The sequence below is a fragment of the Gossypium arboreum genome, chromosome 3 (assembly GCF_025698485.1).
Source record: "Gossypium arboreum isolate Shixiya-1 chromosome 3, ASM2569848v2, whole genome shotgun sequence".
Classification (NCBI taxonomy): Eukaryota; Viridiplantae; Streptophyta; class Magnoliopsida; order Malvales; family Malvaceae; genus Gossypium; species Gossypium arboreum.
In genome coordinates, this window is record NC_069072.1 from 74,191,848 (window position 1) to 74,263,936 (window position 72,089).

Genomic DNA, 72,089 nt, shown 5'->3' on the forward strand with positions numbered 1-72,089 from the left:
CCACAACTCGAAAATCAGTTTTGTGATTTTTCCATGAAACTAGACTCATATATGCATCTACAAATTTTTTCTGGAATTTTTGGTCGGGCCAATTAGTACAGTTTATTAGTTAAAGTCTCCCATGTTACAGGGATCGACTACACTGACCTTTGCGCATTACGACCTGGATATCTCTCTGTACAGGGCTTCAGTATTGATGTCGTTTGTTTCTATAGAAACTAGACTCAAATAGGATTCTATAAATATATGGAATGACTTCTAATTATCTCTGGTTAATTTATAATGAATTTCCAAAGTTGGAACAAAGACTTCAAAACCGTTCTGGCCCAGTCTCACAAAACTTAAATATCTCTTAACAACTCCTCATATGACCGTTTCGTTTCTTCCATATGAAATTAGATTCATCAAGGTTTATTTAAATATTTTATTCACTATTTAATTCGATTTCTAATATTTTAGTGATTTTTCACATCCACATTACTGCTGCTGACAGCATCTGCCTTTAAGGTAGACTTTACCTATTTCATAGTTTCCATAATTCAATTGGCCTTTTTGCATACATAGCACAAAGTGTGATCATGATTAACCATTCCAATGGCTAATCGTTTCAAAACAATTCCATACCTCATAATGATCAACATACAAAAGATTATAGTACTATGCTAAGCATTATAAGCCATTTTCATGGCTATCCAAGTTTACACAAAGCAAGAAGGTACATGATCTACAACAAAAGGGTAGTCTATACATGCCATATCAGAGTTCAACTAAAAGAATACCAAAAGGGCTTTGATAGTGTGGATGACTTGACTTGATGATCCCGAATCCGATAGCTAACGAGCAAAATCTATAAAGCAGAGCCAAAGCAACGGGGTAAGCATTTTAATGCTTAGTAAGTCTCAAGTAAAGAAATCAGCTTTGACTAAAGTATTACATTCACATAGCTAAATGAATCACTTTATTAATACACATTCTCATAATCATACTTACTTCACACTTCATCAACATATACACACAAGGTATCAACCTATCTAAGATAGAAGTTCGTTAGTCGATTGAGCGAATACTATTTCAAACGGATCGACTTTTCAGATGCACATGTAAACATACCTTATCGTATGGGTTTTAGTATTAATTGAATTTATTACAGCACCAAAATGCTCACCTTCAACCGAGCTTCTTGAATTTAACGGATAACCACAAGCACAATTGCCTTGGGTCTTAACCGGTTGGTAACTTACACAAATGCCTTGGTCTTAGCGGATATAACAACTTCATACGAATGCCTTGGTCTTAGCCGGATATAATCACTAGCATAAATGCCTTGGGACTTAGCCGGATATAATCACTAGCATAAATGCCTTGGGACTTAGCAGGGTATCATTCAAATGCTCATGTACATATCAATAATCACGACACATCCATATTTCATTCTCGTTACTCATGGTTCAAATCCTTGTTATGCCATGGAAGTGGTATTTGGTCAAGGTTGGTATTGTGATAAAGCCATTGCATGTTAAGTGTGAAGCTTGATGATGATGCATGCAATGATGGATTGTCTACTCTTGAAATTTCTTTGTAGCCATCTTGAGTAAGACTTTGAGTTTTCTTTTTGTTTAACCATGATTGAAGCCATGATGCATTCATGAGCATGGTTCATGCTTCTTGCATGTTAGTTAAAATTTGTGTTTTAGATGGCTATGGACACCTTGAAATTCGGCCATGCTCATATATGTATATATATGTTTGCACATGATGTTTTGGCTATGAAGTAAGTGATGAATATGTTTGTTTAAAGAAGAAGATGTTGAAGAATGCTTGTGAAATTGCAAGCACATTCGGCCTAGCACACATATGAGTGCTTGATGCTATATTATAAGTTTTGAGCTACAACATGCAAAGCATTAACTAGTAAAATGCATGCTGTTTTTGTGTGGTATTAAGTGCATAATTGGCCTCAACATGGACATGTATATTCGGCCTTAGGTAGCCTATTGAAGGCCTTAGCTTTTCCTTGATGCCCGAATGAATTGTATTGAATTGCTTGATGTAGTATAAAATGTGCATGACCATTGTGTATTCAAGCTAAAGGGTGGCCATTTGACCATTTAAACTCCTTGTCATATTCGCCATAAGCTAGCACAATGAGGTTTTAATAAATTGAATTTGTTTGAATTAGCTCAAGAGCTTAGAGGGCCACAATTGGACAAGGGAAGGAAAAAGTGATCGAATAGCCGTAAAAGCCGCTCGACAACATCCGAGGTAAGTCCTCAAGAAGTGACCTTAATTGAATTATGTGGAATGAAATATGGATGTATTGATTATTGATTTATGTGTGTATGAGTATTCGAATTATACCCGGCTAAGTCCCAAGGCGATTATGCTAGTGATTATAATTGTGTTTGAGCCTTAGTAACGAAAATGAAACATGTATGTCCAATGATTATTGATGTATGTGTGCATGAGAAATTGAATGATACCGGGCTAAGCCCCAAGACAATTATGCTGAAATTATATCCGGTTAAGACCAAGGCAATTGTGCTAGTGGCTACATCCTGCTAAGACCAAGGCATTCGTATGCGAGTCATTCTATCGGGCTAAGACCAAGGCATTCGTGCACGTGGTTATATCCGGTTGTATTCAAGAAGCTTGGGCTGGAGGTGAGTGTTGGTTGCTGTAATAAATTCAATTAGTACGCCGAAAAGCCCAAAGAATAAGGTACGTTTATATGTGCATTGGAAAGTCGACATATTTGAGCAACATTCGCTCAATCGACTAACTAATTTCAGCTATTGGAATGGTTGATACTTTGTGAAAGTATATAATGATGAAGTGTGAAGTAAGAATGATTATGAGAATGTGTATTAATGAAATGATGCATTTGGTTATGTGAATGTATTGCTTAAATTAAAGCTGATTTTATTCCTTGAGACTTACTAAGCATAAAAATGCTTACCCGTTGCTTTGGCTCTCTGTTTTATAGATTACGCCGATAGCAATCGGATTCGGGATCATTAAAGTCGAAGTCATCCACACTATCAACGCCTCTATTTTGGTATAAATTTTTGGTTGAACTTTGAAATGGCATGTATAGGACTACCCTTTGTTGGTTCAAATATGCTGTGATGTATATGTGTACGGCCATGCGAAAATGGCTCGTAAAAGTGAAGTACGAACTTAGACTATTTGCGGTTTGTATATATATATGGTGTCATGATGTGATTATGGATTGGAGATGGGAATGTTGGTCACATGATCAGCCATTGGTATGGTTAAAATGATCATATATGAACCTATGTATGGCAAGACTAGTTGGTTCATGGAGACTACAAAATAGGTAAGACCTACCTTAAAAACAGATGCTGCCAGCTGCAGTGACGTGAATGTGAAAAATCACCAAAATTTGTAGGAATGGTATTAAATAGTGAATAAGCTATGTAAATGAACCTTGATGAGTCTATTTTCATATGGAAGAAACGAAATGGTCATAGGAGTTACATGTTAAGAGATATTAAAGCTATTGTGAGACAGGGCCAGAACGGTTTCTGGGTCCCCTGTTGCAACTTTAAAAATTTACTATAAATTATCCAGAAAGAATTAGGAGTCATGCCTTATATGTACAGTTTCATTTCGAGTCTAGTTTCATTAGAAACAAACAGCACCAGTATTAAATCCCTGTACAGAGAGAAATTCAAGTTATAATGCGCAAAGGTCAGAGCAGTCGATCCCTGTAACATGGGTGACTTTAACTAATAAACTGTACCAATTGGCCCGACCAAAAATTCTAGAAATAAATCCATGTATGGATATATGAGTCTAAATTCAGGGAAAATTTACGAAACCAGTTTCCGAGCTTTGAAACTCGAGATATGATTTTTAAGGCGACGGTGACGCAGTTTTCCAGCCTGACTGGAAATGTCAAATTGGGGGGCAAAATATGTGAACTTGGCTTGTTAACCCTCGTGTCCGACACGGCGATGGTCTCGGGTTCGGGTGTTACAATTTTATTGGTATCGAGCCACGGTTTAGTCGATTCTAGGACTACCGTGATGTGTTTGGGGTCTAGCTATACATGCCATTAAATGATGAATCGATAGTGTGGTGATTTCGACAATTTGACTTTGTGTTTGTTTATAGCAATGGATCCCGATCCCAGCCGAGCAATAGCTGATGATGTGGAGAGTGTGGCGGCTTCTCCCAAGAAGGGACAGCCGCCCGGACTCTCAACCTATGGCCAGCAATCCGAATGATGAGGCTAGGCAAGCCTTTTATAGTGTGATGAACGAATGGTTTAATCAATACATTCAAACTAACACTACTGTTCCACAACCTCCATTCCCGACAAATGCAACCCCAAGACCTACAATACCTCCTGGATCGACCAAATAGGTCAAGTAAGCCCCAATGATAGGATTCAAAACATGGGGCCACTGAATTTAAGGCTACGGATGATGATGATGCCGAAGCGAGCTGAATTTTGGTTGGATAACACTATCCGGTGCTCGATGAGCTATCCTGTACACCCAATGAGTGCTTAAAGTGTACCATCTCCTTGCTACGCGAGTCCGCCTACTATTGGTGGAGTACTCGACTGTGGTGCCTAGAGAGCAAGTGACTTGGGAATTCTTTCAAACCGAGTTCAAAAAAGTATATTAGTCGAGATTCATCGACCAAAAGCGAAGGGAATTCCTTGATCTTAAGCAAGGTTCTATGTCGGCCATCGATCACGAACGAAAATTTGTGAGGCTTAGCCAGACGCGAGAATGTATTTCGTCCAAGCCATTATGTGTAAACGCTTCGAGGATGGGCTGAATGATGATATAAGGATGTTCGTTGGCATTCTCGAAATACGAGAGTTCGTAGTACTTGTTGAGCGAGCTTGTAAAGTCAAGAGCTTAGAAAGGAGAAACAAAAGTTGATGTGGGAACCGGAGAATTCGAAGAGGTCCTCGAAACTCTCTTCAACAAGCATCGAAGAGATTTCGAGATGATGTGAGCCGGTCTAGAGGCGTTTCAGCTTTTCTAGACGAGGACGCGATCGACCTCGTGACCACACGAGTCACTTCGATCGCTGATGGTGGAAATGATCACGAGAGAGGGCGGAGTGTCTACATTGTGGCAAATGGCATTCGGGGAGTGTTGGTTTCGTGATCGCTCCCGCTATAAGTGTGGATCGGCCGACCACTTTATGAAGGATTGCCCGAGGATGCTTGAATGCAGAATGTAAGTCGAGTGGAAACCCGGTGCTACCTTCGCCGAGATAGGCCGCCTAGAAATATGGGCAATGTCGGTGGGGCAGAGAGGATCTAGAGATGCTACCATCGATCGAGGCTCGTGCCCTTGCTAGGACTTATGCCATACGCGCACGCCGAGGATCTTGCCTCTCCGGATGTCATTACCGGTACTTTCACTCTTTTCAATACTAATGTGATTGCTTTGATTGACCCCGGTTCTACTCATTCTTATATATGTGAAACCTTAGCATCCAAAGAAGACTTTGCCTATTGAGTCTATCGAGTTTGTAATTCGGTGTCAAACCCTTGGGTCATTACGTGCTTGTCAACAAAGTGTGCAAGAAAAGTCCCTAGTGTTCCGAGGTTCTTGTTTTCCCACAGACTTGATGCTTTTGCCGCTCGATGAATTCGACGTTATTCTTGGTTTGGATTGGTTGACCATGCACGATGCGGTTGTAAATTGCAAAAGCAAGACTATCGATTTGAGGTGCGCGAATAGTGAGATAATTCGGGTTGAGTCTACGGACTTAAAGGGTTGCGACTATAATATCGCAATGTTGGCCCGAAAATATGTAAGAAAAGGGTGCGGCGCACCTTGTGTACGTGCTTTCGATGACAAGGAATCGTAAAAGAAACCCGAATCTGTGCTCGTGGTTTGTGAATACCGGATGTTTTCCCAAGAATTGCCGGGTTTACCATTGCTCGGAAATAGAATTTGGCATCGAATTGGTACCGGTACCACTCAATTTCGATAGCTCCGCATCGTATGGCACCAACGGAATTAAAGGAGTTGAAAGCTCGATTGCAAGAATTGGTGGATAGAGGTTTTGTCGCCTTGAGTTGTTCGCCTTTGGGTGCGCCAGTGTTGTTTGTGAAAAAGAAGGATGGAACTATGCGGCTGTGCATCGACTATCATCAGCTTAATAAAGCGACGATAAAGAACAAATATCTGTTACCACGTATCGATGACTTGTTCGATCAACTGAAGGGAGCCTCAGTGTTCTCGAAAATAGATTTGAGATTGGGCTATTATCAATTGCGAATCCGAGATTCGGACGCACCCAAGACCGCCTTCGAAGCGAGATATGGTCACTATGAGTTCCTAGTGATGCCGTTTGGGCTCACTAATGCCCTCGCGGTATTTATGGATTTAATGAATCGGATCTTCGGACCATATTTGGATCGATTCGTAGTCGTGTTCATTGATGACATCTTGGTCTATTCAAGAAATGAGACCGAACATCTTGAACACCTGCGATTAGTTACGCAAATTTTACGGATAAGCAATTATATGCTAAGTTCAAGAAGTGTGAGTTCGGTTAAGAGAGGTTAGCTTCTTGGGTCATGTGGTATCTCAGACGGTATTCGAGTCGACCGAATAAAATTTCAGCCATACTTAATTGGAAGCCTCGAGAAATATTCGAGGTTCGAGCTTTTTGGGGCTTGCTTGGTTATTACCGACGATTTGTAAAGGTTTCTCAACGATAGCCACGCCGATGACGCTACTCCAAAAGGATGTTAAGTTCGAATGGACGGAGAAATGCCAAAAAGTTTCGATCAATCGAAAACTTATTTGACTGAAGCCCCAATTCTAGTGCAACCCGAGTCCCAAGAAAGAGTTTGTCATCTATAGCGACGCCTCCCTACTTGGGTTAGGTTGTGTATTGATGCAAGAAGGTCGAGTTGTGGCCTGCGCGTCGAGGCAATTAAAGCCACATGAGAAAAATTATCCGACTCATGATCTCGAATTGGCCGCCATCGTGTTCGCCTTAAAGATTTGGCGACATTACTTATTTGGTGAAAGGTGCCATGTGTACTCGGATCACAAAAGTCTCAAATATTTGATGACCCAAAGAGACTTAAATCTGCGACAAAGACGTTGGCTCGAGTGTTAAAGGATTACGAGCTGGTCATTGACTATCACCGGGAAAGGCGAATGTGGTTGCGGATGCCTTGAGTCGTAAATCATTATTCGCTTTTACGAGCGATGAGCGTGCACTTGTCTGCTCGATCCGATAGTGTGTTAGTAGCTAAATTGAAAGCCAAACCACTATTGATACATCAAATTCGAGAAGCTCGAGAAAGTCGACGACGAGTTGGGCGCAAAACGGCCGAGTGTGTTCGAACAAGGACTCGAAATTTCAAATCGATGATGACGATTGTTTGAGGTTCGAAGTCGTCATGTGTTCCAAAGAATTGAACTCATTTCGATAATTGAATGAAGCCCATTGTAGCCGAATGGCAATCCACCGGAGTACTGAAGACGTACAATGATTTGAAACGCCGGTTTTGGTGGCATGGTATGAAGCGAGACATCTCCGACTTTGTTTGAGATGTTTAATATGTCAACAAGTGAAAGCGGAACATCGGTGCCTTCAGATTACTTCACCAATCACGATACCCGAGTGGAAATGGGATCGAGTCACAATGGACTTTGTATCCGGACCGCCATTGTCGCAAGTAAGAAGGATGCGGTTTGGGTCGTGGTAGATAGATTGACTAAGTCGGCCCACTTTGTCCCGTCGACGCACGGATTTTTCAATGGACAAATTAGCGAATTGTGCGCTTTCGATTGTGAGATTACACGGGTGCCTATTTCCATCGTGTCGGATAGAGATCCGAGATTTACCTCGTGATTTTGGAAAAAGTTGCAAGAAGCTTTGGGTACCAAGTTGCATTTAGCACCGCCTTTCACCCCCAAACCGATGGTCAATCCGAGCAGATAATTCAGATACTTGAGGATATGTTAAGATGTTGCGTCCTCGAGTTTAGTGGTTCATGGGAACGGTATTTGCCGTTGATTGAATTCGCTTACAACAACAGCTTTCAATCGAGTATTAAGATGGCACCCTACGAGGCTTTGTACGGTCGTAAATGCCGTACACCATTGTTTTGGACCGAGCTTGGTGAAAGCAAGATTTTGGGTGGATTTGATTAGAGATCTTGAATGAAAGTGAAAGTAATCCGTGAAAGTCTCAAGATAGCCTCCGATCGTCGTAAGTCGACGCGGATCTGAAGCGTAAGGATATCGAGTATCGTGGGTGATAAAGTGTTTCTCAAGGTATCGCCTTGGAAAAGATACTCGATTCGATTCGTAAGGGCAAGGCCGAGCCCGAGGTTCATTGGGCCATATGAGATATCCGAGCGAGTCGGTCCAGTGGCATATCGTTTGATTTTGCCCCCTGAACTCAAAAAGGTTCACGATGTCTTTCATGTTTCGATGCTTCGACGCTATAGATCCGATCCATCGCACGTGATTAGTCCATCAGAAATTGAAATTCAAGCTAATATGAGTTATGAGGAAGAACCGATTCGTATCCTATCACGAGAAGTGAAAGAGTTGCGAAACAAGCGGGTTCCGCTAGTGAAAGTGTTATGGCTCAAGCACGGGATAGAAGAAGCTACTTGGGAGACCGAGAACTCTATGAAAGAGCGATATCCAAACCTATTTACGGTAAGATTTTGGGACGAAAATTTCTTAAGTGGGGAGAGTTGTGACACCCAAAATTGACCCTAGTCGGAATGTGGTTTCGGGACCACAAAACCGAGGCATAAAATAATTAAAATTTATTTTGATGCCTATAATATGTGTGTGCTCATGTATGACATTTTATGATGATTGATTTAGTGTTATAAAGGTGAATTCCACAAGAAAGGACTTAGTAGTGAACTTTGAAAGTACGATAGGGAAATGTGTGATGACTAATTAAAGCATGCATGCAAAATAATGGACTTGCATGTCAAATTCCCTTTTACAAGTAATGGCCGGCCATGACAAAGAGATATGGGCTAAACATGTCATGAAACATGTTTTGTTGGGCATTAGGAGAAATAATAAACAAATAAGCATGGGTAAGAAAAGAATGAAAAAAAATGTGTGTGAGAGAGTAGCATTCCCCATTGCAGTGCAACCAAGAAGAGAAAACAAAAAAATTTGTTCATCCTTGTTCTCTCCTTTTGGCCAAAAATACTAAGAGGAAGAAGAGATTTTGCTTCATTTCCTTTGTTTAGAAGAGATCTAGAAGGATATTTGGCTAAACTTGCATCAAGATTGAGGTATGTATGAGGTTGTGTCATGAGATTCATGCATGTTTTAGTTGCCAACTTGATGTTCATGTTAGCCATGGTTCAAATCCTTGTTATGCCATGGAAGTGGTATTTGGTCAAGGTTGGTATTGTGATAAAGCCATTGCATGTTAAGTGTGAAGCTTGATGATGATGCATGCAATGATGGATTGTCTACTCTTGAAATTTCTTTGTAGCCATCTTGAGTAAGACTTTGAGTTTTCTTTTTGTTTAACCATGATTGAAGCCATGATGCATTCATGAGCATGGTTCATGCTTCTTGCATGTTAGTTAAAATTTGTGTTTTAGATGGCTATGGACACCTTGAAATTCGGCCATGCTCATATATGTATATATATGTTTGCACATGATGTTTTGGCTATGAAGTAAGTGATGAATATGTTTGTTTAAAGAAGAAGATGTTGAAGAATGCTTGTGAAATTGCAAGCACATTCGCCTAGCACACATATGAGTGCTTGATGCTATATTATAAGTTTTGAGCTACAACATGCAAAGCATTAACTAGTAAAATGCATGCTGTTTTGTGTGGTATTAAGTGCATAATTGGCCTCAACATGGACATGTATATTCGGCCTTAGGTAGCCTATTGAAGGCCTTAGCTTTTCCTTGATGCCCGAATGAATTGTATTGAATTGCTTGATGTAGTATAAAATGTGCATGACCATTGTGTATTCAAGCTAAAGGGTGGCCATTTGACCATTTAAACTCCTTGTCATATTCGCCATAAGCTAGCACAATGAGGTTTTAATAAATTGAATTTGTTTGAATTAGCTCAAGAGCTTAGAGGGCCACAATTGGACAAGGGAAGGAAAAGTGATCGAATAGCCGTAAAAGCCGTTCGACAACATCCGAGGTAAGTCCTCAAGAAGTGACCTTAATTGAATTATGTGGAATGAAATATGGATGTATTGATTATTGATTTATGTGTGTATGAGTATTCGAATTATACCGGGCTAAGTCCCAAGGCGATTATGCTAGTGATTATAATTGTGTTTGAGCCTTAGTAACGAAAATGAAACATGTATGTCCAATGATTATTGATGTATGTGTGCATGAGAAATTGAATGATACCGGGCTAAGCCTCAAGACAATTATGCTGGAAATTATATCCGGTTAAGACCAAGGCAATTGTGCTAGTGGCTACATCCGGCTAAGACCAAGGCATTCGTGCGAGTCATTCTATCTGGGCTAAGACCAAGGCATTCGTGCACGTGGTTATATCCGGTTGTATTCGAAGAAGCTTGGGCTGGAGGTGAGTGTTGGTTGCTGTAATAAATTCAATTAGTGCGCTCGAAAAGCCCAAAGAATAAGGTACGTTTATATGTGCATTGGAAAGTCGACATATTTGAGCAACATTCGCTCAATCGACTAACAATTTCAGCTATTGGAATGGTTGATACTTTGTGAAAGTATATAATGATGAAGTGTGAAGTAAGAATGATTATGAGAATGTGTATTAATGAAATGATGCATTTGGTTATGTGAATGTATTGCTTAAATTAAAGCTGATTTTATTCCTTGAGACTTACTAAGCATAAAAATGCTTACCCGTTGCTTTGGCTCTCTGTTTTATAGATTACGCTCGATAGCAATCGGATTCGGGATCATTAAAGTCGAAGTCATCCACACTATCAACGCCTCTATTTTGGTATAAATTTTGGTTGAAATTTGAAATGGCATGTATAGGACTACCCTTTGTTGGTTTAAATATCTTTGTGATGTATATGTGTACGGCCATGCGAAAATGGCTCGTAAAAGTGAAGTACTGAACTTAGACTATTTGCGGTTTGTATATATATATGGTGTCATGATGTGATTATGGATTGGAGATGGGAATGTTGGTCACATGATCAGCCATTGGTATGGTTAAAATGATCATATATGAACCTATGTATGGCAAGACTAGTTGGTTCATGGAGACTACAAAATAGGTAAGACCTACCTTAAAACAGATGCTGCCAGCTGCAGTGACGTGAATGTGAAAAATCACCAAAATTTGTAGGAATGGTATTAAATAGTGAATAAGCTATGTAAATGAACCTTGATGAGTCTATTTTCATATGGAAGAAACGAAATGGTCATAGGAGTTACATGTTAAGAGATATTAAAGCTATTGTGAGACAGGGCCAGAACGGTTTCTGGGTCCCCTGTTGCAACTTTAAAAATTTACTATAAATTATCCAGAAAGAATTAGGAGTCATGCCTTATATGTACAGATTCATTTCGAGTCTAGTTTCATTAGAAACAAACAGCACCAGTATTAAATCCCTGTACAGAGAGAAATTCAAGTTATAATGCGCAAAGGTCAGAGCAGTCGATCCCTGTAACATGGGTGACTTTAACTAATAAACTGTACCAATTGGCCCGACCAAAAATTCTAGAAATAAATCCATGTATGGATATATGAGTCTAAATTCAGGGAAAATTTACGAAACCAGTTTCCGAGTTTTGAAACTCGAGATATGATTTTTAGGGCGACGGTGACGCAGTTTTCCAGCCTGACTGGAAATGTCAAATTGGGGGGCAAAATATGTGAACTTGGCTTGTTAACCCCTCGTGTCCGACACGGCGATGGTCTCGGGTTCGGGGTGTTACAGTACCTTGCTTCTATTTTGAGGTTCATGAGTTCTTCTTGATTCTACCTTAACTCTTGAAGTATATTTTGATTTTTAGTTGTGTTGTGAGCATTTGGTCATGAATTAAAATGAAGGAAATGATTGTTGTTTCATGTTCTTTTGATGAAAAATGGAAGATATGTGAAGTTGAGCCAAACAAATGAGCATGCATGTGCCTTAGATGCTAAAGGGAAAAATCGGCTAACATGTTGTGCTTTAAAATGATGAAATGGAGATTATGCTTAAGTAAAAATCATAGATATGTGATGATTGATTGGTGATATACATGTTTAAATAACAAGCATGCAAGTTAGGTGTGAAAGAGTGATTTGGTAATAAATCTGCTTGGGATAGCAGCAGTAACGTGAATTTGGAAAATCACCATAAATTGTGGGAGATGAATTAGAAGCTGAATAAATTATGTAATTAAAGCTTATTGAGTCTAGTTTCTAATGAAATAAACAAGAACATATTTTGAATTCTGTACAAGGATAAATTTGATTCATAATGAAGAGTGGTCAGATTAGTCAAACAGTGAAACATGGGAAAATTTGAGAAAAATATAGTATTGATTGGCTAAACCAAAAATTCTGAAAATTTTATGGATAGAAGATATATGAGTCTATTTTCAGAGAAAATTAACAGAACTTGATTTGGAGTTTCGTAGCTCCAGTTATAAATAATTTAGTAACTGTTGCTCAGGAAGATAGCTTGCAGTGAAATTATGATTATGTGGTAAACATTGACAAAAATTTGTTAATGAGTTGCTTATTGATTTCTTAAAGCTTACTATGATCTGTAGGTGTGGTTGGCCGAATATTGTAAGGGGTTAATACGTAGTTCGTATTTGAATAGTTAAATTAACGTGTTAGTAATCCAATTGTAGGCGTTCGTGTGTGGATCTAAATCAAGATATCGTCGCAAAGCAGTGTGTAATCGACACCCTCTCATAGACTAGATTGGCAAAAGCCGAAAAGCCGAAATGCCGAAAAGTCAGTATTTTGGGAATTTTCGAGTGTGCGAATGCTCGTAAGATAGTTGGGTTTATATATTTGGTAATCTAAAGTAATAAACTGTAGTACGCGCGATTTCGTACATTTTGATAATTTGGGCTTAATGGGCCAAAGATCGGGTTCATGGGCCAACGGGCCCAATTCGATAAGTATGCACGGTAAGTGTTCTGATAGTACGTAAATAGTTAGGATATGCATGAAAACCTTAAAAGTAGCTAAATTACTATAATACCCCTATGTATGGAAAATTACTGTTATACCCCTAGGTGCACAATTACCGTTATACCCCTAGGGTTAATTTTGACTGAAAAGCATGACGATCTGATTCTGTATGATGTATGCCATGATTATATATCTGTTGCATGGGGACATGGGTTATATTATGGAGGAAGCGCCCGGTGGCTATGCCACAATTATCTCGATCCGTGGTTACGCCACATATATCTGCTTCCGTGGCTATGCCACAAATATTCGATCTGGTGGCTCGCCACATATATCTGCTCGTGGCTCGCCATGATTATCGATGATCTGGTGACTCTGTCACATTATTCGCTCGCGCACCATGCTGCAAATTCGTGGTGTGTAGCGGTTGGGTGGGTTGAGTTGTCTCCCCACGGTGTAAGGTTGGTACGGGGTGTATACGGTTGGATATGGTTGGGTTTCTACATAAACATGTAATATCTGCTCGTTACGCTCGTTATGGGCCTATGGGCTTTATTCAGAATACATTGCTCGGCTAAGGCCAACTTATTCTATTTCGTGGTTTGAGTGATATAGGCTATGGTTGGGTTAATTTACACCGAGTTTCCCCAAACTCACCCCTTTTATTTTCATCCACGCAGTAATCCCCAACCATAGTGGGCTTGGAGTCATGAGGGAATTTTGAGTGGCCACCCGCTCAAAGTTTGATTTTCTTTCGTGAATGGACATCCTTTTACTTACATTTGAAGTTTTGGGTTTTTAAATGTAATAAGGCCGCTTAATTATTTTTGATGGTTTTAATATGTATTACTAAGATAAGTATTACTTATTTTAACTGTTGAAATTGGATAGCTTTAGGGCGCGTTTTCAAAAACAACAATTGATTTCAAAATAACACGACAACAAGCAAAGCTTCCGCAGTGAAAGTATTTTCCAAAATTAATCACTTTTCCTAAAAATGACTTAATCAAATCGGTTTCCTAGAAATATCCATGACGTTAAGGTGTGGCAATGGCGGTATGCATGTCTAGGATTGGATCCGAAGGGAGCTTGGTACTTAAGCAGTCCGATGGACTCACCACCTCTTTTTCGGTTTCCTACCTAGTGCACAGCTTCTATTCACTTTAACCTATAATGAAATTATCTTTTAAAACACTAAGTAAGTTTTTCTGGATCAACAATATAAAATGTTTTGAACGCTTCGATGTGGCATGTCGGATCCGGTCATAACATCTGGGTTGGGTTTGGGGTGCTACATTTAGTGGTATCAGAGCCTAGGTTGCAACAACTCGGCTGTGGAATGGGTTTACAAAAACAAAGATTTTCAAAAACAAAAATTTTATAAAGATTGCGAAAAACTCGATTTTTAAAATTTAGATCTTTTAAAGGTGGCACCCGAATCTCCGGCTCAAGCCTGTAAGTATTACTCTGAACTTTTCTGAATATTTTCCTGAATTATCTGTCTGTACTGAAACCCTATTAGGATACTCTAGATAGGATGATACTGAAACCATAGGAAAATCTGATAAGAGACTGAAACTGTAGCTAGACTTCGATTCTGCGAAAACAAACTCTGAACTACTGTCTGATTCATAAAACATCTGTAATAAACACTAGAATATTAATTGATGCATAAAAATTCGTAATCAAGATAATACGATATGAGTACAAGAGCTACTCGTGGAAGAGGCCATGGACGTGGCCGAGGAAGGGCTCGAGCGGTATCTTCGTCTTCGGGACATATGCCGGTGGCAGATGCACCAGTACCACCGGCAACAAAGGTAGAGTCTCATGACCGCAGTGCCGAGGATGATGCCCTATCACAGGCAATGCTTCGTGTTCTGGAAAGGGTTACCGGGGCAAGTACGGGTAATGGAGTTCGGGGATCTATTTCTGAACGACTTTGGGCTAACGGAGCGGAGATCTTTAGGGGCGTGTCTAGTATAGCCCCGAATGTGGCGGAGTATTGGTTGGAGGCCACAAAACGGATTATGGACAACTTGGACTGCTCTGAGGAGATTGTGAGTGGGGTATCTGTACTAAGTCCCTTGGGTCACTCGGTTAGGGTAGACAAACTGTATAGGAATGTACCCTTAGAAACTCAAGGCAAGGTTTTTCTGGAGATCGATGGAGTTACTGCTCGAGAGTTTGACCTCATTCTGGGAATGGATTGGCTTGTTAAGCATAAGGCGACTCTGGATTGTGCTGCTAAACGAATGGTGTTAAGAACTACAAAGGATGAGGAGGTTATGGTGATAGGTGAGAGAAAGGATTATTTGTCCAATGTGGTGTCGGCATTAAGAGCCGAAAAGTGGATTCGGAAAGGTTGTGAGGCCTAATTGGTATTTGTAAGTCAGTCGGAAGAGAAAGGACTGATAGTGGATAAGGTTAGGACCGTAAAGGAGTTCCAAGATGTTTTTCCGGAGGAGCTTCTAAGATTGCCTCCGAATCGAGAAGTTGAGTTTGGAATAGACTTGTTGCCTGGAATGGCGTCTGTGTCTATCGCACCGTATAGGATGGCACCGAAGGAATTAGTAGAGTTAAATGCTCAAATTCAAGAGTTGTTGGATAGGGGCTTCATTAGGCCAAGCATGTCTCCATGGGGAGCACCGATGCTATTCGTGAAGAAGAAGGATGGTACAATACGGATGTGCATTGATTATCGCCAGTTGAACAAACTGACGATTAAAAATAAGTATCCATTGCCAAGGATTGATGATTTATTTGACCAACTTAGAGGAGCTTCGGTATTTTCCAAGATTGACCTTCAATCTGGATACCATCAGTTAAGGGTAAAGGAAGTGGATATCCATAAGACAAGATTCGTGACTCGGTATGGTCATTACGAAGTTTCGGTTATGCCATTTGATCGACGAACGCTCTTGCAAGCATTTATGGATCTGATGAATCGCGTATTCCAACCATTTTTAGATCAGTTCGTAGTCGTCTTTATTGACGATATCCTGGTATATTCTGAAACTGAAGCGAAACATGATGAGCATCTCCGTATAGTGCTACAAGTGTTAAGGGAGAAGGAACTCTTTGTGAAGTTCAGCAAGTCTGAACTTTGGTTGAGGGAGGTAACCTTCTTAGGATATGCGGTCTCTGCCGAAGGGATTAAGGTGGACCCTCGAAAGATTGAAGCAATTTTGGAGTGGAAGCCACCTAGGACGGTGTCAGAAATACGAAGTTTCCTAGGACTGGCAGGATACTATAGAAGGTTTGTGGAAGGTTTTTCTATGATGGAAGCACCTCTGACAAAACTCATAAGAAAAGGAGTACCGTTTGTATAGACTGAGAAGCAGCAGGAAGCTTTTGAGAAGTTGAAGAAAGTTCTGACTAAAGCACCTGTGTTGATTCAGCCGGAGTCTGGGAAGGATTTTAGTGTGTACAGTGACGCATCACACGTGGGTTTGGGCTACGTGTTAATGCAAGAGGGTAAGGTGGTTGCATATGCATCACGACAGCTTAAGCCTCATGAAGGAAACTATTTGACTCATGATTTAGAGTTGGCAGCAATGATATTTGCACTTAAGATTTGGAGACATTACTTGTGCGGAGAAAGGTGTATTATATACACTGACCATAAGAGTCTCAAGTATTTGTTGACTCAGAAGGAGCTGAACTTTAGCCAAATGAGATGGATTGAGTTGCTTAAGGATTATGACTGTTCGATCGAGTATCACCTGTGCAAGGCTAATGTGGTAGCTGATGCTCTAAGTCGAGAATCAGATTTGATCCGAGAGCAATGTTTGCTCGTCTCGAGTCAGATGATGATGGAAGTCTGCTATCGAGTTGCAAGTGAGGCCAACTGGTGGATCGATTAAGGAAAACAGTTGAACGATGAGTCTTTGGTCGCTCGTTTTCAATAAGTTAAGGAAGGGAAACTTCGAGTTTGGGAGCCGAAGAGACGATGCAACAAAGAATACCTCATCTGTTTGGATTAGGTAAATTTCGAGGATGAAATTTTTTAAGGAGGGTAGAGTTGTAACACCCCAATTTTCGGGAATCTCGTGAATGTTGGCATAGGTTTAATTATGTTATCGGGCCTCTAGAAAGCCCAAGCTTAAGATAGAACTCGGCAATTTTAGTTAATTTTGTAACACCCTTACCTGCTACTGTCGTAGGAACAGATACAAGGTATTACCGAATATAACACATACCATTAAACATAACCGAGATATAAATATGTCATCCAATTTGATAGTGCATCGTATAACATATGTCTTGAACAATATTAGCCAACTTTAATGGCTTGTACAAAGTAGCTAGTCGAGTATTGTAACTAATATTTTAAACCTAGACAAATATGACACGTAACAAAATAATTAAGCCTACTATACATGCCATAATTCAAAACGTTTAGTTCAAATACCCTAAAGTATGATAGTGCGGGTAGATCTTCACGATCCTTAACTCCGAGCAAGCCGAAGGACACTATAAGACAAAAGAGAGAAACAAAGTAAGCTTATAGCTTAGTAAGTAAGTATGTAAATACTAATTAAAGAATCTAACATGTTTACACAACAATTCAAGTATATCTACTTTAACTTCACTATTCATTCCACTTTGATTAAAATTTGTCTCGCAAGCGTCATATTCACTAAATAAATCATAACTCGAGTTACAAAACTCGAAATTTAAATCCATAAAATTTCCCTGAATCTAGACTCATAAATATTTTTGCTAATTTTTTCTATAATTTTGGTTCAGCCGATTAGTACAGTTTATTAGTTAAAGTTTCCCCTGTTACACAGCTCGACTGATCTGATCTCTGTTCACTACGAATTGAATTTCTCTCAGTACACAATTCAAACAACCCTGAAGTCTGTTTCATTTAAAACTAGTCTCAATAAGGAATTTAGGCATGTAAACTATATTTCTTAATTTGCTTTGTACAATTTTTAATGATTTTTCAAAGTTGGAACAGGGGATCACGCATTCATCCTGAGCAAGTCACATACAATTGTAAATATCTCAAAATATAGAATTCCTTTGCTTGCTCTGTTTCTTTTATATGAAAGTAGACTCATTAAACTTTAATTTCACATCTCATTCAACCTCTAATTATATTCCTCCTATTTTTGGTGATTTTTCAAAATCACGTCACTGCTACCATCTAAAAACAGTTTTAATGCTAATTTCACTCTTTCACACATTCTTTATGCTAACCTCATTTTATCTTATATATGTATATACCACAAATCATTTTCACCACCTTTCATTCACCATAAGTGTAGGTCCAAACCATAATATCACCACAAAACCATCCCGTTGAACAATTCGGATCAATCCTCGATATTTAATGGTTTCAAAGACACACCCCACCATCATACTTCGTTTAGTTTGGCTCTCTTGTACACATGGTGAACACTTAGTACCACTCATGCGACCTAACCGATTTGTCTCGTAGCTCTCTTGTCTACATGGTGTCCTTCACTTGGAATCACGCATGCGACCTAGCTACATTTATCTTTCACGTAGCTCTCTTGTCTACATGGGATACATCTCGTATCACACATGTGACCTAGCTACTACTGTGGTGTCTCGTAGCTTTCTTGTACACATGATGTGCACTCAAGATCATACATGTGACCTAGCTACGCCCCTCTATTTCATTCGATCTCTCCAGAATGTTCAACCGGATCTCTCTCTATATTTATTTCCATTCTTCCAATAGTCAATTTATATTTTAACATCAGCTAGTATATTTATATAATAGGCTGAAATATAAGAATGTACATGAAATTATTGTAATATTTACATACAAACTTACCTTGGTACAAAATGTGGAAATTTTGCAATTTAGTCCAAAACTTTTCCTTCCCTGCTCGAGATCAATTCGCGTCTTTCTTGATCTATAATAACACATTTAGCTCATTTAATACTCATACTATTTATTTCAATCCAAAAATCACATCATGGAAAAATTACATTTTGCCCCTAACTTTACAAAATTACAATTTTGCCCTAGGCTCGGAATTTAATTTCAGCCCTTATTTTTATATTTTATGATATGCTGAACATTTTCTCTTCTACAACAACATCAAATTCTCACTCTATCATATAGTTATGAACAATAGGTATTTTTACCGATTATCTGCTTTTACTCGTTTTCACTTAAAACCGAGTAGCACAAGTTATTTAACATAATTTAAAACCTCATATTCTATCATAAAACATCAAAATACACAAATTTCACCTATGGGTATTTTTCCAAATATGAACCCTAGGTTAAATTATTACTAGCATAAGCTTAATCGAGCTTCCGGATTCCAAAAACGTAAAGAACATTAAAAGCAGTGGCTTGGAATCACTTACTATGGAGCTTGAAAATTGAAGAAACCCTAGCTATGGAGAGAGGAGAATTCGGCAGCAACTAAGGAGGATGATGATCAATTTTGTGTTATTTTTCCCATTTTATTTCATTTAATATCCAAATGACCAAAATGCCCTCCTTACTAAACTTTCAAAAATTCCTTCCATGTCCTAATTTTTTCCATGAACTTAAAATTGGTCAAATTGCTATTTAAGACCTCCTAATTAATATTCCAAAACAATTTCATACTAAAACTTAGGGATGCAAATTTTGCAACTTATTCGATTTAGTCCCTACTTTCAATTTAAGCACTTTAGGCATAGAATTTCATCACGAAATTTTCACACAATCATGCAATCATATCATAAACCCCAAAATAATTATAAAACAATTATTTCTATCTCGGATTTGTGGTCACGAAACCACTATTCCGATTAGGCCCTAATTCGGGTTGTCACAATTCTCCCCCTTTTGAGATTTTCGTCCCAGAAAATCTTACCCATAAAGAGGTTTGATTTATTGTTTCCTCATAGCTTCCTCGGGTTCCCACGTAGCCTCTTCTATCCCATGTCCGTGCTACAATACTTTCACTAAAGCTATACTTTTATTTCTTAAGCTGTTTAACCTCTCGAGCCAAAATCTTTATTGGTTTCTCCTCATAGGTCATATCCGATCGAATCTCAATTTACATTGTGGAAATCACATGTGAAGGATCGAACGATAACGTCGCATAACATTGATACATGAAACACGTTATGAATTCTTTCTAACTCTACCGGTAAGGCCAACCGATATGCCATGGTCCAATTCTCTCAAGAATCTCGTGACGCCCAATAAAACGCGGACTCAACTTGCCTTTTGGACTAAATCCGAATCTTTTCCATGGTGACACCTTCAAGAACACTTTATCACCCACTTGAAATTCAATCTCTTTTCTTTTTAAATCTGCATATGACTTTTGTCGATCCAAGCGACTTTCAAGCAATCCCGAATTACTTTTATTTTCTCTTGGTTTCTTTAACTAGATCAACTCCATGAATCTGTTTCTCACTAAGCTCGGTCCAATATAAAGGAGTCCGACACTTACGACCATACAAGGCTTCGACGGTGCCATTTGTATACTTGATTGATAACTCGTTATTGTAGGCAAACTCAATCAAAGATAGATATTTCTCCCAACTACCTCCAAATTCTAAAACACAAGATCTAAGCATATCTTCGAGTACCGGATTACTCTTTCCGTTTGACCATCTGTTTGTGGATGAAATGCGGTACTAAAGTTCAATTTTGTACCCAAAGCTTCTTGTAACTTTTTCCAAAATCTCGAGGTAAATCTTGGATCTCTATCGATATTATAGACATAGGTACTCCGTGCAACTTCACAATTTCAGCAATATATAATTCGCTAATTTATCAAGTGGGTAATCAGTGCATTGGTATAAAGTGGGCTGACTTTGTTAATCTATCAACCACTACCCAAACAGCATCCTTCTTTTTAGGAGTTAAAGGCAAACCGGTTACAAAATCCATGGTAATCTTGTCCCATTTCCACTCGGGCACCATTACGGTTGAAGTAATCCTGAAGGCACTTGATGTTCACTTTTACTTGTTGACAGATCAAACACTTGGTTACAAATTGAAATGTCCTTTTCATACCGCCTGTCTGACTTCTTTAAATCATTATACATTTTGTGCTACGGGATGAGCGATAAATGACCATTGTGCGCCTCATGTAATATTTTCGAATCAATTTATCGTTTTTAAGACACATATCCTGTCTCGAAACATCAAGCATCATCTGGTCCAACTCAAAAATCGAGTCGTAACTTTGATTTGCATTGAGTTCTCTTTATCCGCAACTCACTATCATTCTTTTGAGCATCACAAATCAAGCTGGAGAAATAACGGTTTAGCTCTCATCTCGCTAAGATTGACCCATCATCGACAATGCTAACCCGTGTTCATGGCTCTCAAAGTAAAAAGAAATTTTTCGCTCAAGGCGCCAACAACTACATTTGCTTTTCCGGATGGTAATCAATCACTAGATCATAATCCTTTAATAATTCAAGCCATCTTCATTGTCGCAGATTCAGATCCTTTTGATTCATCAAGTATTTCAAACTTTTGTGATCGGTAAAAATTCGGCATTTTCACCGTACAAATAATGTCGCCAAATCTTCAAGGCAAAAACAACAATGACGGCCCAAATCATGTGTAGGATAGTTCTTCTCATGCGGTTTTAACTGTCTCAAGCATAAGCTACCATTTACCCTCTTGCATCAACACACATCCAAGGCATCAATGATGCATCACTATAAATTACTGAACTCCTTTCGACTCGACTTGTACAGTACTAAAATTGGTGCTTGATCAATCGTGCTTTCAACTTTTCAAAGCTTTGTTGACATTTATCATCCATTCGAACTTAACATTCTTTTGCAACAACTTAGTCATAGGAGAGGCAATCATCGAAAATCCTTCAACAAAACGTCTATAATACCGGCTAAGCCTAAAAAGCTTCTAACCTCGGATACATTCTTGGCGGTTTCCAATCAACGATCGCAGAAATTTTGCTTGGATCCACCGAATACCATCACCGAGACTATATGCCCCAAAATCCAACTTCACGAAGCCGAACTCACTTTTACTAAACTTGGCAAGCAGTTTCTTTTCTCTCAAGATCGCAATATAGTTCTCAAGTGTTCGGCATGTTCAGACTCATCTCGAGAATAAATTAAAATGTCATCTATAAACACTACAAACTTATCCAAATATGGCCGGAAGATCCGATTCATTAAGTCCATAAATATAGCAGGAGCATTTGTTAAGCCGAAAGGCATCACAAGAAACTCATAATGTCCATACCTTGTCCTAAAGGCGGTTTTCGCACATCGACTCCTTAACTTTCAATTTGGTAGTAACCAAACCTCAAATCAATCTTTGAAAACACTGTGGCCCCTTTAAGCGATCGAATAAATCATCAATCCTCGGCAATGGGTACTTGTTCTTTATAGTCACCTTTATTGTCGACGGTAATCAATGCAAAGTCTCATTGAACCATCCTTCTTCTTCTGAATAATACTGAAGCACCCAGGAGAGAAACTCGGTCTCACAAATCCCTTTGTCATTAACTCTTGCAATTGAGCCTTCAATTCTTTTAATTCGATCGGAGCCATTCTATATGGAGCAATCGAGATCGGTGCGATGCGGCAACAAATCAATGGCAAAATCTATCTCTGTTCGGAGGCAACCTGCAATTAATCCGGAAATACATCCGAAACTCACGGACTATCAGATCGATTTAAATTTCAGTTGAGGCAACTCAATATTCATTACATAAGCGGATAAGCTTCACACCCTTTTCTCATGTATTTACATGTGCAGACATGTGCGAAATCACCATAGGCAATTTATTTGATTCATCTGTTTCAACCCACGAATTTCTCCATTTTCACATTTCAACTCTAGTGTCTTTTGTTTACAATCTACCTTAGCATCATACAATGTTAACGGTCCATTCCCAAGATAACGTCAAACTCACCAAATGGTAATGACATCAAGTTGGTAGGAAAAGCAGTGACCTTGAATCATTAATGGGCAATTCTTGCAAACCTTGTCAACTAGCACATATTGGCCTAAGGGGTTCGACACTTTAATCGTAAACTCATAAATTCAACAGCAACTTTTATTGGATACTAAATTCATGCAAATATAGGAATGAGTGGACCGGGATCAATCAATGCAATAACAATAGTATCATAGAGAAAATGTACCAAGAATGACATCGGAGATGATGCATCTTCTCGCACGTATAGCATAAGCTCTAGCAGTGCTCTAGCTTCGATCTTGCCGTTAAATCTTTCATCACAGTTTACTACTAGTCCCACCTCCTGTATTTCTCGGTGGTCTACCTCTACTAGCGGTGGTATTACATCTAGCACTCTGAAATCTTTCTTCTTTAACTTTCTCCGGACAATCTCTAATAAAATGCTCACGAGAATCAACTTTGAAACAAGCTCGCTCGGTCCCCAACACTCACCATAATGTTGCTCGCCACATTGTCGACACTCGGGCTTTCTAGGTCGCACATTACCCACACTTGCCACCAAGTACCTTGAGCTTTAGACCCGAATATGCTCTACCACGATCTCTGTGTGAATCCCCAATTGAAACTGTCATTCGAGGGTTTGTCTCTTTGGACCTCTTTGGTTGAGATTGAAATGGCTTGCTTATCTGTCTTTTTTCGACATCTCGGGCCTCAATAGCGACTTTTCTTCTTTCTTTGTTCAATTCTTGACTTTAAGAGCTCGATCAACCAATACTACAAATTCTTTCAACTCCAAAATTCCTACAAGCACTTTAATGTCCTCATTCAGCCCATCTTCAAATCTTCTACACATAATGGCCTCGGTGGACACACATTCTCAGGCATACTTGCTTGAGTCTTACAAATTTGCGCTCATACTCTACTACGACATTTTCCCCGCTTCAATTCAAGGAACTCCTTCCGTTTTTGATCAATAAATCGTTGACTTATGTATTTCTTTCTAAATTCTTCTGGAAGAAATCCCAAGTAACTTTTCTTTTGGCACCATCGCAACCAAAGTCTTCCACCGGTGGTAAGTCGAATCTCTCAAAAGTGATCAAAGACACTTTAAGCATTCCTCGGGTGTACATGAGAGCTCATCAAATACACGGGTAGAATTTTCAAGCCGAATTCCGCTTTCTCGGGATCATCATCGACCTTTGCTCTAAACTCTTCTACCCCTTGTTTTGAATCTTGTCAACCGGAGGCTTGTTCATTCTTACCAAATCTATACCTTGAGCACTCTGAGAATCGCCCGAGGTATAGGAGGGGTGGAGGAGGTTGAGCATTTGGATTTGCTCGAATAAATTCAAGATACCAATTGTTCATCATTTGGAGAAAGGCATCCCGAGCCTCATCTCCTTGTCTCAATGTCTCAGTCTACTTTCCACAGTAGCGGTCCCTTGTGCGGGAGCGGCGCATTACTAGCAAAGATCATCGGTAGTAGTTCCTTCGGGATCCATTACTATATTAAAACAAAACACAGCTTTAGAATAATCAGAGTCACCACACTATCACAATATTTTTATGGCATGTATAGCTAGACTTTTACACACACTTTATTAGTCCGAGAACCGACTAAACCATAGCTCGATACCACTAAATGTAACACCCTTACCCGTTACTGTCATAGGAACAGATACAAGGTATTACCGTAATATAACACATACCATTAAACATAACCGAGATATAAATATGTCATCCAATTTGATAGTGCATCGTATAACATATGTCTTGAACAATATTAGCCAACTTTAATGGCTTGTACAAAGTAGCTAGTCGAGTCTTGTAACTAATATTTTAAACCTAGACAAATATGACACGTAACAAAATAATTAAGCCTACTATACATGCCATAATTCAAAACGTTTAGTTCAAATACCCTAAAGTATGATAGTGCGGGTAGATCTTCACGATCCTTAACTCTGAGCAAGCGAAGGACACTATAAGACAAAAGAGAGAAACAAAGTAAGCTTATAGCTTAGTAAGTAAGCATGTAAATACTAATTAAAGAATCTAACATGTTTACACAACAATTCAAGTATATCTACTTTAACTTCACTATTCATTCCACTTTGATTAAGCTGTCTCTGCTGCGTCATATTCACTAAATAAATCATAACTCGAGTTACAAAACTTGAAATTTAAATCCGTAAAATTTCCCTGAATCTAGACTCATAAATCTTTTTGCTAATTTTTTTCTATAATTTTTGGTTCAGCCGATTAGTACAGTTTATTAGTTAAAGTTTCCCCTGTTACACAGCTCGACTGATCTGATCTCTGTTCACTACGAATTGAATTTCTCTCAGTACACAATTCAAACAACCCTGAAGTATGTTTCATTTAAAACTAGTCTCAATAAGGAATTTAGGCATGTAAACTATATTTCTTAATTTGTTTTGTACAATTTTTAATGATTTTTCAAAGTTGGAACAGGGGATCACGCATTCATCCTGAGCAAGTCACATACAATTGTAAATATCTCAAAATATAGATTTCCTTTGCTTTCTCTGTTTCTTTTATATGAAAGTAGACTCATTAAACTTTAATTTCACATCTCATTCAACCTCTAATTATATTCCTCCCATTTTTGGTGATTTTTCAAAATCACGTCACTGCTACCATCTAAAAACAGTTTTAATGCTAATTTCACTCTTTCACACATTCTTTATGCTAACCTCATTTTATCTTATATATGTATATACCACAAATCATTTTCACCACCTTTCATTCACCATAAGTGTAGGTCCAAACCATAATATCACCACAAAACCATCCCGTTGAACAATTCGGATCAATCCTCGATATTTAATGGTTTCAGCACACAGCCCCACCATCATACTTCGTTTAGTTTGGCTCTCTTGTACACATGGTGAACACTTAGTACCACTCATGCGACCTAACCGATTTGTCTCGTAGCTCTCTTGTCTACATGGTGTCCTTCACTTGGAATCACGCATGCGACCTAGCTACATTTATCTTTCACGTAGCTCTCTTGTCTACATGGGATACATCTCGTATCACACATGTGACCTAGCTACTCTGAGGGTGTCTCGTAGCTTTCTTGTACACATGATGTGCACTCGGCATCATACATGTGACCTAGCTACGCCCTCTATTTCATTCGATCTCTCAGAATGTTCAACCAGGATCTCTCTCTATATTTATTTCCATTCTTCCAATAGTCAATTTATATTTTAACATCAGCTAGTATATTTATATAATAGGCTGAAATATAAGAATGTACATGAAATTATTGTAATATTTACATACAAACTTACCTTGGTACAAAATGTGGAAATTTTGCAATTTAGTCTAAAACTTTTCCTTCCCCGTTCGAGATCAATTCGCGTCTTTCTTAATCTATAATAACACATTTAGCTCATTTAATACTCATACTATTTATTTCAATCCAAAAATCACATCATGGAAAAATTACATTTTGCCCCTAACTTTACAAAATTACAATTTTGCCCCTAGGCTCGGAATTTAATTTCAGCCCTTATTCTTATATTTTATGATATGCTGAACATTTTCTCTTCTACAACAACATCAAATTCTCACTCTATCATATAGTTATGAACAATAGGTATTTTACCGATTATCTGCTTTTACTCGTTTTCACTTAAAACCGAGTAGCACAAGTTATTTAACATAATTTAAAACCTCATATTCTATCATAAAACATCAAAATACACAAATTTCACCTATGGGTATTTTTCCAAATATGAACCCTAGGTTAAATTATTACTAGCATAAGCTTAATCGAGCTTCCGGGATTCCAAAAACGTAAAGAACATTAAAAACAGGGCTTGGAATCACTTACTATGGAGCTTGAAAATTGAAGAAACCCTAGCTATGGAGAGAGGGAGAATTCGGCAGCAACTAAGGAGGATGATGATCAATTTTGTGTTATTTTTCCCATTTTATTTCATTTAATATCCAAATGACCAAAATGCCCCTCCTTACTAAACTTTCAAAAATTTCTTCCATGTCCTAATTTTGTCCATGAACTTAAAATTGGTCAAATTGCTATTTAAGACCTCCTAATTAATATTCCAAAACAATTTCATACTAAAAACTTTCGGGATGTAAATTTTGCAACTTATTCAATTTAGTCCCTACTTTCAATTTAAGCACTTTAGGCATAGAATTTCATCACGAAATTTTCACACAATCATGCAATCATATCATAAACCCCAAAATAATTATAAAACAATTATTTTTATCTCGGATTTATGGTCACGAAACCACTATTCCGATTAGGCCCTAATTCGGGTTGTCACAATTTTTGTTCCATAAGAAAAAGAGGGTGAAATTATGAAATAGGACCTATGTGAAAATGTTTGAAAATGCTATAGGCTAAATTGAAGTGGCCAAATAAATAGGAGTGAAAAATAGGAGGATTTGCATGACAAACCTCCCATTTTACATGAAGTGACCAGCCATCATGTTGTTGTAGACAAAATGTACACTTGATATCCATAATTTATGGTACAAATTGATACAAATTGATAATAGGTTAGGTAAATGTTCCATGATAATGGGTTAGGTAAATGTTTCATGATAATAGGTTAGGTAAATGTTCCATGATAATGGGTTAGGTAAATGTTTCATGATAATGGGTTAGGTAAATGTTTCATGATAAGAATATCATGTTTTTTGTATTAAAGAATTAAATGGATGAAATATGAAGTTTTATTAAAAGAAAAAAAAGGGTGAAAAGAACAAAGTTTTGTCCATCTTTGTTCATCATAGCTGAAAGTTAGAGAAGAGAAAGGAGAGGAGAAAGCTCTTGAGTATTCGGTCATTAGGAGGAGGAAAATTGAAGGTAAGTTCTTGGTACCTTGCTTCTATTTTGAGGTTCATGAGTTCTTCTTGATTCTATATTAACTCTTGAAGTATATTTTGATTTTTAGTTGTGTTGTGAGCATTTGGTCATGAATTAAAATGAAGGAAATGGTTGTTGTTTCATGTTCTTTTGATGAAAAATGGAAGATATGTGAAGTTGAGCCAAACAAATGAGCATGCATGTGCCTTAGATGCTAAAGGGAAAAATCGGCTAACATGTTGTGCTTTAAAATGATGAAATGGAGATTATGCTTAAGTAAAAATCATAGATATGTGATGATTGATTGGTGATATACATGTTTAAATAACAAGCATGCAAGTTAGGTGTGAAAGAGTGATTTGGTAATAAATCTGCTTGGGACAGTGAGCAGATAACGTGACTTTGGAAAATCACCATAAATTGTGGGAGATGAATTAGAAGCTGAATAAATTATGTAATTAAAGCTTATTGAGTCTAGTTTCTAATGAAATAAACAAGAACATATTTTGAATTTGTACAATGAGAAATTTGATTCATAATGAAGAGTGGTCAGATTAGTCAAACAGTGAAACATGGGAAACTTTGAGAAAAATTTGGTATTGATTGGCTAAACCAAAAATTCTAAAAATTTTATGGATAGAAGATATATGAGTCTATTTTTAGGGAAAATTAATGGAACTTGATTTGGAGTTTCGTAGCTCCAGTTATAAATAATTTAGTGACTGTTGCTCAGGAAGACAACTTGCAGTGAAATTATGATTATGTGGTAAACATTGACAAAAATTTGTTAATGAGTTGCTTATTGATTCTTATAAGCTTACTATGATCTGTAGGTGTGGTTGGCCGAATATTGTAAGGGGTTAATACGTAGTTCGTAGCCGAATATTGTAAGGGGAAAGCCAGTATTTTGGGAATTTGCAAGTGTGCGAATGCTCGTAAGATAGTTGGGTTTGTATATTTGGTAATCTAAAGTAATAAACTGCAGTACGCGCGATTTCGTACATTTTGATAATTTGGGCTTAATGGGCCAAAGATCGGGTTCATGGGCCAACGGGCCCAATTCGATAAGTATCTTGTGATAAGTGTTACGATAGTACGTAAATAGTTAGGATATGCATGAAAACCCTAAAAGTAGCTAAATTACTATAATACCCCTATGTATGGAAAATTTATGTTATACCCCTAGGTGCACAATTACCGTTATACCCCTAGGGTTAATTTTGGTGAAAAGCATGACGATCGATTACGTATGATGTATGCCATGATTATATATCATTGCATGGGGACATGGGTTATATTATGGAGGAAGCGTCCGGTGGCTATGCCATAATTATTCGATCTGGTGGCTCGCCACATATATCTGATTCAGTGGCTATGCCACAAATATCTGATCTGGTGGCTCTGCCACATATATCTGTTCTGGTGGCTCTACCATGATTATCAGTATCTGGTGACTCTGTCACATTATACATTCGTGGCTCGCCATGATTATCGATATCTGGTGACTCTGTCACATTATTCATTCTGGCGACCATCTGCAAATTCGTGGTGTGTAGCGGTTGGGTGGGTTGAGTTGTCTCCCACACGGTGTAAGGTTGGTACGGGGTGTATACGGTTGGATATGGTTGGGTTTCTGCATAAACATGTAATATCTGCTCGCTCTATTATGGGCCTATGGGCTTTATTCAGATTACATTGCAGGCTAAGGCCAACTTATTCTATTTCGTGGTTTGAGTGATATAGGCTATGGTTGGGTTAATTTACACTGAGTTTCCCAAACTCACCCTTTTATTTTCATCCACGCAGTAATCCCCAACCATAGTGGGCTTGGAGTCGTGAGGGAATTTGGAGTGGCCACCGTTCGAAAGTTTGATTTTCTTCGGTGAACTGGACATCCTTTTATTTACGTTTGAAGTTTTGGGTTTTAAATGTAATAAGGCCGCTTAATTATTTTTGATGGTTTTAATATGTATTACTAAGATAGGTATTACTTATTTTAACTGTTGAAATTGGATAGTTTTAGGCGCGTTTTCAAAAACAACAATTGATTTCAAAATAACACGACAACAAGCAAAGCTTAGTAATGAAAGTATTTTCCAAAATTAATCACTTTTCCTAAAATGACTTAATCAAATCGGTTTCCTAGAAATATCCATGACGTTAAGGTGTGGCAATGGCGGTATGCATGTCTAGGATTGGATCCGAAGGAGCTTGGTACTTAGCGATCCGATGGATTCACCACCTCTTTCCGATTTCCTACGGTGGATGACTTCCATTCACTTTAACCTATAATGAAATTATCTTTTAAAACACTAAGTAAGTTTTTCTGGATCAACAATATAAAATGTTTTGAACGCTTCGATGTGGCATGTCGGATCCGGTCATAACGTCTGGGCCGGGTTTGGGGTGCTACAGAAAAAGATGGAAAAATGTGCCCATCTTCTTCATTAGGCCAAAATTTAAAGGGTTCTTCATAGCTAGGGTTTTGTCAAGCTTCCAAGCTTCATAGTAAGTGATTCCAAGCCTCATTTTTAATGTTCTTTACGTTTTTGAAGTCCCGGTAACTTGATTTAGTTTATTCTAACAATAATTTAACCTATGGTTCATATTTGAAAAAATACCCATAGGTGAAATATGTTTATTTTGATGTTTTATGGTAGAATATGAAGCTTGAAATTTTGTTAAACGACTTGAGTTAAGCGATTTTAAGCGAAAACAAGTAAAACGACATAATCGGTAAAAATACCTAATGGTCATAAGTACATGTTAGAGTGGGAATTTGATGTTTCTATAGGTAAGTAAATGATCAGCATGTCATAAAACATAAGAATTAGGGATAAAGTTTCATTTCCGAGCCTTGGGGCAAAAGTGTAAATATGCAAAAGTTTAGGGGCAAAATTATAATTTTTCCAAAGTTAGAGTTAAGGATTGTTTTGATAAATGTGAATATTAAATAAGTTAAATTTGCTATTATAGATCAAGAAGAACGAAATTAGGGGTTAGACCGAGGAAAGAAAAAGGTTGAGGACTAAATCAAAATATTTGATCGTATTTTGTATCGAGGTAAGTTTGTGGTAAATAAATGCAATGTTTTATTATTTATAATTAATGATGTTATTTTTTAGCATCTATATATTTATTTTGTAAATTTATTCCTTGATGATTCAAGCAAGAATTGACGGAGAAATGATACTTAAAAGTCCCAGTTGAACCTTAAGAATGTGTACTATACAAATGTCATGACATTAGGGTTTAAGGATACCAAGTAAGACCATGCCAAGGCATGGAATTGGTAAGTTATACAAGGCAAGGAAATCATGTAAGACCATGTCAAGACATGGCATTGATAAAACTACTATAAGGTAAAGATCCCATGTAAGACTATGCAAAGGCATGGCAATGGTGAGTTCATAAGGCAAGGATACCACATAAGACCATGTCAAGACATGGCAATGGTAAGTTTAAAAAGGAAAGGTACCAATGTATCCTTAGTATTCCAAATGGTTCAATGGAAAATTCAAAGAGTGTGCCAAAGGGAAGGTATGATAAGTCCATGTTCGAAAGGTTTAGGTTATCTTGATAATTCATTTAGAATGTTGTTATTTATTTTACATGCAAACTTACTAAGCTTTATGCTTACTCCCTTCCTTTTCTCCCTTTTTTATAGTATCGCAAAGCCAATTAGGAAAATCGTAAGGACGTCAGATATCGCCTCACACTATTAATGAGTTATCTCGGTATTTTGTGACTAGAAATACTTTAAGTTATGGCATGTATAGGGACTTGGCTATTTTGTGTGTATGTCCTTATGATATGATTAAAAAATGGCATGTGAATACTCAGTAATGATTAGCTTATGATATAACTAAAATAAGAACATGTTTTGGTATTATGTATGCCTAAATGAGGTTTGATGCAAAGAAACTATGAAACAGTAAGAGTTGGCCATGGAACAGTTAGGAAACAGCAGCAGTGATGTGGTTTTGAAAAATCAGTAAAACTTGTAGAAATGGAATTAAATAGTGAATGAAATATAGAATTAAAGCTTATTGAGCCTATTTTCATAGGAAAGAAACAAAGCAAGCAAAGGAAGTCTATATTCTGAGATATTTAAATTTCTGTAAGACTAGTTCAGAGTGACTTCGTGATCCCCTATTCTAACTTTAGAAAATCACTAGAAATTGTAAAAATAATTATAACTAAAAGTTTATATGTATATTAGAATCAAACAGAAACATTATGCAATTTCTATATAATGAGATAATCAATTTTTAGTGAAGAGAGGTCAGGTCAGCTGAACTGCGAAATAGGGGAATTTTAATGAATAAACTATACTAATTGGACAAACCAAAAATTCTAGAAAAATTATGGTAAGAATATATATGAGTCTAGTTTTAGGAAAAATTTACGGATTTAAATTTTGAGTTTTGTAACTTGAGTTATAATTAATTTAGTGACTGTTACGCAGATGGACAGTTTTATTATGAATAGTGAAATAAATTGTTTTGATTTGTGTAAGTAATCGAAAAATTTTTAATGTTCCCGATTTGGTCCCGAACTATTCCAATTGCACGTTTTAGGGTGTTGAAGGCCCTTTTTAGGGATTTATTGGATGAATGTGAGCGAATTAATATTTTTTTAAAAAAGTAAAATTTTTTTTATTCCCCGAACAGGTAAGATAAGTCTGGTAACGCCTCGTGCTCGACTCCGACGACGGTCTTGGGTAAGGGGCGTTACATACCTATTTCTATTGTTTCAGATAGAGATCCAAGGTTCACAACGCATTTCTAGAAGAAATTGCAAGATGCATTGGGTACAAAGCTACACTTTAGTACTACTTTTCATCCGCAAACAGATGGTCAATCAGAGCGGATTATTCAGATACTCAAGGATATGTTGAGATGTTGCATTCTTGAGTTTAAAGGTACATGGGAACGATATTTTCCATTGATTGAATTTGTGTATAATAATAGCTTTCAATCGAGTATAAAAATGGCACCTTACGAATTTGTACGGTCGCAAATGCCGAACACCTTTGTATTGGACTGACTCAGTGAGAATAAGATACACGGGGTCGATTTGATCAAAGAGACTGAACAGAAAGTAAAAGTGATTCGTGAAAGTCTGAAAGCAGCGTCAGATCGTCAAAAATCATATGCAGACTTGAAAAGAAAAGATATTGAGTTTCAGATCGGGAATAAAGTGTTTTTGAAAGTATCTCCAGGAAGAAAATATTTGGTTCGGTCGTAAAGGAAAATTAAGTCCCCGATTCATTGGACCGTACGAGATTATCGAGCATGTCAGGCCAGTTGCTTATAGATTGTCATTGCCACCTGAGTTAGAAAGAATTCATAATGTATTTCATGTATCAATGCTTCAATGATACCGATCCGATCCTTCACATGTTATTTTCCCGACCGAAGTTGAGATTCAGTCAGATTTATCGTATAATGAAGAACTGGTCCGAATTTTAGCTTGTGTGATCAAAGAGCTGAGAAACAAAAGAATAGCGTTAATAAAAGTGTTATCCCATCGACATGGGGTAGAAAAAGCTACATGGGATCCCGAGGATGCTATGAGAAAGCAATATCAAAACTTATTTGCTGGTAAGATTTTCGGGGGCAAAAAGCCCTAAGGGGGAGTTGTAACAGCCCGATTTTAGCTAAATCAGAACAGTGATTTTGGAACCACAAATCTGAGGCCAAAAAATTATTTTAATACTATTTTTGGAGTTTATAGCATGTGAATATGTATGTGTGAAAGTTTTGTGTGTTAATTTTATCGTTTAGGTGGTTAATTTGACTAAAGGACTAAATTGCGTAAAATGCAAAAGTTGCATTCTATTTTTTAAAGTGCTTAAATGCCATGGCTTATTAAATGAAAGGTCCTTATGTTGTAATTAGACCATTGATAGTGGAATTTGTCATAAATGGGCATATATTAGTTGATTTAGTAATGTTTTCGTTAAGGGTAAATTTGGTATTTGATTATTAAAGCCTAAATAATTAAAACAAAAGCTAAATTAAGCTTCACTTTCATTCATCTTTGGCCAAATATGGTGGAAGAAGTGATACGAACTGCCTCAGGGAGAGTCGAGTCGTATGCGAGTTTGCCCGATCATCTACGAGAAAGTATCATTCGGTTTGTTCAAAAAAGATGTTTCTAAATAAATTATGCGGAAGCTATTCAAGGGGTTCAAATGAAGGGTTTAAAATATGAATATTAAGGTTCGGTTTAAAGTAAATGAAAGAATGGAAAGAAGGAACTCAAAAGCAAGCACGAACCAATATTAGAAAATATCGACCCAAATGCTTATAGGCTTTCAAGGCAAAAATGAAAATGATAGAACCTCGACCCACTACTTAACAAAGTAGGAACCTCGGTATATGGGTGAACAAAACAGGGTTGACGCCACTACTAGGTAGATAAGTCAACAAAGTCTCAAACAAAGTTTAGAGAAGAAAATTCTCACAAGATTAAATTCAATAAAAATTTTGGCAAAAAGTCCCTTACAATTGAAAGAAAACAAATATTTATAGGCACATATGATACGATCGCGACCTGGAGTGCATCAAGTTCGAGCAAGGACTCAATGGTGCTGCCTCAAGGACCAATTACATGAGCTCGAGCTAAGCAATTCAAGGAGGCCATTTCGGCCTTAGTTAACCAAGTGTAGGGCGAGGCTTTGGTTGGAGAAATAGATCGAGTTGGGACCAGCTTAATAAAGTGTCCTTGCAACATTTTGCAAACTAATTTCAACTCAATTTCTGCTCCTTGAACCCGTTCCAACTAAATTGAACTTTTATTTATTTCTTTTAGCTTTGCATTTAGTTTGCATTTTAATACTTGCATTTAAGCCTCTTAGTTTAATAAATGAGTTGCTGGTCATTAATACAACTCATCTTAGTTTAATTGAATGAGTTTATTTGATGAATTTAATATAATGAGTTGCTTCTTTAATTAATCTAGTTACTAGGTTAATTTATTGGTGCATGAGTTAAAGTTCATTAAATACTTCTTTTAATTAACTAGTTGTTGGAATAAATGATGCATAAGTGTGTGTTCATTTATTTACGTAGTTGTTAATTTGTTTAAAGCTTAATAATTGAATAAATGTGACGAGTTACATATGTTTTAATTGCAGGTGACTTTTCAATTCACAAAGGCATTACGCATTCAATAAAGGAGACTTTTCAAGTATTTTGGTTACAAAAGAGGGGCTGTTATAAAGGAAGCATTAAGCATCATTAAAGAGAGTTTAAAGGAGCATTTCATGTCCTTTAAAATCTGTAGCAACTTGTTCAAATACCCCAACGTTTTTTTACCACTTAATGGACAATTTATGCATTGCAAATTTCATTAAAGTGACTGGAGTCTATTCAACTAGCCAAAGGGAAAATCAAGAGTCATTTTCAAGCCTTTAAGGACATTAATTCAGCTAGTTAAAGAGAGGAGTTATTGACTCTAGAATTTCAAAAGTCTTTGATTTATAATTAGCCTTTTTAATAGCACTTTACTATGTGACCATTTGGCTAGCTCATTTTAGCCTTATAAATTCTTGTAACCAAGCCTTTTGACACTACTTTTGGAATATTTTGTTAATGATATTCGCCAAATTTGTAAGGCAAACTTTTCTCTGTTTTCGTTCAAAGATTTGTTGGCTACCTAGTGTTCTAGTTGTGTCATCCATTTTCTTTGTTGAAAACCGAACTTATCACTACTCGTAGTGTGGCGTTCAAACATACCAAGGTTCCTACTTTGCTAAGTAGCGGGTCGAGGTTCTCATATTATCCATCCGACCACCTTGAAAACTTATAAACATTTGGGTCAATATTTTCTAATATTGGTTCGTGTTTGTTTTTTAGATCATTTTCATTTCCATTCCATTCCATCTTTTCGTTTCATTATAACCAAACCTACAAAAACTTTATATCCATAAACCCATCTACATAAACTTCATATCCATAAACCCATCTTTGAATCCTTTTACATAGCTTCCGCCATTATTTACGTTAAAACATCCTTTTGAACAAATCGAACGCTACTTCTTCGTAGACGATCGGGCAAACTCACATACGACTCGACTCACCCCGAGGCGGATCGTATCAACATAGATGACCATTCAAATTCGGCGTTGATACAAGCACGGCCCGCGAACTTTATCGAGCAAGTCTGTCAAGCCGATCAATAACATGTTGGCAAGCTGATCCAAGCTCGTTTCCAGCTCCACGAGCTCCGTCCAGCTCAAATCCAGCTTATTCGAGCTCAATCCATATTGCCTGAGCTAAACCGAGCTCACTCCTAACTCACTTTCAACTCACAAGCTAAACCTTAGCTCAACTTCAGCTTAGGAGTTTAGCCTCAGCTCAACTTTAGCTCACGAGCTAAAGCTTAGCCCATTTTAGTTTAAACTCGATTTTGTCTTTAATGCATTAAATAAAAATTTGCACATATTTATTTAAAACTTGTCTTATATTAATATTTGTTATTAATATGCCATAGTCATTACATAAATTGATTATGTTCCACATAGCTGAATTAATGCATGACATTAATGTGTTCACATCATGCCGAATTTATGAGTGTCCATGAGATATCTTAATGACTTGTTTATTTCATGTAGGTACATCCCTTTGGACGGTACAATGTATGGATGAAGAAACATCTCTTTGGGCATTCCACACTCATGAATGAAGAAGTATTAAATCTTTGGTGCATGTACGGCTAGATGCAATGTTTCTACAAATTCATGCATGTGTTGAATGCATGTATGGACATTAAAGGCTAGTCCATGAATGGATCAAATACATGGGATGATAGAATGCATGAATGGCTTAAGTGCATGTATGGTGGCTGTCTCTTAACTTTCCAAGGCACTTATTTGGCCAAGAAGTAGCTGCTAACTAATTCTATGTTGACCATAGAGCTCCTTGAACATGTTCACACTTTGAATTGACCTATAGGCTACTACACATGCATGGATGGGTTCAAGAACGTCCAAGGGAAGGAATTAACTCAATAATTCAACACATTGATTGAATTAAGTGCATGCACAAAGGGGAGAACGAATTTACTAGGTTCATGCTGCGATTTATGAACTTACATGCCATTAAAGTGTTTAATTATGAAGATACATGTTCCATACAAGTGCATGAATGTCCCAAGGAGATGAATGCAACCTTTTGGTGCACATACAAGTCACTTGAAGCCTTTCTTTATGACTAAGCATTCATGCACAAACCAAGGGGAAGAAAGTGTCCATTCACTAGTGCATGAATCTGCAATTTATGAACTATTTTAATACATTAGTGTGAACGTTTTATTATTGTGTGAACACCTAGATGCCGAATTTGAATGGTCATCTATGTGCCTATAAATATTTGTTTTCTTTCATTTGTAAAGGACTTTTGCCAAAATTGTTAATGAACATTTGTTCTTGTGAGGTTGCTTCCTCTCATATCTCGTACAAGTTTCGAAAGACTTATCTGGCTTGTGCTAGTGGCATCAATCGTCTTGTTTGAACTTATCACCAATCTTGGTGTGGCGTTCACCTATCCATCTATCCATGCTTTCACCTTAACAATATAGGAACCGGGGTGACACTTCTTAGTGTTGAATCATTCCTGACGTTGAGTTCGTTTTCCATTCCCATCCTTCGAATTATTTTCTTGTTATACCAAACCGACCCATTTATCCATCACCCATCTTTGCTACACATAACCGAACCTACTACTAAACTTACCCTTCTTGAAACCTTCCGCTTATTCTAATCCATTATTTTACTTTTATTACTAAAATCTGAGACACGAACGACTCTCTTGAACTACGATTGGGCAACTACGTGAATTCGACTCATCTACCCGGGCCGGATCATATCATTTGGTATCAGAGCTACTAAAATGAGAAGATCTTGCGATGAAATTAATCCCGGGCTAGTCCAAATGAACGCAAGTAAGTAGGATCCGAAAAAAAAGAGTATAGAAAAAAAATTTCGTATACCGAAGTTTTCTTATTTTGATTAGTTAGCTGCTATTGCTATAAAAACAAAAATCTATGCAGCCGAAGAAAAAAAATCGTGTACAAAAAGTGTTTTATTGTATTTAGTTTGTCAATATAGTACAAAAAAAAGTTATACAAGTCAAACAAAAAATTCGAAAAAAAATTCAAAAAAAAATTTCGAAAAGAAAAAAAATCTGAAAAAAAAAGTGTTTAATGCAATTCGATTATTGTTCGAATGTCAAAGCCCTTGGTTTGATATCGTTTCGAATTCATCTTCTATTCTAATCTTTCCACGCCACACTTTTTTTTTACCCAATTTCCTTTTCTTTTAGCCAACCTGTAACCCCTCATATGTTATCCTTTGTAAAACCATTTGAAACCGACCCACAAAACTAGAGATCAAGTCATACTAAGTCTGTTACAAGGTTATAAGAGGAGAAAGGAGCGAAAAAAGGAATGAGCGAGTGAGATCATTCGAGTGGAGGTAAAAGCCAAACGAGTGTAAACACGAGCGGGAGTGACACCTTTTTTCTTCTTCTTTCCGAGTGAAATTGTAAGGTTTGTGGTAAGGTACTTAATTTTTTTTATTTTGTTTTGTGATCTAACATTTTCTTTTTAGCAACAAAAATCATGTCACGCGAAGAGTTCACCGAATCGGAATACCAATACTTGATTCAAGAAATGCGAAGAATGGCGACTAAACGAGACCAAAGTGATTGAATTTCTTCAAGTCGTAAAACGGAACCAAGAACCCCACGGAGATATACCCCCGACTACTACCTGAAAAAAAGTTCCAATCGTGAATCCTTTTTGTCATCTACTTTGAGACAAAGAGATCCATACTATGACTCATATTCATCAGTGAATTCGAGAAGTGACTTCGATCGAAAGTCCTTTTCATCAAGAAATTCGAGAAGACGAGAAGCGATTACGATTTTGATTCGTTCCAAGATGGCGTTTGAAGAGAAAGACATACTCCTACTAGATCTTCAAAGAACTCTTACTCGGAGTATTCTTCACGAAGTTTTGATTGTGAATCATACGCAAATAGTTCTTTATCTTTTGAACAAGATTTGTATTCTCATCGTTCTTTTGTACATTCTTGTAAAGAGAAAATAAAGAAAAGAAAAGAAAAAGCAAAAGAAGAAAAAGAAAATGAAATAAAAAGAAAAGAGAGGCAAGAGGCAAGTAGGAGAGAAAATGAGCGAATCTTGAGAGAACTTGAAAAAGCCTTTGAAAAGCAAAAAGAAAATGAAAAAGAAAATGAGATTGAAAAAGAGAACGAAAAGAAATTTGAGAGTGAAAAAGAAGATGAAAAAGAAATTGAAACAAAAGAAACGAGTGATTCAGAAGAAAAAGAATCGAGTGAGAAAACAAGTTAGCAAGTGAGGATTATTTCTACTAGCCCACCTGTTCGATCTTCTTGTGAATTAACTTTTCAGGTTCCTAGAAGTTTGTGCGACCAATTCCATCTACATTACCTTCCAAACGAGAGGTGTTTTAGGTTGTTCGAAAAAGGTAAGTTCACGAATGACTACCACCCACTTGCGATCGAAGGTAAGGAAGGTAAGGATTCTTTGTTTATCGAATCAAAGTCACTTGATTTGGATAATTTTGTTCACTTCTGTTGTTAACGAATTTGTTTTAAAAGGTGCCATATCTGACTTTTCTTATGACGATTACTACATTGGCAAATTTGTTGACAACATTGGATTAGTTTTCTCTAAGCGAATTTTGAACATGTTTGATCAAAGTCATCACGTAAAATTCTCATGTGTTTGACCCCGCAAACTTTTTGAACTCATGTGTTAAATCTTTATGTTTAAATATGCTGCTCAATTGATTTGTGATAAATCACTGTTTGAAAAGTTGCATGTTCGTTAAAAATTCTTTGTTTGGCATCCATGTTAAAAGATCTTCACATGATATGTGCAATTGTGTTCTTCATGAACAATCTTTGAGTTTTTGTGTGAAATTTCCATGTAGTGATTTGCATTCCCAATTAATACTCTTGAAGTATGAACCTTTGCATTTTGGTATGCTCGGTTTTGTCAAATCAACATGTGTGTTTAAACTAGTGAAATATAATTCGTGTGGTGAGTTGATTTTATCTTTTTCTAATATGTTTCTTGTTGGAATTCCTAAACAAGTTCGTGTGTTCAAGCCTGGTATCTGCTACATGAATTCATTTTATTGAAACATTAAGCACTTTGCATCATTTGCAATCAAAATATGTTTGCTTGATGTTCAAACTTTTGATAAGAAGGTGAAATTCAATGATTTGGGTTTCAATTTTGATTCATTTATTAATCACCTTGTTTGGCCACATCTGAAATTTTCGTTTCATTTTGAGAAGGTAAGGCCAACCTATGTTTTTGGAATTGAATCAAATTTCCATGGTAACTTTCCTTTTCCATTTAAGTCCATAGTTTTTGATAATACTAACCAGTCTTATTTTTGTGAATTCCACCCATCGAGGAGCAAGACATGTCATGGTGCGTCACCACCTATTCAAATTTATCGGAGTAATAGGTTTGTCTTACGTTATCTATCCAAAGAGAGAAGATTCATTTTGACCGAGAAAGGTAAACCCAACCCTCAATTGTCTTCTCTTCATATTCGTCAAGGTAAGTCATCTGAAAATTTTCAAATATCTTTGCTCAATTCGATTGAAGTTGAAAATTCCATTGATTGGTTGTTTGGAAATTATTTATACTTTGATGTGATGGATTTTTCCTTTTGGCATTGTGATGATGTGATTATTACGTTGGAATTTGGAGACTCCCTTCATGTTGTTCAAAAACGAAAGGAAGAGTTAACATACCTTTGGCCATGGCATACCTTGCATGAGCAAGACAAGGGACCAAATGAGTTACTATATTCGATTAAAGAAATTAAAATGTTTTGGATGAGGAATAATGTGTTTAAGTGCCTACCATCATTTTCAACCAATTATCCCTTGATCCAACTTAGTTTTCATGTTTGTAACGATGGTCTAACGAAACTCTTTGATAAATTTACGTATACTAGGGACCTAAGGAAAATTCAGCCTAACATGATAATATTGAAATTTGGTGTATTTTGAGTTGTTTTGAATAGGGACTAAATTGAGAAAATGTGAAATTATAGGGTTAATGTGTAAAATGCCCCAAACTGTGTGCTTTGGATGAAATTGAATGAATTAAGGAATAAAAGAGTTAATTTTGAATGTATATAGATCAAAAACGAAAGAAATTGGATTTAGATCGAGGGAAAACAAAAGTTATCAAATAATCGACCCATCCGTTTATTCCGACTACGAGGTAAGTTCATATACAAATGGATGCTTTTAAATTGAATTATATGTGTTTACTTGCCATTGAATTGTTATAAATGTTGAATAAGCACTTACGAGCATGAATCGATTGAGTTTTGACATTCAAAAGTCTCGTACGAAGCTTAGGAATAATATAGGATACAAATGTCATGACATTAGGTTATCGATATGTGATTACATGTAAGACCATGTCTGGGATATTGACATTGTATTGAGATTATGTGTAAGACCATGTCTGGGATGTTGGCATCATTAATCGATTTCGCATAAGACCCTGTCTGGGACAGTGGCATCGATATGTGATAACATGTAAGACCATATCTAGGATATGGCATTGTACGAGTTTATGTGATTTCTAAGTATCCTTATTGATTCAAACGGTTCAACGGGCAAAGTTAAATCGTGAAAGAATATGTGAATGAGCTAAGTGATTCAGGTATGTACAAAATTCATATGATCTTTGAGAAGAGAAAGTAATTGAGGAATTGGTATGTTTGAGAAGTATAAATTGATTAATAGAAAGGATTGTGATCTTGAATGTGTATTTAATTGTGCTCATTCATATCTTGCTTAGTTGATGGTAAAGATATTGATTCATAAGATAATTTATTTGTGTATGGCTTACTAAGCTTTTAAAGCTTACTTTGTGTGTTCTTTCCATGTTTTTTTAGATCATCGAAGCTAGCTCAGACTTTGGGATCATCGGGAAAAGTCATCGCACTATCGATCAACTCGTTGGTATTTTTGGAAGCTTTATATATGTAACAGCCCGATTTAGACCCTAATTGGAATTGTGGTTTTAGGACCACGAATCCTAGTCAGAAAAATATTTAAAAAATATTTTTTGTGTTTATTTTGTGTGAATTTATATTTATGAAATTTTCGTAATTTAATTTTATCGTTTAGGTGTTCGATTAAATAAAAGGACTTAATCGCGTAAAATGAAAATTTGGTGGTTAGTTGTATAAAGTACCGAATTGCTATTGGCTTTTAAAGTTGAAGTCTTAAAGTTGTAAATAGACCATTTGATTAGGTAATGGCCGATTGTACCCATGAATTATGTGTTTAAGTTATTTAATTATAAAGGTTATATCAGTAATTAATTAAAATGTTAACATATATCATAATAAAACATAAGTAAAATACATGTTATATTTTTTTTCACCGCTGAAATAACAAATAAGAAAGAAAAAAAAGAAAAGAACTAGGTTCGGCCATTCTCTCAAGGTCAATCAAGGTTCCTTTTTTGTTCGATTTTTTATAATTTTTACATTTTTGAGATTGTTGCTTCGAGTACTACAAAACCCATGCTTAAATTTTTTATTTTGGTGAATATTTTGAGTTATGCCATTGTTGAGAGCTTGTGATTTTTGTTGTTTGATGATGAAATATGAGGGTATGTTTTAGATTAACATGTTTTGTATTAGAGTTTTTGATGATTTTGAGATTTAGGACTAAATTCAAAAATAATAATTTGAAGGACTAAAATATGAAATAAATGAAATATATGGATTCGTATGAGAGTGGGTAAAATTCGGCCTAACATGGGTATCTTGAAATTTTGTATATTTTGTGTTTTGTGCAATAGGGACTAAATTGTAAAAAATGAAAATGCCAGGGGTAAAATGGTAATTTGCTCATTGATGTTTTTTTGGATTAAATTGAATGAAAATATGTTTGAATGAGCTTAATTTGAATATGTTTAGATCAAGAACTAAAGAAATCGGATTTGGATCGGGGAAAAACGAAAGTCGTCGACTAGCTGCCCTCTTTCGTTTTACATCGTCCAAGGTAAGTTTATAAGCAAATAGACGTGTTTAATGGTAGTTAAATGTTAATATTACATGCTGGTATGAAATGTGTGAATATATATAAGCTATGGCCGAATATGATTAAGCTTGGCTATTATATCTCCGGATGGGTTTCGACCGAGTTGCGACGTCCGGAGTCCCCGTATGAACCTTAGGAATAGTTAGTTCCGATATATGTGTACGAGTAAGACCATGGCATCGATATGTGATTCCGATATGTGTTTACGAGTATGACCGTGTTTGGGACAGTGGCATCAATATGTGACTACATGTAAGACCACGTCTGGGATGTTGGCATTGTAAAACTTGTGTGTTTATCCAAGTTTCCTAACCAATTTCGAATGGTTCATCAGGCTACGATAAGGTGTGAATGCACATGTTGAATAAGCTAAATGACCAGGTATGAAATAGGTTAATATAACTTGTGATATGGTAAGTAAGTACTTAATGTTTGATACAAATGATTTATGAGGTAAATGTAGAATGTGTATAATTATAAAATTGTGTTCGATCTTGATAGATATATTGTGATTGTATTCAAAATGATATGTGATATGTGTATAGATGTAGCCATGTGTATTCGTCCATTTAGGTAATGTGTACATGATGATATATTATGATGCTTGAGTTGTGTTTATAAGTATAAGTATATTTGATTATCTAATGATATATTGGCCTTGTAAGTGAAATATGAATAACTTATATTGGTTATATGTGTATTCGGCCAAGGTGGGAATTTTGTATAAAGACAAAAATATCATTTATGAAATTGGCAAGTTGAGACTAAGCATAATTATGCTAGTATAATTCGGTTTAGTTTAAAATGAGTTGGTTATATTACTAGATTGTTTACTTGCTTATGGCTTACTAAGCTATAGTAGCTTACTGTGTGTGTATTAGTTTCTGTTTTATAGATTTTAGATTCAAGTTTCAAGCTCAGGGATCATCAACAAAGTCTATCACACTATCAACCGCTTTTGGTATTTATAAAGTTACATTTTGGAACTATGGCATGTATAGGCTGGAACATATTTTTGGAAATGTTGAATTTGGTTATGTAATTAAAGCCATGCGAATATGGCTTCCTATTTATGTTTGGATTTAGTTTTATGGGTGCTTAGTTATAAGATTTAGTAAGTTTGGTTTGGTAATTTGGTTATGCTTGATAGTGGTTTAAATTTGTTTAGTTAAAGTGAGTAGTACAATGAATGGATGATGTTTGTGGTAAGTATTTCATGAATTAAAAATGGCTTTGATCTTAGGTTCAAATTCAGTTTTGGTTGAGTCATGGTCTAAGTTTATTTGATTATTATGCCGTATGTCATGGTTGATCATTTTTATGTTATTTTGGAAATGTATGCAAGTATATAAAGCTTGTGAAGGTACTTTGTGTTTGGCTATATGTTTCAATTGGGTGTTAATTAAGCTAAGGTAGGTTATGTGATGTAGGTAAAAAAATCAAGATATATGCATGGTTTAAATTGAGTGGTCATTGATGGACTATATTAATGATGTGAATGACACTTGAATTATGGTTTTAGTAAGTAAGACACATTGGGATTTAGATTTATATAAGCATTTGGGTTAATGATAAAGGACATATGTATACTTGGTAGACGGTCATGTAATGTTAGTTGAGTTTTAAAATGGTTTACATGTATAAGTATATGTGCTTATAATATGGTTGTTATGTATATGTGCATGGCAATATAAATTCGTTAGATATTTATAAGTTATTGAATATGTATAAATGAATTGAGTTAGCCAAGTAGACATAGAACTGAAATGGGTTATTTATAACCGAATGCTTGTTATTAAATTGTGTTAAAATGCAAACATATGGATCTCACATAGATAAAAGCACTAATACCGCATATATGAATGAAAAGGTTAGTAATGAAACTTAGTTAAATTGATATATATCTTGTGTATATGTATGACTTAATTAAGAATAGAAATATAGGTTTAATATTCAATAATAAATTTATTGATATGTTATATATATTCTGTATATGGATTAAATAATTTTAAATATATATATTTTGGATTATGTTTTATTTAAGCTTTGAGGTGAATGATAGTAAACTTATGATTATACATTGGATTAAGTCATAAGCATTGATGTGATGTAAATCTTGAATTGCATTGAACGTATGATTCGTATTTGTAATACGGCTGTTAAATATAGATGATTGTGACGAATTAATACGAAAATGTTTAGAACTGTGCTTTCATTTGTAATGCCTCGTAACCTTATTTCGACGACAGATACGAGTTAGGGGTGTTACATTTGATTGGTATCAGAGCTATGGTTTAGTCGGTTCTAGGACTAACGTAGCGTGTGTGAGTCTAGCTATACATGCCATATTATATACTGTGATAGTGTGATGACTTCTGACATTTGAAATGTGTTTTTATATAGTAAATGGATCCCGACAGAGTTGTAGCTGATGATGTCGAGAGTGTAACGCCTGCTCCCACGCAAGGGACAGCACCGGTTGATTCTCGACCAATTTCGAGTAACCAGGAAGGAGAGGCTAGACAAGCCTTTAACCAAATGATGAACGATTGGTTTACTTAGTATATCTGGACTAACCCAGCTGCACAACAACCTCCACCCCCTACTAATCCGTCTTCGATGCCTGTTGTACCTCAAGTAAGTGATCCATTGAGATTGTATAAGCTACCTCTTAATAAAATCAAAAAATATGGGGCCGAAGAGTTTAAAGCTACTGATGATGATGATGCTGAGCGGGCTGAGTTTTGGCTTGATAATACTATCCGTGTGTTTGATGAGCTGTCTTGTACCCCAAATGTATGTTTGAAGTGTGTTATATCTTTGCTTCGAGACATAGCATATCACTGGTGGAATAGCCTAGTATCAATGGTTCTGAGAGAGCGACTGACCTGGGAATTCTTCCAGATTGAGTTCTGTAAGAAGTATATCAGTCAGAGGTTTATTGATCAGAAGCAAAAAGAATTTCTAGAGCTGGAACAGGGTCAGATGACCGTGACAGAGTATGAACAGAAATTTGTGCGACTCAGTCGGTATGCCCGAGAGTGTGTTTCCATTTAAGCCATAATGTGTAAAAGATTTGAAGATAGGTTGAATGAAGACATTAAATTGTTAGCTGGAGTACTTGAGATAAAAGAGTTTGTGGTACTGGTTGAACAAGCCTACAAAGCTGAAGAGCTCGGGAAAGAGAAAAGAAGAGCTGATTTTGAAGCTAGAGACTCGCATAAGAGATATTTTAGTAAGTCAGTCCAGTCAACACCAAAGAAGTTTTGAGATGATTTCAACCATTCTAGAGCCACTTTGGGTTACTCTAAACGGGATCAGAATAGACCACCTGCGAGCTCGAGAGCTACCTCAGTAGCTAGTATGGGGAATGTCAGATCAAATCAACTCGAGTGTAAACACTATGGTAAACAACATCCCGATAGTTACAGATTGCATGATCGAGCCTGTTTTAAACGTGGATCGACAGATCATTACATTGGAGATTTCCCAGGGTTAGCTGAAGAAAATCTAATACAGCACACAAGATCGGGTAATACTGTGGCTCGAGGTAGACCACCTAGAAATACGGGTAATGCGAGTGGCAGTCAGAGAGGAAATAAAGATACAACAGTCAGATCTGAGGCTCGTGTACGTACTAGAGCCTATGCTATTAGAGCATAAGAGGAGGCTTCATCCCTAGATGTTATTACTGGTACATCCACTCTTTATGATACTAATGTAATTGCAGTAACTGATCCTGGTTTTACTCTTTCTTATGTGTGTGAGACATTAGTATTCAGTAAAACTCTGCCTGTTGAGTCTATTGAGTTTGTGATTAGAGTGTCAAACCCCCTAGGTCGGTGTGTTATGGTTGACAAAGTATGTAAGAATTTCCCCTTGATCGTTCGAGATTTGTGCTTTTCGGCTGATTTGATGTTGCTGCCATTTGATAAGTTCGACATAATTCTAGGAATGGACTGGTTGACTTTGCATGATGCTGTTGTAAACTGCAAGGAAAATATTATTGATTTACGGAGCCAGAATGATGAGATTGTTCAGATTGAATCTAGTGATTTGAAAGGGTTACCAGTAGTGATTTCTTCGATGTTAGCTCAGAAATATGTAAGAAAGGGATGCAAAGCTTACTTTGTATATGTGCTTGATTTAAAGTGGCCGAAAGAAACATTGAATCAGTACCTGTGGTGTGCGAGTATCTGGATGTGTTTCCTGAAGAATTACCAGGTTTGCCACCTATTCGAGAAGTAGAGTTTGGTATTGAGTTAATGCATGGGACGACTCCGATATCCATAGCTCCATACAAAATGGCACCTACTAAATTAAAAGAATTGAAAGCTTAGTTGCAAGAATTGATAGATAGAGGTTTCGCGCAACTGAGTTTCTTTCTATGGGCACCTTGTGTTGTTTGTGAAAAAGAAAGATGGAACTATGAGAACGTGCATCGATTATAGATAGCTTAATAAGGTGACTATAAAGAATAAGTATCCGTTGCCACGGATTGATGATCTGTTTGATCAACTGAAAGGGGCTACAGTGTTTTCGAAGATAGATTTAAGATTAGGCTACTATCAGTTGCAAGTTAAAGATTCTAACATACCAAAGACTACTTTCCGAATGAGGTACAGACACTATGAGTTTTCGGTTATGCCTTTCGGACTCACTAATGCACCTACTGTTTTCATGGATTTGATGAATCAAATCTTTAGACCGTATCTGGACCGGTTTGTGGTGTGTTTATAGATGATATTTTGATCTATTCTCATGATGAAACCTTGAACATGCCAAACATTTGAGACTTGTGTTACAGACTTTGCGAGATAAGTAGTTGTATGTGAAATTCAGTAAATGTGAGTCCTGGTTAAGTGAAGTCAGTTTTCTAGGCCATGTAGTGTTAGCATCGGGTATCGGGTTGATCCGAGTAAAATTTTAGCTATACTTGATTGGAAAACTCTGAGGAATGTATCTAAAGTCTGAAGTTTTCTGGGACTTGCTGGTTATTATAGATGGTTCGTGAAAGGTTTCTCTATGATTACAGCCCCGATGACAAAGCTATTACAGAAAGATGTTAAGTTCGAGTGGTCAGAGAAGTGCCAGAAAAGCTTTGATCAGTTGAAAGCCCTTTTGACCGAAGCTCCAGTGCTAGTTCAGCCAGAATTTGTTATTTATAGTGATGCATCTTTAAATGGTTTGGGTTGTGTATTGATGCTGGAAGGCAGAGTTATAGCTTATGCCTCAAGACAGTTAAAGCCACATGAAAGAAACTATCCGACACATGACTTAGAATTAGTAGCTATTGTGTTTGCAATAAAGCTATGGCGCCACTATTTGTTCGGTGAGAAATGTCATGTTTATTCTGATCATAAAAGCCTGAAATACTTGATGACTCAAAAAGATCTGAATTTGAGACAATGCCGATGCTTAGAATTGCTAAAAGACTATGAGCTTGTGATTGATTATCACCCGGGAAAGGCTAATGTTGCTGTTGATGCTTTAATCTGAAAATCACTGTTTGCTTTGCGTGCAATGAATACGCATGTGGCCATGTCTAATGATGGTTTGATAGTAGCTGAATTGAAAGCTAGACCGTTATTTGTTCAACAAATATGTGAGCCCAGAAGGTTGATAATGAATTATTAGCAAAACGAGCTCAGTGTGAGACAGATGGTGATTCAGAGTTTAGAAATTGAATATGCGTTCCGAGGAATTCAGAATTGGTTCAAATAATTTTGATTGAAGCTCACAGTAGTCGGTTGTCTATTCACCCTGGTAGTACAAAGATGTATAATGATCTGAAACAACTTTACTGGTGGCATGGTATGAAACGAGATATATCTGACTTTGTTGCAAGATGTTTAATCTGTCAAACAAGTAAAAGCTGAACATCAGGTGCCTTCAGGATTACTTCAGTCGATTATGATACCTGAGTGGAAGTGGGACAGAGTCACGATGGATTTTGTATCTGGATTACCATTGACACTGAGCAAGAAAGATGTAATCTGGGTTGTTGTAGATAGATTGACTAAATCGACTCATTTTGTTCCGATACGTACAGACTACTCGTTGGATAAGCTGGCTGAATTGTATGTTTCTCAAATTGTGAGATTACATGGTGTGCCTATATCTATTGTTTCGGATAGAGATCCGAGTTTACATCGCAGTTTTGGAAGAAACTTCAAGATGCACTAGGTACAAAATTACATTTCAATATTGAGGCAAGAACCGAGTCTTACGTGCGTAATGCTAACAAGGGACGAAAGTGAGTGGTCTTCGAACCCGGAGAGTGGGTTTGGGTTCACATGCGCAAGGAGCGTTTTCCAGCTCAACGAAAATCAAAATTATTACCTAGAGGAGACGGTCCTTTCCAAATTCTTGAATGCATAAATGAAAACTCTTACAAACTCGATTTGCCTGGTGAATTTAACGTTAGTGCAACTTTTAATGTGTCAGATTTAACCCCTTTTGATACAGATTTTGACTTGAGGACAAGTCATTTCAAAGAGGGGGAATGATCGATCGCGACTGGAGTGCATCAAGTTTGAGCAAAGACTCAATGGTGCTGCCTCAAGGACCAATTCGCGAGCTCGAGCTAAGCAATTCAAGAAGGCCGTTTGACCTTAGTTAATCAAGTGTGGGCGAGGCTTTGGTTGGAGAAATAGATCGAGTTGGGACCACAATAAAGTGTCCTTGCAACATTTTGCAAACTAATTTCAGCTCAATTTCCACTCCTTGAACCCGTTCCAACTAAATTGAACTTTTATTTATTTCTTTTAGCTTTGCATTTAGTTTGCATTTTAATACTTGCATTTAAGCCTCTTAGTTTAATAAATGAGTTCTGGTCATTAATACAACTCATCTTAGTTTAATAAATGAGTTGCTGGTCATTAATACAACTCATCTTAGTTTAATTAAATGAGTTTATTTAATGAATTTAATTTAATGAGTTGCTTCTTTAATTAATCTAGTTACTAGGTTAATTTATTGGTGCATGAGTTAAAGTTCATTAAATACTTCTTTTAATTAACTAGTTGTTGGAATAAATGATGCATAAGTGTGTGTTCATTTATTTACGTAGTTGTTAATTTATTTAAAGTTTAATATGTTTTAATTGCAGGTGACTTTTCAATTCACAAAGGCTGTTACACATTCAATAAAAGAGACTTTTCAAGTTATTTTGGTTACAAAAGAGGGGGCTGTTATAAAGGAAGCATTAAGCATCATTAAAAGAGAGTTTAAAGGAGCATTTCATGTCCTTTAAAATCTGGTAGCAGCTTGTTCAAATACCCCAACATTTTTTTTGCTACTTCTTTTTGGACATTTTTGAATGATATTCTGCCAAATTTGTGAGGCAAACTTTTCTCTGTTTTCGTTCAAAGATTTGTTGGCTACCTAGTGTTCTAGTTGTGTCATCCATTTTCTTTGTTGAAAACTGAACTTATCACTACTCGTAGTGTGGCGTTCAAACATACCAAGGTTCCTACTTTTCTAAGTAGCGGGTCGAGGTTCTCATATTCTCCATCTGACCACCTTGAAAACTTATAAACATTTGGGTCAATATTTTCTAATATTGGTTTGTGTTTGTTTTTTAGATCATTTTCATTTCCATTCCATTCCATCTTTTCGTTTCATTATAACCAAACCTACAAAAACTTTATATCCATAAATCCATCTACATAAACTTCATATCCATAAACCCATCTTTGAATCCTTTTACATAGCTTTCGCCATTATTTACGTTAAAACATCCTTTTGAACAAATCGAACGCTACTTCTTCGTAGACGATCGGGCAAACTCACATACGACTCGACTCACCCCGAGGCGGATCGTATCAGCTTTCCTTTTCCATTTAAGTCCATAGTTTTCGATAATACTAACCAGTCTTATTTTTGTGAATTCCACCCCTCGAGGAGCAAGACATGTCATAGAGCGTCACCACCTATTCAAATTTATCGGAGTAATAGGTTTGTCTTACGTTATCTATCCAAAGAGAGAAGATTCATTTTGACCGAGAAAGGTAAACCCAGTCCTCAATTGTCTTCTCTTCATATTCGTCAAGGTAAGTCATCTGAAAATTTTCAAATATCTTTGCTCAATTCGATTGAAGTTGAAAATTCCATTGATTGGTTGTTTGGAAATTATTTATTCTTTGATGTGATGGATTTTTCCTTTTGGCATTGTGATGATGTGATTATTACGTTGGAATTTGGAGACTCTCCTCATGTTGTTCAAAAATGAAAGGAAGAGTTAGCATACCTTTGGCCATGGCATACCTTGCATGAGCAAGACATGGGACCAAATGAGTTACTATATTTGATTAAAGAAATTAAAATGTTTTGGATGAGGAATAATGTGTTTAAGTGCCTACCATCATTTTCAACCAATTATCCCTTGATCCAACTTAGTTTTCATGTTTGTAACGATGGTCTAACGAAACTCTTTGATAAATTTACGTATGCTTGCTTTTTCCAATTTAGATTTTTGGCATATGTTCGATTGAATGAATATTTTATGAACTATCGAACACATTTGAATTTGACTCCTTTGAGTTTCTTTTTACTGGCTGTGGTAAGAATTTTTCAGGTTTGTGTGACATCTTCCATCCCATTTGATCGAGGAAAACCATGCACGAGTCAAAGTTCTCCCATGGACAAACAGCTCGACTTGAGGACAAGTCGCCTAAAAGAGGGGGGAATGATACGAGCACGCCCCATGAACTTTATCGAACAAGTCTGTCAAGCCGAGCAATGACATGTTGGCAAGCTGATCCAAGCTCGTTTCCAGCTCCACGAGCTCCGTCTAGCTCAAATCCAGCTTATTCAAGCTCAATCCATCTTGCCTGAGCTAAACCGAGCTCACTCCTAGCTCACTTTCAACTCACGAGCTAAACCTTAGCTCAACTTCAGCTTAGGAGTTTAGCCTCAGCTCAACTTTAGCTCACGAGCTAAAGCTTAGCTCATTTTAGTTTAAACTCGGTTTTGTCTTTAATACATTAAATAAAAATTTGCACATATTCATTTAAGCATTAAACTTGTCTTATATTAATATTTGTTATTAATATGTCATTGTCATTATATAAATTGATTATGTTCACATAGCCGAATTAATGCATGACATTAATGTGTTCACATCATTCCGAATTTATGAGTGTTCATGAGATGTCTTAATGACTTGTTTATTTCATGTAGGTACATTCCTTTGGACGGTACAATGTATGGATAAAGAAACATCTCTTTTGGGCATTCCACATGCATGAATGAAGAAGTATTAAATGCTGGTGCATGTACGGCTAGATGCAAGGTTTCTACAAATTCATGCATGTGTCGAATGCATGTATGGACATTAAAGGCTGGTCCATGAATGGATCAAATGCATGGGATGATAGAATGCATGAATGGCTTAAGTGCATGTATGGTGGCTGTCTCCTAACTTTCCAAGGCACTTATTCAGCCAAGAAGTAGCTGTTCACACTTTGAATTGACCTATAAGTACTACACATGCATGGATGGGTTCAAGAATGTCCAAAGGAAGGAATTAACTCAATAATTCAACACATTGATTGAATTAAGTGTATGCACAAAGGGGAGAACAAATTTACTAGGTCCATGCTGCCATTTATGAACCTACATGCTATTAAAGAGTTTAATTATGAGGATACATGTTCCATACAAGTGCATGAACGTCCCAAGGAGATGAATGCAACCTTTGGTGCACATACAAGTCACTTGAAGCCGTTCTTTATGATTAAGCATTCATGCACACACTTAGGGGGAAGAAAGTGTCCATTCAACTAGTTCATGAATCTGCCGAATTTATGAACTATTTTAATACATCAGTGTGAACGTTTTTATTATTGTGTGAACACCTAGATGCCGAATTTGAATGGTCATCTATGTGCCTATAAGTATTTGTTTTCTTTCAATTGTAAGGGACTTTTGCCAAAATTGTTAATGAACTTTTGTTCTTGTGAGGTTGCTTCCTCTCATATCTCGTACAAGTTTCGAAAGACTTATCTGGCTTGTGCTAGTGGCGTCAATCGTCTTGTTTGAACTTATCACCAATCTTGGTGTGGCGTTCACCTATCCATCTATCCATCTTTTCACCTTAACAATATAGGAACCGGGGTGACACTTCTTAGTGTTGAATCATTCCTGACGTTAAGTTCGTTTTCCATTCGCATCCTTCGAATTATTTTCTTGTTATTCCAAACCGAGCCATTTAACCATCATCCATCTTTGCTACTAAATCGAACCTATTACTAAATTCACCCTACTTTGAAACCTTCCGCTTACCCGTATCTTTTCATTCACTTCTAGTTCTAAAACCCGAAGCACGAACGACTCTCTCGAACTACGATCGGGCAACTACGTGAATTTGACTCATCTACCTGGGCCGGATCACATCAATTATGTAGGTTCAGCCGAATGTGGAGGTTCATTAATGACAAGGTGCATGTATGGGAAAGTTCATTGAAGAGGAAGATTCATTCATGGTTCGGTTCAATGTTTGGAGGTCTTACATTCATGTACGTGGAAGATTAATTGCATGCAATGGATATTGAAGAATACATCCCCTTTGGACGGTACACATGCATGAATGGAGGATAATTAATGCAAGTTCATGTACGGCTAGGTTCAAGCTTCCTTCCAAGTTCCATGTACAGCCGAATGCATGTGGGAGGACCCTTGGAGTTTCTAAGCACCTATTCGGCCAAGAGACACCTCTTGGAAGCTTCATGCACCTCATGGCCGAATCTAGACACCCATTGAGCTTCCAAAGGTTCACATTCATTCAAGTGATTAAAGCTCATACATGAAGCTGTCCAAACACATTCCCATTAGCTGAATCAAGACTAGTTAATTAATGTTTTCATTCTAGAACATTCTAGTTAGTTCATGACTGAATTTGATTAGTCTTTAAGCTAGCTAGTTTGTCCATTCGGCTACTACATGATAGTCTATAAATAGTTTGTTCATTTCATTGTAAAAGGACTTTTTCCAATTTGTTTAATGAACATTGTTCTTGTGAGGTTGCTTCCTCTCATATCTCGTACAAGTTTCGAAAGACTTATCTAGCTTGTGCTAGTGGCGTCAATCATCCTTGTTTGAACTTATCACCAATCTTAGTGTGGCGTTCACCTATCCATCTATTCATCCTTTTCACCTTAACAATATAGGAATCGGGGTGACACTATCTAGTGTTTAATCATTCCTGACGTTAAGCTCGTTTTCCATCCCCACTTTTCGAATTTCTTTCTTGTTATCACCAAACCGAGCCAACTATCCTACAATACCTTTACTACCCATAGCCAAACCTATTACTAATCTTACCCTTCTTTGAAACCTTCCGCTTATCCCAACTTACCCATTCACTTCCATTTTTCGAATACGAGGCACGAACGACTCTCTCGTCTACGATCGGGCAATCAAGTGAATTCGACTCAACCACCCGGGCTGGATCACATCACTTACCATATTATTGTTTTCTTATCAAGTCTCAACCCGAGGGTTAAGTACATACCTATCCAAAGTGCCCATTCCACAACACTTACCAATACGTCACTTGCATCTTGAGTATTCTTCCATTTCACTAGAATTTTACCCGTTGAACACATCGGAATATAACTCGGATACATGGAAAGTTTGCACATAAGTGCCACATATGTAGCCAAGCTACCATGTAACCCGTCCATTAGCGAACACGGACTCAACTCAACGAGCTCGGGCGTTTGCATCCATAAGTGAACTTGGACTCAACTCAACGAGTTTGGATGCCTAGTTACATTTCACGAACTCGAACTCAACTTAACGAGTTCGGACGTTCGCATCCATAAGTGAACTCGGACTCAACTCAACAAGTTCGGATGCCCAAATATCTGAACCTATTCCTAAGGTTCAACGGGACTTTCCTCATTCATACTCTTTTACCATTCTCTTTGGAATACCAATGACGATACTTCGGTAGTCTTTCACATTTTTCATATAATTCATAAAATTTTTGCATGTTGTCCAACAATGACCACAAAGTAATTGCATGATAACAATTATAATATCGTATAAATATCATTAAATGATTTAAAATAACGGTTATATTACAATGTTTACATATGGACTTACCTCGATACAAAATGAGAATAGTCGAGCCTATTCCTCGTAAATTTTATTTTTCCCCCGATCTCGACTCGAATCTCTTTTCTCTTGATCTATAATACCAAATTAATTTATTTAATACACACATTCATTAAAACGGCCCCTAGTACGAACTTTGGCAAAATTACCATTTTATCACTAAACTTTTACATATTTACACTTTTACCCCAATGCTCGTAAATTAAACCTCATCCTATTTTCTTATGTTTTATGACATGCTGATCATTTTTCCCTTCTATAGCAACATCAAATTCACACTCTAACATGTACTTATGAATATTAGGTATTTTTATCGATTATGTCATTTTACTCTTTTTTACTAAAAATCACTTAGCAAAAGTTGTTAAACACAATCTCAAACTTCATATTCTACCATAAAACATCAAAATTCATACATATCATCCATGGGTAAAATTTTAAATATAAACCCTAGCTCAAAATATTGGTAGAAATAGGTAAACCGAGCTACAAGGATTTCAAAAATGTAAAGAACATTAAAAATGGGCATAGAAATCACTTAGAATCAAGGTTTAAAAGTTTTGAAACCCTAGCTATGGTGGAGAGAAAAATTCAGCAGCAACTTATGGAGAAGATGATCATTTTTGTGTTATTTTTCCTATTTTATTTCATTTAATATCCAAATAACCAAAATTCCCTTCCTTACTAAACTTTCAAAAATTCCATCCATGTCCAATTTTTGTCCATAAACTTAGGAATTGGTCAAATTGCTATTTAAGACCTCCTAATTAATTTTTCAAAGAAATTTCATACTAGAAACTTCTAGAATTCAAGTTTTGCAACTTATTCAATTTAGTCCCTAACTTCAAATTAAGCACTTTATGCATAAAATTTTTTCACGAAATTTTCACATAATCATGCAATCATATCATAGATCTCAAAATAATCATAAAATAATTATTTCCATTTCGGATTTTGTGGTCCCAAAACCACTATTTTGATTAGGCCCTAATTCGGGTTATCACAACTCTTCCCCCTTTAAGGATTTTCGTCCCCGAAAATCTTACTAGTAAACAAGTGTGGGTATTGATTCCTCATAGTTTCCTCGGGCTCCCATGTAGCCTCTTCTACCCCATGTTTTTGCCACAATACCTTCACGAGAGCGATACTTTTATTTCTCAGTTGCTTGACCTCCTGAGCTAAAATTTTAATCGGTTCTTCATTGTAAGTCATATACGGTTGTAACTCAATTTCTGTAGGTGAATTCATATGTGAAGGATCTGAACGATATCGACGTAACATAGATACATGGAATACATCATGGATCTTCTCTAATTCCAGCGGTAATGCTAATCGATACGCTACCGGGCCAATTCTTTTAATTACCTCATACGGTCCGATGAAATGTGGACTCAACTTGCCTTTCTGACCGAATCTAAGAACTTTCTTCCATGAAGACACTTTTAAAAACACTTTATCACCAACTTGAAACTCGATCTCTTTTTGCTTCAAATCTGTGTAAGATTTTTGCCTATCCGAAGCAGCTTTCAAACAGTCTCAAATCACTTTCACTTTTTCTTTAGTTTCCTTGATTAAATCAACTCCGTAAATCTGGTTTTCTTTGAGTTCGATCCAATACAGCGGTGTCTGGCACTTGTGACCATACAACGCTTCATAAGGTGCCATTTTCAAACTCGTCTGATAACTGTTATTGTAAGCAAATTCCACCAACGGTAAGTACCTTTCCTAACTTCCTTGGAACTCCAACACGCAACATCTGAGCATGTCTTCAAGAATCTGAATTACTCTCTCTAATTGTCCATCAGTCTGTGGATGGAAGGCAATGCTGAAATTTAACTTCGTACCTAATGCTTCTTGCAACTTTTGCCAAAATCGCGAAGTAAACCTCGGATCTCTATCCAAAATAATCGACAAGGGTACTCCGTGAAGTCTAACAATCTCACTAATATATAATTCAACTAACTTATCAAGAGAATAATCAGTGCTACCAGAATAAAATGGGCTGATTTAGTCAATCTGTCGACTATCACCCAGACGGCATCTTTTTTCTTCGGAGTTAACGGAAATCCTGATACAAAATCTATAGTAATTCGATCCCATTTCCATTTGGGAATCATGATAGGCTAAAGTAGACCCGAAGGCACCTGATGTTCAGCTTTTACTTGCTGACAAACCAAGCATCGCGATACAAACTCAAAAATATCTCTTTTCATTTCGTTCCACCACTACATTTTCTTCAAGTCAGTGTACATCTTTGTACTACCAGGATGCATAGATAAACAACCATTGTGTGCTTCGTGCAAGATCCTCTGAATCAACTCATTATTTTTCGGTACACAAATCTGATCTTAAACATTAGACAACCATCAGAGCTGATTTTGAAGTCTGATCCTGTATCTGCTTCACATTGTTTTCTTTTAGCTTGTAATTCTTTATCACTTCTCTGAGCTTCATAAATCTCTTATAAAAACATCGGTCTTTTCTTCCAATTTCTTGTCTCAGCCTCTGTCTTTTTCTTCTCTTTAATTAGTTCTTCAGCCTTGGAAGCCCGATCAACAAGTACCACAAATTCTTTCAACTCAAGAATACCCACAAATACCTTGATGTCTTCATTAAGTCCATCTTCAAATCGTTTGCACATTTTAACCTCTGAAGGAATATATTCTCGAGCATACTTGCTCAATTGAACGAACTCTCTTTCATACTCGGTAATTGTCACGTTACCTTACTTCAACTCGAGAAACTCTTTACGCTTCTGGTCTACAAATCTTTCGCTGATATATTTCTTCCGAAATTCTTCTTGAAAGAATTCCCAAGTCACCTTCTCTTTCGGCACCATTGAAATTAATGTCTTCCACCAAATGATAAGCCGAATCCCTCAGCAATGATATAGCACACTTCAAGCATTCTTCAGGTGTACAAGATAACTCATCAAATACCCGAATAGAATTTTCGAGCCAAAATTCTACTTTTTTAGCGTCATCATCAACATTTTCCCTGAATTCTTTGGCCCCTTGCTTGCGGATTCGGTCAACCGGAGATTTATAGAATTTCATTAGATCCATACCTAAAGGCATCTAGGGTATAGATTGAGAAATCGGGGGTGGTGGGGGAGGTTGTTAAGCAAGTAGGGTTCGTACGAACGAACTCTGTATACCAAGCATTCATCATTTGGAGAAAGGCTTCCCGACCCCTTTCTCCTCCTCCTTGGACAATAGTAGGAGGTCAATTTTTAGTCGGCACCGCCCCTTCAGCAAGAGCTAGTGCATTTCTCTCTACATCATCAGCCACAGTTGGATCGGGATCCATTTACAATAAAAAAAATCATTTAAAAAGGTCAGGAGTCGTCACACTATCACAATATATAAATATGGCATGTATAGCAAAATCTGTACTTACACCACGTTAGTCTAAGAACTGACTAAACCTGCTCTGATACCACCAAATGTAACGCCCCTACACTCGAGACCGTCGCCGGAGTCGAGCACGAGATGTTAAGGGACTTAATTCATTAATTAAACAGCTCAAACAATTTATTTTAGAATTTCCAGACAAGCTGGCTAACTGCATCACAGTCGCTAAAAAATTCATATCTCGAGTTATGAAACTCTAAATCCAATTCCGTAAATTTTCCTTGAAACTAGACTAATATCTCTACTTACTAATTTTTTTCTATAATTTTTGGTCAGGCCAATTAGTACAGTTTATTAGTTAAAGTCTCCCCTATTTCAAGGTTCGGCTACTCTGGCCCCTGTGTATTACGAATCAGATATCTCCCTGTACAGAGTTTCAATCACTATGACGTTTGTTTCTCATAAAACTAGACTCAATAAGGATTTCATACATGTAATGTAAAACTCCATTGTTTTTGTATAATTTATGGTGAATTTTTAAAGTTAGAACAGGGGATTCAGAGATGGCTCTAACCCTGTTCCACCAAAACTTAAATATCTCATAAAATATAACTCATTTACCTATTTTGTTTCTTCCATATGAAAATAGACTCATCAAGCTTCGATTCCATAACTTATTCATTATTTAATTCCATTTCTACTATTTATATTTGAAAGTTAAATTTAGTGAATTAATTGAATTATATTAAATTAAATGATTATGGTGCCAAGTTTATGAATTGATTTAAAAATATGTCTATGGTACATGAAGTGCATTGAATTATCATACATAAATGTGATTTCTATGATTATGGATGTTATGGAAATTGTAAGTTCATATGATTTTTACTAAGGCAATGTGTAATTTAATGTTATTGCCTTGATATTAAATGAGATGTAAGTTTATAAGTAAGTAATACATCAATATTACTTGTATTATGATATTTTATAATAATATTGGAAATATGTTTGTGGATAATTACTTGATTGGTGAAATTGTTGGAAAAGAGAGAGAAATCTCGGTTGAACCTTCGGAAAGATTGGATGATACAGTTAGTATGTAGCTAGGTCACATGTATGGTGCTGAGTGCACATCATGTGTACAAGAGAGCTACAAGACATTATGATATAGCTAGGTTGCATGGGTGATACTATGTGTACACTATGTAGACAAGAGAGCTACGGGATATATGTAGCTAGGTCGCATGCGTGCTTCCAGGTGAAGGACACCATGTAGACAAGAGAGCTACGAGATAAATTGGCTAGGTCACATGGGTGGTACTGAGTGTTCACCATGTGTACAAGAGAGCCGAACAATATGATGGGTGGAGCTATGTGCTGAAACCACCAAGTATCGAGGATTGATCCGAAGTGTTCAACGGGAGACTCTCTATGTATTTCTTTGTGAGTTTTGTGATGAATAAGTGCAGGAACTTGATTATGTGAATGATGTGTTCATTAAGTGACCAGGATGTGGTGAGGTTATAAACAAGTAAGTTATACATGAGGATGATTTTATAGTGACCTTGTGATCATGGGCCTATACTTGTGATGTATGAAATGTGGTGAAAATGATTTGTGATATGTATGTTAAAATGAGGTTAATACAAAGAAAGTGTGAAAGAGTGAATTAGCAATAAAACTGTTTTGGACATTAGCAGTGATGTGATTTTGAAAAATCACCAAAAATAGTAGAAATTGAATCAGAGATTTAATGAGATATCAAACTAAAGGTTAGTGAGTCTATTTTCATATAAAGAAACAGAGCAAGAAAAGGAGTTCTATATTTTGAGATATTTATGTTTTTGTGAGACTGGTTCAGAATGATTAAGTGATCCCCTGTTCTGACTTCGGAAAATCACAAAATTTTGGATAAAAATAATTAGAGGCTTAAACTTATATTTTTAAAATCCCCAATGAGTCTATTTTCAAGATAAATCAACAAGAACATTATCCGAGTTCTGTACTGTGAGATAATTAATATTTAGTGAAGAGATGTCAAAACTGTTAGAAAGTAAAACAGGGGAAATTTTAATGAATAAACTGTACTAATTGGCTAAACCAAAAATTATGAAAATTTTATGCTGGAAAGATATGTGAGTCTAGTTTTAGCTGAAATTTACAGATCTTAATTTGGAGCTCTGTAGCTCGAATTATAAATAAGTAAGCGACTATGACTCATGTGGACAGTTTGATGTGAGCATTTATTAGTAAATTGTGAAATCATACTTACAAGAATGCTATATACATTAAGGATGTGGAATGGAGAGGAGGAGGAGGAAAATAAATATATATGGAATACATGGAAACTAAGGTATATGAAATATGATATAATGAAATAAATGATATGTGTTTATAAGAAAACAGAAAGAGAATGATATGTATCATGACATGTATATATATATATATATATGACTAGTCTCAATGTAATGCTTGTTGGGTATGGAGTTGAATTGAAATGTTTCAGGCAAACATGTTATTTTGTGTATCTGAATTGTGGTATTTTATAAAGATATGATCTAGTTTTAAATATGAATGCTTGATGATTAAGCTGAAGATATTTTGTAAGATGATAATCTTGGTATAAATGTATAAGTGGTACTATAATAAACAAGGTAAAATGAGTATGAGAGACACATGTATGATGACATACAAATGCTATGTTTGTGGTTTAATTAAGAATATTTAATCATTAAATGAATACCATGTTATATGCTTTTGATTTTGTATAAGTGTGTAAGAGATTAAGGTTGACCAAAGCTTAGAAAATAGCCTAGGTATATTCCACACAGGCAGAGACACGACCATGTGTCTCAGCTGTGAATGGAACACGACTTTGGGACACGGGCGTGTGGAGCCTTAAAGCAGGAAATTTCCAAGATTTTCATAAGTTCTCGATTTAGTCCCGAACCCTTTTTAAAGTGTGTTTTGGGCTTCGTAGACTCAAATAAGGGACTATGTGTAAGTGAATGAACGTTTTGAAATATGAATGAAATTTTATGGCCCGTATTTTAGTTTAATGTTTGTATGTTTGTCCGGTAACACCTCGTACCTTATCCCGGCCTCGGGTACGGGTAAGGGTTGTTACACCTCGTTCATACTCTTTTACCATTCTCCTTGGAATTACCAATGACGATACTTCGGTAGTCTTTCACATTTTTCACATAATTCATAAAATTTTTGCATGTTGTCCAACAATGACCACAAAGCATATAATTGCATGATAACAATCATAATATCTTATAAATAGCATTAAATGATTTAAAATAACAGTTATATTACAATATTTACATATGAACTTACCTCGATACAAAATGAGAATAGTCGAGCCTATTCCTCGTAAACTTTATTTTTCCCTCGATCTCGACTCGAATCTCTTTTCTCTTGATATATAATACCAAATTAATTTATTTAATACACATATTCATCAAAACAGCCCCTAGTACGAACTTTGGAAAAATTACCATTTTGCCGCTAAACTTTCACATATTTACACTTTTACCCCAACGCTCGTAAATTAAACCTCATCCTATTTTCTTATGTTTTATGACATGCTGATCATTTTTCCCTTCTATAGCAACATCAAATTCACACTCTAACATGTACTTATGAATATTAGGTATTTTTACCTATTATGTCATTTTACTCGTTTTTACGAAAAATCACTTAGCAAAAGTTGTTAAACACAATCTCAAACTTCATATTCTACCATAAAACATCAAAATTCATACATATCATCCATGGGTAAAATTTTAAATATAAACCCTAGCTCAAAATATTGGTAGAAATAGGTAAATCGAGCTACGAGGATTTCAAAAATGTAAAGAACATTAAAAACGGGCATAGAAATCACTTACAATCAAGGCTTAAAAGTGTTGAAACCCTAGCTATGGTGGAGAGCAAAATTCAGCAGCAACTTATGGAGAAGATGATCATTTTTGTGTTATTTTTCCTATTTTATTTCATTTAATATCCAAATGACCAAAATGCCCTTCCTTACTAAACTTTCAAAAATTCCATCCATGTCCAATTTTTGTCCATAAACTTAGAAATTGGTCAAATTGCTATTTAAGACCTCCTAATTAATATTTCAAAGCAATTTCATACTAGAAACTTCTAGAATGCAAGTTTTGCAACTTATTCAATTTAGTCCCTAACTTCAAATTAAGCATTTTATGCATAAAATTTCTTCATGAAATTTTCACACAATCATGCAATCATATCATAGACCTCAAAATAATCATAAAATAATTATTTCTATCTCAGATTTTTTGGTCCCAAAACCACTATTCTGATTAGGCCCTAATTCGGGTTATCACAAAGTGACACGCCCGTGTAACCAGGCCGTGTGCCTCACACGGGCACCAGACACACCCATGTGAACCAGCCGTGCCAAACAAGGCATACATACTGACTTTTACCCATGGCCAATGGACACGTCCGTGTGCTATGGCTGTGTGGATCTTAAGAGGTTACAGATTTACATATATGGCCACAAGGCACGCCCGTGGTACCTGATCGTGTAGCAAAATGCAGGCTTGATTTAAGCAACTTGCCACCCCTATTTGGGCCATTCATACAAGCAACATTAAACAACATTCATGCCACAATTTTTAGCCAATTCCATGCTTAAAATGACCAAATCATATTAGATCATAAAACATCACCAATATAAACCATTAGGCATTACCAACCAAATATCAAAACTATGCACAAACATATCATTTGCTAGCCAACTCTCGTGGCATAACATATATACATATCAAAGCTTTAAATACCTAGACATTCTAACCTATACATGCCATACTTAGACATATTTACACTTTCAAAAGTACCAAAATGATTTCGATAGTGTGGTGATGATCCTTGACTATCCTCGAGCCTTCAGTAGCTATGATAACTGTAAAACAGACAAAAATCACACAGAGTAAGGTACAAAGAGCTTAGTAAGCCAAATACAATTGGTCTAACTACTAAAGCATATAAAGTACAATTCAACAGCAAAAGTTCATAATCATTTGTTTGCATACATGTCAAGCTTCAATTCCAAATTCCAGACATACTTCACAGAAATAGAGTCTTTCATATTTAGAAATTTAGCGCGATATAAATGTACCTGTATAGATTATACATTTCATATATTCATTTCCATAACTTGCACTCTATCATCAGATGGTTCAGAAACGATTCAGATACTCATAACCGGGTACAATGCTGATGTCCCGGACGTGGTCTTACATGTAATTCAGTGTCGATGCCTCTGTCCCAGACATGGTCTTACACGTAATTCTCAAATCGAGGCCTGTGTCCCAAACACGGTCTTACACGATATCTCGTATCAATGTCAACATTCTTTTAAAATCATACAGATCTTTTCAGATACTAGCATATCATAGGAATTTACTCGGAATTCATACATCAGGCTCTCAAGGCCATCCAATACATATTATAACTAGTATATACAACATTCAATCAATTTAGTCCGTAATTGTAATTTGACTTACCTTGTACAGATTTCGGACGGAACGAGTCGGCTATTCAACTATTTTAAACTTCCCCCGATCTAAGTCCGATTTTCTTTATTCTTGATCTAACACAATACAATTTCAACCATTCAATCATTCATTTCATTCAATTTAATCCATATACACATATTTGGGGCACTTTGCAATTTAGCCCTTACATTTTCACACTTTGACAATTTAGTCTATTTTTCACAAAATCACAAATATGCAAAATTCACCAAAACCATAGCTTGGCCGAATATACACAGCTTCCATACAAGCCCAATTAACGTATTTAATTCACAATTTAGTCCTTCAAAACCTCATTTTCACAAATTAGTCCAAATAACTCTATTCCATCAAAATTCAAGAACAAAGTATAATAATCTCACATATATCTTTCATAATCCATATAGAAACATTACAAAGCTCATATAATCATCAATGGCACATTTCATAATCTTCAAAAAAAACTGAAATTTAGACATGGGTTTTGAAGAACACGAAGCAACGATCACAGAAATGTTGAAATTATCAAAATCCGAGAAAAACTCATACCTTAATCAAGTTCTTCAATAGCTGAATGTTAAAACATGAAAACCTAGCTTTTCTTTCTTCAATTTCGGTATGAACAAAGTGAAAATGGCCATTTGCATGCTTTGTTTTACTATATTAAGCATTATATTCACCTTTTACCATTTTGCCCTTAATGAAATAACATTAAATTTACCAACTACATGACCATATTTGTCCATCATTAAAACAAATGGAAATTTTGACATGCAAGGACCCTCACTTAAGTAAGCCAAATCAAATAGGTGCTATAACATCTAGCACTCAGCTTTTAAACTTTGCGCGATTTAATTCTTTTTCATAATTAAGCACAGATACAGACAAATTAACTCACAGAAAGTTCGCATATGTAAATTCACATATCACAGACACAAAAAATAATATTAAAATATTTTTCAGAATCGGTTATGTGATCTCGAAACCACTCTTCTGACTAGAGTCGAAACTGGACTGTTACACCTGCCCAATTCTGAACGATTCATCGGGCTACGATAAGGTGTGAACATACATGTTGAATAAGCTAAATGACCAGGTATGAAATAGGTTAATATCACTTGTGATAAGGTAAGTAAGTACTTAATGTTTGATACAAATGATTTATGAGGTAAATGTAGAATGTGTATAATTATAAAAGTGTGTTCGATCTTGATAGATATATTGTGATTGTCTTCAAAATGATATGTAATATGTGTATAGATGTAACCATGTGTATTCGACCATTTAGATAATGTGTACATGATGATATATTATGATGCTTGAGTTGTGTTTATGAGTATAAGTATATTTGATTATCTAATGATATATTGGCCTTGTAAGTGAAATATGAATTACTTATATTGGTTATGTGTGCATTCGACCAAGGTGGGAATTTTGTATGAAGACAAAAATATCATTTATGAAATTGGCAGGCTGAGACTAAGCATAATTATGCTAGTATAATTCAGTTTAGTTTAAAATGAGTTGGTTATATTACTAGATTGTTTGCTTGCTTATGGCTTACTAAGCTATAATAGCTTACTGTGTGTGTATTTATTTCTATTTTATAGATTTTAGATTCAAGTTTCAAGCTCGGAGATCGACAGCAAAGTCTATCATACTATCGACCACTTTTGGTATTTATAAAGTTGTATTTTGGAACTATGGCATATATAGGCTGGAACAATTTTTGGAAATGTTGAATTTGGTTATGTAATTAAAGCCATGCGAATATGGCTTCCTATTTATGTTTGGATTTAGTTTTATGGGTGCTTAGTTATAAGGTTTAGTAAGTTTGGTTTGGTAATTTGGTTATGCTTGATAGTGGTTTAGATTCGTTTAGTTAAAGTGAGTAGTACTATGAATGGATGATGTTTGTGGTAAGTATTTCATGAAATGAAAATGGCTTTGATCTTAGGTTTGAATTCGGTTTTGGTTGAGTCATGGTCTAAGTCTATTTGATTATTATGCCGTATGTCATGGTTGATCATTTTTGTGTTATTTTGGAAATGTATCCAAGTATATAAAGCTTGTGAAGGTACTTTGTGTTCGGCTATATGTTTCCATTGGGTGTTAATTAAGCTAAGGTAGGTTATGTGATGTTAGGTAAAAAAATCAAAATATATGCATGGTTTAAATTGAGTGGTCATTGATGGACTATATTAATGATGTGAATGACACTTGAATTGCGGTTTTAGTAAGTAAGACACATTGGGATTTAGATTTATATAAGCATTTGGGGTAATGATAAAGGACATATGTGTACTTGGTAGACGGTCATGTTATGTTAGTAGAGTTTTAAAATGTTTTACATGTATAAGTATATGTGCTTATAATATGGTTGATATGTATATGTGCATGGCATTATAAATTCGTTAGATATTTATAAGTTATTAAATATATATATAAATGAATCGAGTTAGCCAAGTAGACATAGAATTGAAATAGGTTATTTATAACCGAATGCTTGTTATTAAATTGTGTTAAAATGAAAACATATGGATCTCACATAGATTAAGGCACTAATGCCGCATATATGAATGAAAGGGTTAGTAATGAAACTTAGTTAAATTGATATATATCTTGTGTATATGTATGACTTAATTAAGAATAGAAATATAGGTTTAATATTCAATAATAAATTTATTGATATGTTATATATATTCGTATATGGATTAAATGATTTTAAATATATATATATATTGGATTATGTTTTATTTAAGCTTTGAGGTGAATGATAGTAAACTTATGATTATATATTGGATTAATTCATAAGCATTGATGTCATGTAAATCTTGAATTACATTGAACGTATAATTCACATTTGTAATACGGTTGTTAAATATAGATGATTGTCACTTGAATTAATATGAAAATATTTAGAATTGTGCTTTCATTTAGTAATTCCTCGTAACCCCATTCCGACGACGGATACGGATTAGGGGTGTTACAGTTTATTTGTTATATGGCATGTATAGGCTAGAGTTATCTTGATATGTTTTGAGTTGTGATTTTAGCCATGTGATTTGGCTTATAAATATTGGTGTGGATTTGGCCATTTAAGTTGGCTTAAGTTATGTGTTTGATAATTTAAGTATAGGATGTATATAATGCCTTATATGTTGGCTTAGTTGGTGTGATTATGTGTTTGTTATTTTGATTAGATGCTAATTGATGTGATTAGGCTTGGAAGCTAGCATATTGTGGTTATATTTGAGATGACCATATGGTATATGTTGAAGTATGAAATAGGTAATAATTTGATGGATAAATGCATTTAGTAGTTATATATGTTTGATGTTTTTAGTATAGTGAAATGGTATGTTTAGGTTGTGGAATTGAATAGTGGAAATGGTTGAGATTAGATGGCATTATATGTGTATGAATTGGTAGGTTTTTGGTCACTTAAAGATGTATTGAAATGGTGCTATTTGGTTGCTATGTATGATTGTGGTTAGGGTGGCAAATTGGCTTTGCAAATAGCCTATTTTTGTCCACACAAATAGAGAACTGAGCATGTGTCTCAGCCGTGTGCGACACAGGTCATGTTACACAGCCTTGTGTCCCCTGGGGTACTCTTTGATTTCGATTTAAAGTCAGTCTACCCTACAGTTTCGACACGGCCTAGCACACGGGCATGTCCTCAGCCGTGTGGTGAAAGTCAGCATGTATGCCCTGTTTTCACACGGCTTGTAACACAGGCATGTCTGGTAGCTGTGTAAGGCACACAGCCTATTCACACAAGTGTGTGACCCTGAAAAGTTTGAAAATTTTATAAGTTTTTCAAAGTTTGTGAATGTTATCGGTTTAGTCCCGAACCACTTCTAAGCATGTTTTAAGGTCTCGTAGGACCTTTACAAAGGACAATGTGATTGATATGAATAGATTTGATTATGAATGTATGAATGAATGTGAATTGTGTGTGATTTCTTGTAACATCCCTTACCCAAAACTGGCCATAAAATTTCATTCAAATTTAAAACTTTTCAATTTAATGCAAATTGTCCCTTATAAGGGCTTACGAGGCCCAAAACATACATTAAAGGTGATTCAAGATTAACCAAGGACTTTAGAAAACTTTAGGGCAACTTACAAAAATTTTCCTACTTTGGGAGTCACATGCTCGTGTGGGTAGGCGGTGTGATTACACACGCCTGTGTCCTCAGCCCGTGTAACTCTCTAACTATGACAGGGTCACACGACCAAGTCACATGCCAATATGCTTAGGCCGTATGGCAAATTAAATTCTCAAAATTAAGTGCAGACTTCACACGGCCTGGGAGCACGCCCATGTCCTAAGGTCATGCCTGTCATACGGCTGAGACACACTGCCGTGTCTCTCCTCGTGTGTTTACTATTTGGCATTTTTTTTTTGCAATAATCAGGGTGCAGGGGACACATGGTTTGACCACACGCCCCTCGAGTAGACCGTGTGTCACACACGACCTAGACACATGCCCGTGTGGACAATTTTGAGGCTATTTTCCAAGCCATTTGTCACCCTTAAATGCTCATCTACTCATTCATCTAAGATGGCATGCAACCTAGTACATTTAGTCACTTAAAGACTCAAAAATCTAATTATACCATGCCTTTGTAATGGAAACATGTCGCTTATCCAAGACATCATACTTTCATATGGCATTCCACACCAATTTCATATTCATTCATTATGCTAAACCTACTTTTAATTTACCTAATTATATCATAGATTGAGCATACTTATTAACCATGATTTATTCACTTAGCACATGTGCCATTCATCACACATCTCATCCACAAACAAGCACATCAAACATAAAAACATTGCATGCATGTATAATTGATTAGGGTTACAACCCAAATGATCAACATGGACCATATCACATGGCCATATACAAAATAAATCAAATATTTCTATAAGCCAACACATTTGACTAGACCAATATGACCTATAACAAAAATACCAAGTCCCTATACATGTCATACTCAAAATATTGAGACTAACTATACCCCAAATGTCCAGTTGATAGTGTGATCGAGCCTTGGACTTTCTTCGACCCCTAAGTTGGCTTAGCAATACTATAAGAAAACGGGAAAAGAGAGGGGAGTAAGCATGAAGCTTAGTAAGTTCACATGCAAAGAAATAGCAACAATAATCATAAATATGTATATATATATAAACATTAGTGACATAGCATAGGTTTACTTATGTGTTATTCTGAACTCATAGATATAACTCAAATTTGTAAACATAACTTACACATTTTCAATCTTACCAAAAATTCATCACATATTGAGCTCATACATGTGAGTTTATCATACATACTTGTACCAACTCAAATCACAATGTCGTATTCCCCTTCATTGATTTACTTGTCGATTGACTCACAAGTTTACTCTTTGAACACTCGAAATATGATTGGATACATGGAAGACTTACACATAGTGCTTCAAACGTAGCCATATGCTACCTCATATCACAATCACATATTGCTCACTCACGAGCTAATCACGGGCCCGCTCACACAAGTTGATAGTCAGGATGTAACTACTCGGTCTGCTCACACAAGCTGACAGGTACCCGCAACACATGTTGGGCTACCCAACCACCAGTAGGACGTACAAGACCAGCACCTGGATTTACATATCACATTTACACATATGTTCATGAGCTCATATCCATATAGTTCCTAGTGACATGTCACATTATATCCTAAATTATTCCTAAGGTTCAAACGGGGATTTCTCGATATCTCATGTTCGTCGAATTCATTCACAATCTCGTGCTCATAGATTACAACATCATTCACACACTTGACATAATAAGTAATCATATAAACTCATAAATTAACAAAATATTAAAAACATTATATAACATTGCAACATTTACACATGAACTTACCTCGGTACAAAATGATGGTAATTGAGCCTAATCGTCGTATACTTTATTTTTCCCTCGATCAAGACCCATATCATGTTTTTCTTGATCTATAATGTCAAATTTAACTTGTTTATTAATCTCAATATTCAAATCAATCCATAATTCATGCTTTGGTAAAATTACCTTTTTACCCTTAACTTTTCATTTATTTACAATTTAGTCCCTAGGCTCGTAAAAAGAAAATGCATGCATTTTCTTTGTTACCCAAGCCTAGCCGAACCTATACCATGCTCATTTCAGCCCACAATTTCCTTTATTTCACATTTTTTACTACCCACTTTTACACTTTTACAAACAAGTCCCCTTTTTAGGTGTTTTCACTAAAAATCACCTAGTAAAAGATGTTTATCATGCATCAAACATTCATATTGCTCCATTAATAAACAAAATACATGCATGTTACACATGGGTCAAATTTCATGCATGAACCCTAGCTCAAAATATAGCTAGAAATGGTTAGATCATGCTTCAAAGACTTCGAAAATACAAAGAACATTAAAAACGGGGCTAGGGAGCACTTACAATCAAGCTTGGAAATGTTGAACAAAACCCTAGCTACGGCTATTGATAAATTTGGCTAGCGCTTGGAGAAGATGGACACATTTTTGCTTTCATTTTCCCCTTTTATTCTTTAAGTTACCAAATGACCAAAATGCCCTTAGGGTCTTTCTTTCAAACTTTTCCTATGCATGTCCATATTTGTCCAAAATTATAGAAATTGGTCAAATTTCTAATTAGGACCCTTTAATTCATAATCTAAAGCAACTTCATGCTTAAAGCTTCTAGAATACAAGTTTTGCATCTTATTCAATTTGGTCCCTAAAATTCAATTGGACATTTTATGCATAGAATATCTTCATGAAACTTTCACACAATGCAATCATATCATAGACCTCATGTGAATCATAAAATAATTATTTCTATTTCGAATTTGTGGTCTCGAAACCACTATTCTGAGGCCCTAATTCGGGATGATACATTTCTGGTAATGCCTCGTAACCCTATTCCAGCGACAGATACGAGTTAAGGGTGTTACAACCCCAAAATTAAAACACTCAATTTAAACACTTTTTAGTTTTGGTTAAATGAAATTTTTTTATTTCTAGCCATTCAAAAAAACAATAATTTAATTTAAGCCTTTCTTAGCTTTAATCCCCAAATTTTTTTTAATTTTATATTATTCCTCAACAATCAAAATTCTCACGTTCCTCATAATTAAATTAATTTATGTTTATTCTAATGTAAGGTTTTGTTGTTGTAACACCCCTTACCCGTATCCAAGGCCGAAATAGAGTACAAGGCATTACCAGACTTAACAATACACATAGACGAAAACTGGGCCATAAAATTTCATTTAATTCAAAACTTTTCAAACACATGCATAACAAACAAAGCTAACTATACCATTACATCAAAACATAGGACATGGCACGATTAATTAAACTTATAAACCATAATGGATAAGGACCACATCTCATGATCATATACGATAACTCAATGCAGATTGATACGTATGGTCAAAATCATAATAAAAATACATATCACAAACCAACTTCCTATACATGCCACTCACTTGATGTTTCTAATATTTGAATTAATTCTCCCAAAAATGATAGTTTAATAGTGTGATTTTGCCTCCGACGATCTCCAAACCCGAGCCGACCTGCCAATACTAAATAAATGGAGAGGATGGGTAAGCTTTACGCTTAGTAAGTTCATATGAAAATAATAAGCAATTACTACCACGCTTTTCAAGATAAAACACTATAATTGTACAATTACACATGTTCAGGTTAAGCTGTGTTATCGAGTTATAGTTACTAAATCATTCATATCTAAAGCTACAAAACTCAAAATTTAGTTTTGTTAATTTTCCTTGAAACTAGATTATTATATCTTTCTCCCATAAAATTTCCAGAATTTTTGGTTTAGCCAATTAGCACAGTTTATTCATTAAAGTTTCCTCTGTTTTGAGGTCCAACAGTTCTGACCTATCTTCACTAAAAATTATTTATCTCATATTTCGGGACTCGGATGATGTTCCCGTCCATTCCTACTGAAAGTAGAATC